At 47.4% G+C, this 61,997-nt stretch overlaps 2 protein-coding genes across 3 annotated transcripts; one reads left to right on the top strand and one right to left on the bottom strand.

Annotated features, from left to right (window-relative positions):
• Positions 1 to 21,399: 21,399 nt before the first annotated feature.
• Rhobtb2 (Rho related BTB domain containing 2) lies at positions 21,400 to 41,093 on the top strand. 2 transcript variants are annotated; one of them, XM_028758701.1, is made up of 10 exons: positions 21,400 to 21,908; positions 25,749 to 25,950; positions 26,809 to 26,912; positions 27,999 to 28,184; positions 29,062 to 30,080; positions 30,354 to 30,472; positions 32,415 to 32,565; positions 37,281 to 37,369; positions 38,100 to 38,205; positions 38,329 to 41,093. In XM_028758701.1, exons 2-10 carry the CDS (start codon positions 25,759 to 25,761, stop codon positions 38,547 to 38,549), a joined length of 2,187 nt encoding a protein of 728 aa, XP_028614534.1. In that variant the 5' UTR covers positions 21,400 to 21,908; positions 25,749 to 25,758; the 3' UTR covers positions 38,550 to 41,093. The 2 variants fall into 2 exon arrangements, with proteins under 2 accessions (XP_028614534.1, XP_028614535.1); XM_028758702.1 differs by lacking the exons at positions 21,400 to 21,908; positions 25,749 to 25,950 and adding an exon at positions 26,041 to 26,178.
• A 2,023-nt stretch (positions 41,094 to 43,116) lies between these two features.
• Positions 43,117 to 61,141, bottom strand: Tnfrsf10b (TNF receptor superfamily member 10b). Its single transcript, XM_028758703.1, has 8 exons — positions 60,819 to 61,141; positions 57,754 to 57,850; positions 54,867 to 54,977; positions 53,135 to 53,243; positions 52,275 to 52,486; positions 50,907 to 51,001; positions 45,078 to 45,153; positions 43,117 to 43,537 (listed from the first exon to the last, which is right to left on the bottom strand). Exons 1-8 carry the CDS (start codon positions 60,942 to 60,944, stop codon positions 43,194 to 43,196), a joined length of 1,170 nt encoding a protein of 389 aa, XP_028614536.1. The 5' UTR covers positions 60,945 to 61,141; the 3' UTR covers positions 43,117 to 43,193.
• Positions 61,142 to 61,997: the final 856 nt, after the last annotated feature.

Raw genomic sequence — 61,997 nt, 5'->3', positions numbered from 1 at the left:
CTCTCTCTCTCTCTCTCTCTCTCTCTGTGTGCGTGTGTGTGTGTGTGTGTGTGTGTGTGTGTGTATTGAGACAAGGTCTCTTTATATAACCCTGTCTGGCTTCCAAATCATTATGTAACTCAGGCTAGCCTTGAACTTGTGCTTCCCCTGCCTTAGCCTTCCCAATGGATTACAAATGTGAGCTTACTGCCTGACTAAACAAAGACTGGTTTGTGTTGGTTGGGTTTTACTATGTAGACTTGTGATCCTCCTCTCCCATCTCTCAAATCCTGGGATGACAGGTGTGAGCAGCACGCCTGCCTGAGTCCCTCGTTCTTGCTATGATAACGCAAGTGTGTTTACTGCACTATACTTTATTTCTATTTCAGAATGCACTCCTTCCACTCACAAAGCTGTCTGTGAAAAAGGGTGCCGTCTTCTGCCAGCAGCAACTTCACACATCTCAGGGTTTACCCCCTCCCCTCTCCAGATTGCTATTTTCTCCTGTGCTTGATTCAGGCTTGCACTGTTTTCCTTAGCTCACGCTGCAGTAATGGGCCCCAAACCATGATACATGCTATGAGCCTGGGCGTGAAATAGGCCAGACCACCTGGGTTTGTTTGGTGCATTCTATGACTGGGACATTTTCCCACCTGCGGTGGTTTGAATGGATATGTCCCCCATACACTCATATGTTTGGATGCTGGTACATAGGGAGTAGCACTATTAGGAGGTGTGTTCTTGTTGGAGTGGGTATGGCCTTGTTGGAGGAAGTGTGCCACCATGGGAGCAGGCTTTGAGGTCTCCTGTGTTCAAGCTATGCCCAGTGTGCCACACACTCCCCACCACTGCCTGTGGATCTAGATGTAGAACCCTCAGATCCTTCTCCAGCACCATGTCTGCCTGCATGCTGCCACACTTCCCACAATGATGATAATGGACTAAACCTTTGAACTGTAAGCCAGCCCCAATTAAATGTTGTCCTTTATAAGAGTTGCCATGGTTATGGTATCTCTTCAGAAATAGAAACCCTAACTGAGACACACTCCAATCTCAAGTTAAATCTGGAAAATATTTTTTAAAATATGTGGAAAAAAAATAAAAATGTTAACATGTATAATTTTGACATGTCAAAACAACTTTATTACACATTTCTGTAGTTTTCTTTACGGGAGAATTTTTCCTTACTGCTTGAGAGTCCACTGACTAAAAGTCAACCCTTATGTAGCTGATGTACATGTACACACACTAGGACATCCACTGCTACCCACACTCCATCTTATGGACAGACATCCACTATTCATGTAAACCTTTCCCTTCGCACTGGTGGCTTTGTTTCCCATGATGTTTGCGCCACCATTACTGACGTCACTAAATAGTTCTGGACTGAGGTTATTTCCTTAGATTTTTATTAGGCTTCCTTGGATCAAAGTAGATGAAAATGTTTTTGTTTTTTGTTTTTGTTTTCGAGACAGGGTTCCTCTGTGTAGCCCTGGCTGTCCTGGAATTCACTCTGTAGACCAGGCTGGCCTCGAATTCAGAAATCCACCTGCCTCTGCCTCCCAAGTGCTGGGATTAAAGGCGTGCACCATCACTGCCCGGCTAGATGAGAATCTTTTAAGCCTCTGAATATATATGAAAAGAAGCAACTGTTCTATCCTGTTCTATTCAGTCCCTAGGCCTGTGAATGAAGTGGTAAAAGAGAGGGTAAAAAGAGCTGGAAGGGTTTATATGTGCATACGTGGGAGTCAGTGGGAGAAGGAGCTGGGGACTGGAGAGGTGGTTCACTCTAAGCTCTCTCAAAGGACCAGGCACCCACATGGCCGCTTACAACTGTCTGTAACTCCAGTAACAGGGGATCTGATGCTGCCTTCTGGGTTTTGAAGGCTCTGCATTCACACAGTGCACAGATAGCCATGCAAGTAAAACAGCCATACACTAATAAAATAAAATAATGAAATTAAAAATAGAAGTAGCTGGTTTATAAAGTAGTTAGAGTCTTAACCTTTTTTAGTAACTCTGGGGTCCTATATATATCAACTAAGTATTTTCCAGATAAAGTTTTCCAACTTGTATTCCCACCAAGAGGAGGGAGTAGAATATTATCATTTAGGAACGTTTTAACTTTCCATGTCTATGCCATAACCAAGTACTTGGGAAACAGAGACAGGAAAATCAGGAGCTCAAGTCCAGCTTAGTTGACATAGCAAAACCATACTTTAGAAACAAACACAAACACATTCTTTTAAAAAGATTTATTTTGGGCTGGATAGATGGCTCAGTGGTTAAGAGTACTGACTGCTCTTCCAAAGGTCCTAAGTTCAATTCCCAGCAACCACATGGTGGCTCACAATCATCTGTAATGGAGTCCAATGCCCTATTCTGGTGTGACTGAAGACATCTACAGTGTACTCATATAAATAAAATAAATATTTTAAAAAATCTATTTAAAAAATTATGTGTATGTGCATATTTATGTATGTATATGCACATGTGAGTGTCCATGCCCTTGATTCCCCACCCCGTGAGGGCTTTGGAAACTAAGCCCAGTCCTCTACAAGAGCAGCTTCTGCTCTTAAGCCCTGAGCTGTCTCTCCAGTTCCCACAAAAGGATTCTCTATTCTTTCTCTCTTTCTTTCTCCTCCTTTCTTTCTTTCTTCCTTCCTTTCTTTCTTTCTTTCTTTCTTTCTTCCTTTCCTTCTTAGTATTCCTTTCCTTTCCTTTCCTTTCCTTTCCTTTCCTTTCCTTTCCTTTTATTTTCTTTCGAGACAGGGTTTTTCTGTGTACTTTGGGCTGTCCTGGAACTGCTCTGTAGACCCGGCTGGCTGTGAACTTCCAGAGATCTGCCTGCCTCTGCCTCCTGAGTGCACCACCACCTCTCTGCTATCACAGCAGGATTGTTATTTAGCATGCTGAGGTCCTAGGTTAAAGCTCTATCACCAAACGGTGGAATGGAGCAAGGTTCTTACTGGCTTGATAGTTTATCTGGGGCTGAACACTTTCTTCCCATGGACAAGGGGCAGGGTAGTGGTCCCACACTAGGGAGAGGAGGGGCTAATCTAATTTTCACTTCTGTTTTCAGTTCTGGAGATGCCAGGATACCAGGGCCTCAGGCATGCAGCACCCTACCCTTGAGCTGTATCGCCCAGCCTTCTTTTTACTTTTCAGTTTGAAACAGGATCTTGTTAAGTTGCCCAAGCTAACCTAAAATTCATCCTGTAGCCTAGGCAACCCTTGGAGTAGAGAGCTTCTCACCTCAACCTCCCAATGAGATAGGCTTGTCCCATAAGGCCCAATGTAAACCATTTTTAAATGTTTCTATATTTAATTCCTTTCTAATGAATCATATTTGCATGTTCTTTGCCTATTTTTAATTTGCCTAAATAATTTACTAGTACATTAAATCCCTGGAGGTTTAAATGTTCAGTTGTCACATTAGAATATTTATAAGGTGAGACAGTTGAAAAACTTGGCTATTTTCTTACCAGTGTGAAGAGAAAAAAAGAATTCATTTAATCACCGAATTCCTTCATAATTTTGAAAAAACAGAAGAGTCAGTTCATTTAACCAGCACAATTTAGATTGTTATCCTAGCTGTCTTCAAAGTACAATGCTCCACCAATGTCCAGTGCCAAGTTTTTTCACCAAACAATCTCTGTAGATATTTAAAATTTTGGCTCTATATTCCAAGGAATCTAATCTCCCCACAGCTTTGTGTGACACCTACAAACACTTGAGTCCCAAGTTACAACCTGGATGTTTCAACTTGATCACTGTTAAATGCACTCAGACCCCATACCCTGTCACCCTGTCACCCTGTCACCCTGTCACCCTGTCACCCCAAACCAATATTTTTAAAGTTTGCTCACATCTCCTGTATTTAACTTCCTCTTTTAGCTACAGCCAATCAAAAGAAAACGCTAAATTGCTCTGGGCCAGCCTTTTTCTGGTATCATCTTTTATCTGTTTGAAAACTTAAAGCCAAAGCTTTTTTTTTTTTTTTTCCTCCTTACAGCGGTCTCATTTCCTTTTTTAAGCAAATCATTAATGCCTGGGCATAAGGAGTTCTGTAATTCTTAGGGACGGGAGTTTCTGCAAACACGATTGCGAGGAATCGGCTCTTTAAGTTGAGTTGTGATGACAATTATTTTAAAAGCTCGGTGTGGGAGTTAGGAGGAGCTGCACTCAGCTGGTCCCAGTGTGGAATGGAACCCTCCGGAGCAGCAGGAAGCTCCTCCCACCCTCCCATCCCCCAACCAATCCTTTCTTTGCTTATCTGGAGCTGACTAGGTAGGGCAGGCCCCTCGAGACTGTTCAAGTAGTCTGATTTTTAGAGTTGATTCTTTCGCCAACTACAGTCATTTGAAAAAGCCACCGGGTCCCTACCGGGAATCTGCAAGTAGTGGTCAGCTCTTTGCCCTTTGCCTCGTTTGGGCAAGGCTAGAATGGATAGGCGGGCAGGTGCGGGTCTGAGAAGCCCACCCCCGAGTTTACCCTGCAGAGCTTACGCTGCACAGCTTCCAGCTCACACCGCCAGTGCCAGCTCCCGGCCTCAGCTTGGCACCGAGCCGGGTTAGCTGAGTGCTAGCTGCAGCGGCCTTGCTGGCTGCTCTCGCCCCAGCCTTAGTGTCTGCACCACTTTCCGTCTAAGTGCGGCAGTCCTCTGCTTCAATCTCAGCACCCCACCTCAGCCCCATGCCTCTTTATTGGGTTTTCAAAGTCCCCAGTCCCTGCCCCCACCATGTATGAACAAGGTGGTGGCTGTCTCCAGAGACAGAGAGCTCTGGGTATTGGGCAGTATTGCACAGAGGGGGAAGGGAGGAAGGGAGGCAGGAGGGAGAGAGAGAGAGAGGTCCATGCTGGGAAGTGTGAGAGATCCCAATGCACCCGCAGATTTTGTCCAAGAGTTTTGTTTTTATCTCACTAGAAACTCAATCCAGCTCCCTTTACACTTAGCTACATCTCTGGCTCTTTTACATTTTTATTTTGAAACCAAATTGCCCTGCCTGGCCCTGAACTTTTGCTTCAACGATCACACACCTGTGCTGCCAGTCCCGGCTTAGATGTCACACTTTGGCTGTGTGCTCAAGTAACTTGACAGTAAGCCCCCTCCTCATTTTTAGGACACGAATCTTGATTGGAAGGATGGAATCTTGTGACCTAACCATGTTTCTCAAGCTCTGTTACAGTTCAGATTACCCCCCCACACCCCCGTGATTCTATTTTTTATATATGGGAGTCTGCACAGCACATTATGGGTCGTGTACCCCCAGAGGCCAGAAGAGAGCTTCAGATTCCCCTGGAACTGGATTTAAGGACTACAGTGAGCTGCCATGTGGGTGCTGGGTATCGAACCCTGGTCCCTGGAGGAGCAGCTAGTGCTCTTAACCGATAAACCATCTCACCAGGCCCATACAGATAGTATTTCTACATAAGTATTTGGAGGACATCTCTAGGCCCTAGCTGTACCAGGCAGAATGTTGTGTCAACTCCAGCTCTGTGGCTGAGACACTGGATTGTCGTGCATCTCTGGCATCACTTTAGAAACCACAGGGACCTGGCAGAGGGTTGCTGCCTGCTTCTCCTGAGCCAGAATGGGGAAGGTTAGAGTTTGTGTTGATGGACAGCCTGCCTGGTACCAATCCAATGAAATCATGCAGGTACCACAGCTTGAAGTGTGTGTGAGTGGCAACGGGGTGGGGCTGGAGAGATGTTCCAGTGATTAACAGCATCAGTTCCCAGAATCCACAGCTTATTCCTATAAACTTACCTGTAACTCCAGCTCCAAAGGATTCCAGGCCCTCTCCTGGCCTCTCCTGACCCCTCCTGACACCCTCTGCTCACACAGTACACGCATCCACACATATACACGTAATTTTAAAGAGATAAATTTTTGAAGTCTGTTGGTTTAACTCTAGTTAAACATGAAGAAAACATTTGATAGTAGCTGTAGGCTATATTTTTGTTTCCTGCCTTAAAAGGGGGGAAGGATGGGGATCCGATTTAACTTCTAACAGGCAGTGCCAAGGATGGAAATGTATCTCAGTGGTAGAAACTTGCCCAGCACGAGCAAGGCCCTGGGTTCTCTCCCTACCACCACCTAAACAAATGACTGAATTCACATACTCTGGATGCTCCAACTAAATACCCAACAGTATAATTCTTTTCCTGAAATTCGAGTCAGCTTCTTTGGAATTATGTTGGGCCAGGGAGGGTACCCTAGAGATACTCCTTGACAGTAGGAAGAAGTAAAAAATCTCTTCTTGACCATGGCTATGGCTAGGAGGTATTTCAACTGGTATGGTATCTGTAATCTGGAATATTCTCCCTTCTTGCCAATGAAGAGCTTTGCTCCTGGGTAAGAAATGAGGATGTTGGAAGAAATATTTAACTTTCAGAGCTGCATGAAGCTTGCTAGCTTTTCTTCTATTTTCTAAATGTTTACTATGACCTTATAGAATAAAAAGGAAATGCAGACAGTTCTATGCAGTGTCCCGCCGATATCCAGATTTCTGGTTTCTATATCTACTGGTGATGATTGGTTCTGCAATATTTCTACTTTCCATGTTTCTTGGGATCTTTTTCTTTCATTTATGTTTCTATAGAACCAGGAAAGTATTATTCATTTAAAGTTATTGTTTCCCTTTTGGTAATGGAGATAGAACCCAGGGTTTTTCACTTATGAAACTCTGTATCACTGATTTATCTCTGAAGCACAGAAAAGATAGTTTCTTTGTTTTTAATCTTATTTTTGATTTATTGAGTTTGAGAGAAAGTGTGTGTGCGCACATGTGCCACAGCATCAGATGAGGTTTTCTTAGCCCATTGTCTTCTGCCTTGTTGAGACCAGGTCCTGTTTCTGTGACTCTGCTGCTGCATGCTGTCCAGCTAGAGCTGCAGGGACAATCTCCTGTCTCCACCAACTCCATAGAAGTGCTGGTATTACAAATGGGCAACATCATGTCTGGTTTTGGGCTTTTGAAGTGAGTTTCAGGGATTAAACTCAGATAGTCAGGCTTGCACTGCAAGTGCTGGGCAAACTTTACAGGCTGGGGCGGAGGGGGGGACATTTTCATATAAAATACTATTTTTCTTAAGGATAAAAACAAGGAAGAAAATCCTCTCAATTTTTAAAAACCAAGCACAGAAAAGCTCTGAGAAGAAAAGTAGGACTTGGCACCCAAGGAGAAAATAGAGAAAACCTAATTAGTCACCTTGGGGTAAGAAACGGCTTCTCAATTAAGACAGAAAACCACTACCTTGAAAGGCTGTTTGATAAACTCAACTGCAATTTAATTAAGGATTTCTGTTCTTCAAAAGACACAATGGGAAAGTAATAAAACTCTCCACAGCACTGGTGAACACATTTGTCATGCTTATAATCGGAAAAGGTCAGAGAGTGTGGTGGCATAGGCCCTAATCCCAGCACCTTGTCAAGGAGGCAAAAGCAGGCAGATTCTAGAGTCAAGACCAGTCTAATACATACCAAATTCCAGAGGTTATACAGTGAGACCCCATCACAAAAAAGGGGTGGGGTGAGGAGGGATGGAGGTGGGAGACTCGATGCTTCAGTGTTTAAGAGTACTAGCTCCTTACCAGGCAGTGGTGGTACTTTAATGCCAGCACTCAGGAAGCAGAGGCAGGAGGGATCTCATGAGTTTGAAGGCAGCCTGGTCTACATAGTGAGTTCCAGGACAACCAGAGCTACACAGAGAAACCCCCATCTCAAAACATGAGAAAGAGAATGAGAAAGAGAGAGAGAGAGAGAAAGAGAGAGAGACGGAAGGAAGGAGGGAGGGAGAGAACTAACGCTTCTTGCAGTGGACCCAGGTTTGGTTTCTATGCAGAGCTACTGTGTGGTTTCTAGGATCCACACAGTAGCTCACAACCACCTGTACCTCCAACTCCAGAGAAACCAACACCCTTTGGTGGCCTCTATGGGTTCTTGTACATACATGATGCACAAATAGATACTCAAAGGCTCACATTCATATAAATTTTTAAAAAACGAGCAAAGAAGACCTGAGAATATACAAAAAACTGTTATAAAAACAGAGGAGAAGAAAATGATAGTGTCAAAAGGAATGTGTGTGTGTGTGTGTGTGTGTGTCCTTGTGCACATGCGCATAAAAGACAAAGATGGGCATCTCACAGACAAACACAATGTAACAAGACATAGGGAAATATTTTCTCAGTCTTGTTAGTAGTCAAAGAACCACATATTGTACAACTGGGACACCATTGTGAATCCCAAAAGAAAGGTCATATCTAAAAACCCATATGGAGATGAGATCAGGAAGCAGCTGAAAATTTTATTTTTCATTTATTTATTTTTATTTTTGAGAGAGAGTTTCGTTGTATAGCCCAGTCTTCCTTAGAATTCAAAATCCTCCTGCCTCAGCATCTCAAGTACTGGAATTACAGGCACTCACCATTGTGCTTGGCTGGGATCTTTTAGAAACTGCCTGGGAAGGTGCTTTCGTCCTCTCTTGTGGAGTTGAACGTGCATATTCTCCATCACACAGAAATTCCAAACTCGGTTGTTTCCTCAGTGAGGAAGGCTTGAATGTGTGCACATAGAGATAAGCATAAGAATGCCCAAAGAAACTGAACAGCCCAGTCCTGCTGTAGCTGAGGAGTAGTATACTGTAGCAAAAAATGACGAGTACTAGCTATGAACATAGGGTTGAAAGAATAAAACAAGTCTCTGGGCAGTGGTGGCGCATGCCTTTAATCCCAGCACTTGGGAAGCAGAGGCAGGCGGATTTCTGAGTTTGAGGCCAGCCTGGTTTACAGAGTTCCAGGACAGCCAGGACTACACAGAGAAACTCTATTTTGAAAAAAAAAAAAGAAGAAAACAAGTGTAACATGATGTGTGAACAATAACCCAAAAATTACCAGCAAGTAGGTAGGCTGAGAGTATAGCTCAGTGGCAGAGCATGTGGTAAGCATGTATGGAGGACCTGGGTTCCATCCCCATCACTCCTGACCCCTCACCCAAAAGATGAAGACAGAAATTAACACAAAGCAAGCACATTACATGTTATTTGGGGGCTAGCATACAATATGGTGCAAGTGATTTAAAAATCATCAATGAAATGACAAATCCATATTACATAACAAGAGTTTCTTTGTGGGAGAAGTTGGAGGTAGAAACGGAGGGAGGAGCGGGAGACAGGAACGGGAAGACGGTGGAGATATAGGAGAATCGAGGATAGTATATAGCTTTTCTCATGAATTATACAGATTACATTATACTTTAATTTTGGTGGGAGGTGGTTATTGAGAAAAGGTCTCTCTATGTAGTTCTGGCTGTCCCGGAACTCACTATGTACACCATGATGGTCTTGAACTCACAGAGATCTGCCTGCCTCTGCCTCTGAGTGCTGGGACTAAAGGTGTACACCGCCACTCTCCACACTAGGATTATATTATACTTTTAAAGTTGAAAAAAGCCTCCATAACTGTTTGGGTCTCTACACACATAATGTTTTATGTATTATATATTATACCTGTTAAAAGTGTTAATGGTCACAGAAGGAAACCAGAAGCATATCCAAACCTGTAAGGAGCATGACTTTGGTTTGAATTCTGACAATTTGACTTAAGACTTAAACCCATAAACTTGCTCATCCATGGCATGTAGTTATCTGTTCAAAGGTTTTTTTAACTTAAAAAATCTTGTGTGAGTAAAGACCGTCTTAGTCTATTTTGGTCTCCATAATAAAATATCCAGGACCGGGAAATTTATAAGGCAAAGAGGTTTATATCGGTTCACAGTTTGGGGGCTGAAGCATAAAAGTGTGGTACTGCTATGTGCTCAGCTTTTAGTCTGGCTTCAGCTTGTGGTGAAACACAGAAGGGCAAGGCCCAGGGATGGTTCTGTGGTAAAGGGCTGTGTAATTACTGCAACATGAGAGATGGAAAGCTGGGCGTGGCTGTGGACGTCTGTAAGCCCAGCACTAGACAGCAGTCCCTGGCCTCTGTATGTCCACCCCTACACATGCATCACACACACACACACACACACGCACACACACACACACAAGCAAAAGAGTGAGTACGTGCAGAAACCAGGGAAACTGGGAATAAATTCAGATCTTCCATTTGCCCTCTCCAACCCTGTGGTGGTAGCAATGTTCCCTCCCCCTTATGTTTTCCAAAATCCCACCCAGGGCCAACCCCTCACATGATATTCAAAATTATATATATATAATGTATTATTTTTATGTTACTGACAGAATGCCTGATAGAACACCTTAAGGGGGGAAGCATATAATTTGGCTTTCAGTTCATCATGGCAGGTCCATGGTGGTAGCTGCGTCTGGGGAAGTTGAGGAGGATATGGTGTCTGCTTGCCCCATCCCTTACATACCTTCCCTTCCATCTTGGCCAGGGTTATAAGGAGAGAGTGGAACCCAGGTTTGTGCTGGCCGTTGGTCACTAGCTTTACCCTGCTGACTACATCCATAATGAGCATACAGCCCTTCACATCACAGTGTACCAGGAATCAGAGACGCATGGAACCAGGGGCTGAACAATGATCTTCAAAGTCCTGCCCCTTGTGACCTACTTCTGCCATCTAGACCCCATCTCCTAAAGCCCCACAGCCTCCCTCAACATCCCTCACCATCTGGAGAATGAGGGCACAGCATGTGAGTCTGTGGGGACAGCTCCATTTGGAAGGGTTTGACCGTGCAGAGGCTTACACACACTCCGCCTTTACATCTGGAACCCTCGAACCTTTAAGATCCACTAACTGATAAATGGAGGCCTGGAGATCCATTCCCAGAAGCCCTCAGACCTGTAACCCCAGCCCTTGGGAGGGTGAGGCAGGAGGATTGCTGGAATTTGAGGACAGCTTGAGCTCTCAGAAGCACATACTAAGAAAGAAGCCTGGTGGCCAGTTTAGGTTTTCTGTCTTCCGTTTCCTGGGCAACCATGCTAATCCTTAGCTTTCCTGCTGTTCTCCACCTGTGTGCAGGTAAAACCAGGCTGAACAAAGCCTCCCTGTCCCGTCTGGTTTCTCTGGCTGACTTCCCGTTCCCCACCTCTGTGGCCTGGAGTTCAGGTAGACAAAGTAATAATCACTGGTGGGGTTGCTGTTACAAGGCCCGTTCACTGGCACCAGGCCAAGCTCTCAGGAAGTGCGTCAGAAAATGGTGAGTGAAATTCCAAAGCAGTGTGAGTCACCAGGGACCCAGGAGGACAGGCCAAATCCTACAAGGAGTCTGAAGGCAGCTGAATAGGGCTCCAAGGGAGGCAGAAGCTAGGCCAGGCATGGGGAACATTCACCTGGACAAAAGCAGGAACAGGTGGTTTATCTTGAGCTTTGTACAGGCCTAGAGGAGAGGATAGGGTGGGGTGGGGTGGGGTGGGGTGGGGTGGGGTGGGGTGGGGTGGGAGTGTAAGAGCAGGAGGCCAGCCTCCAGGCTATGTTCCTGGTTACCAGAACACCTACCTGCTTTCTCATAGGCTAGGGTTTGGATCCCAACCTTAAAATCCAATTGGCCTGCTGTTTCTTAACACATCCCCTCCCTACAGCCTGGCCCAGTCCACCACTGTCTACAGACAAGAAATAGTGACAGGCCAGTTGGGCTCCTAAGGAGACACAGCAGGTAAGTTTATGCCCCTTGGCACTGTACTGGAGAAAGGGAAAGGGTTCTCTCAGCCTGGCTCCTCTGCTCTTAGTGTTGGGTCTTTTATGAAAAGTGACCTATGAAGACAAAGAGTGGGTGGCTGGGGAGCCTGATGCTGGATCTGTCAGCCTGTAGCATCCTTTGGACTGTGGTCCAGCAGCTACCTGTGGCTGCCAGATTAGAATAGGAAACAAAGGACGTTTGCCTGCCGTGGATGCAGTCAGCAGCGCAAACCTGGGTTCCACTCTTTCCTTGTGACTCTGGCCAGGATGGAAGGTGAGGTGTGTAAGAGGTGGGGCAAGCAGACACCATGTCCTCTCCAACTTCCCCAGGCCGTTGAATTCTTATTCATCAAAGGGGCCACAAGTTGGGATGCACCACATTAACAGCTTGTGATGTTGGGGTCACCTTGGTCTTCAAGGGTCACCTGATCTCCTCTTGCTTTTCCATCATTTGGGCCCCTGCCTTGCCTCACATGCACCAAGAAAGCGGTGTTTCCAGCCTTTGGGATAGATTTGCATCTTCTGACTCCTAAGCCCTGGATGGCCTTTTATACTTTGGAAACTCTCAATCCTTTAGCCCATAGAATCTGTGGGCCCCAAAAGAAGTAGATCAATAGTCCAAATTCTAAATCTCCTTTCCTGCCCTGAACCCTTTCAACTTGTTCCTTTTTCCATTCCCAGCTGACCAGGAGCTTGCAGGCTTTCAGCAAACACCTGAACACCTGCATTCCTGCCCCAAGACTTGATCCCTTGAAGTAGTAGCTGAGTGAGAAGCTCTTTTGGTCTCAAGGAGAGATAGCTCAGAGATCAGGCCTGAGCCTGAGGCTTCTTGGGGCTTGCAAGTGTCCCAGCTGGGCAGCCATAATTCAGATGTGGGCTACCCTGAACTTGGGCTAAGACAGGGAGAGCTACAGGCCTAGTTCAAGAATCTAAATGACTAGGAAGGGCTTTCTAAAGTTCCCATTTAAGGATCTCACCGACCATGTTGACATTCACTTTGGTGCCAGGCACTAAATTCAGGAATTTTTCTATCTTGTCCTTCTCGCTCTACCCCCAGGCCACATTTTCTCTTCTGGAATGTTAAGATCAACAGGTCCTCATTGGCCAAGTGTACACTTGAGCTAAGGACTGCAGCCTGGATAATCAAAAACTTCCTTATCCTATGGACTCTGTGAGGGGAGAATGGCTCCAGCCCCACCCAGAGTGGCCTGAAAGAGGTCCCCAGGCTAGCAGAGTCTGCCTCTCTGCTTTCTTTCCCTGACCCAGCCAATGAAACCATACTGATCCTCCCTGATGGCAGACAAAGCTACATGATAAGATGACACTCCAGAATTTCAAACACGGGGAGAGAGGATGAGGGATGGAGGTGTGTGTGGTGCTGGTGGGGACATCAGCCATTTATCTAGTTCCATACAAGAAACTGAAGGCCAGAAGAACCTGAAAGGAGTTAGAGCCGAGACTGGAAGGGGCCAGGATTGTGTTGTCCCATCTGGAGGTTCAGGTCATGAATACTGCATCACATGTGGCAAGCCCCAGACAAGTCAAAACTTGGAAGTGCTTCTCTGGAGCAGACTGGCAGTGGCCCACACTTACATTCTTCTACATGGGCATCTGCCCCAAGAATTTGCATCTCATCTAGCTCCTCTGCCTGGTGGGGATCTTTATGCTGACTACCTGCTCTGTAACCCTAAAAATCCCTATCTCCTTTGGAAGCTTCCATTTCAATTCCCTCCTTGGCCAAGGGGTAGGAGGAGAAGAAAGATGGTGATGATGACAATGACAACGACGACGATGAAGATGGCGGTGGTGGTGGTGGTGGTTGTAACTCTTACTGGATTTTAAAATTTTAAACAAGATAGTTCATAGCACACAAAACTGGGCATGTATACTATAAAACAGAATAAGTCGTCTTTGTTCTTCTAAACCTAAGTCCCTTGATGACCTGGATTGCTGGCATCCTTGCCACTTCATAATCTCTATGACCTCTAGCCCAGCACCGGGCACCCGAGGAGCTTAGCGTGTATTTGGTGAATGAGAGAAAGAGGCTAATGACAGGGATAAGTGGTCAAACAAGCCATATTATTTGTAGAGAATGTGAAGTCTCAGGCAGCGCGCCATGGGTCGCATAGGCTGTTCACCATTTGATCAAGCAGGATTGTTTGCACCCCTATACCACCTTTGCCTGAAACACCACTGCTTTTCTGTGAAGACAGCCTGGGTCCAAACCCCATGACTTCCTATCTCAGCTCGCTTGCTTCTCTGCTCCTCAGGTCTGCATCTGAATGACCCAAGCTAGGACTTTGAGGCTCCCTGTAGGGAAAGTCCGGCAGCGGCAGCGCAACTTACAGTCAAAGCTCCTCTTGGGGCTGCCTCTAGTTCTGAGCTTCTACGTGTAGCTCAGGCTCCCAGAGGACTCCCCGCTGGCACTTCTGGTAGCAGGAGGAAGAGGATAAGTCTGTGACCAACAGCGAAGTTTTCAGAACATGTAGAAATCCCTAGACAACCAAAGTTGGGGCACATGCTCCCAGTGGACAGCCTGGTATCTGCCCGCAGTCCTCTGTCCAGGCACTTGTCTGGCCTTTGTGTCCTGTCTGTCCCACGGAAAATCTTCAACTCTTAGCACCAACTCTTTCTCCTTTCTCATGCGCAAGTTGGGTTCCTGGATTCCTGAGTCAGCCCTCTTGTGACTTGGCTCCGTGCCAATGTCTCCTTTTCCTCACACAATGCTCCCTGGTATGAGGGGGCTTAAGCCAGTCATGACCACACCCTACAGGGTAAACTTGGTCTGTGACAATCAAAGTGGCCAGTCAGCAATCTCCACATAGTTCTTTGCCCAGTTCTTAGCCATTCGGAAACCAGCCCTGGAAAGAGTGGGGTCCTGAGGAGGTCAGAGAGGCTACAGAGAGCTGCCGAGGGTCTCTCATCACTGTAGCCCTCTCAAGAAACTTGGAGTCAGTAGTCCCTATCTCTTGAGCATCACTCAGGGTTGAGCAATGCCCCTTAGGATCTCTGGTATCCTGGCTAGTCACCTGCCTACTCACCTTGTAAACCATGTAAGTTGAACCACGTGCATTTATTACTGAATCTTACAGAAGGCAGGAAAGGGAGCGGGGAGAAAAAGTGAGATAAACAAGGAGAGAAGAGAGAGCCAAGCCTGGAAAGGCAGGTGGATTGGGATGGAATGGATCCCAGGCTTGGAGAGAAAAGCGTCCCTCAGAGCATAAGGGGCTTTTATTCTCCTGTCAAAGATCAGACCTAGAGACCCCACAAGAGTCCCCCACATCAACCATCCCATCTTTTTTCCTGAGGCCTCTGCAGGGACAGAAGCTCAGTCACTAAGTTTCCAGGGTATTTACACCTCTCCCGTTCCTGCATCCTTAGAGGTCCAGGTACCAAGAAGGCTCCCAGTATGGATCAAAGGCACAAAAAGGCTCTGTGGGCTTCAGCCTGGAGCTTTCCAGGAAGACTCAGGTGAGGACTGCATTCCCTCCTGGGTAGCCCCAAGCAATGCTACTGCCAGAATCTAAAGCAGCTACAGCCTCAAACTCAAGATCTTTAATGTCATCCAGCAACACCCAGGAGATTCCATTTCAGGCTAAGTTGACTTTAGCACAAAGGAGGAGCCTCCCAACTATTGACTTCCCAAACTCTGTCCTCCAGCTTCACTGAAACCAGCCCAGCTGCAGTGTGGTCTGCATTAGGCTGCCCTGTGCCTTTAGAAGCAGAAAGCAAAATGTGCTCTCATGGTGACATAGCTGAAGGTCCACACAAATGTCCCTGCCTTTGGCACTGAGGCCTATACCTACCAGCCCTTCCTTCTGCTTTCTGGCAGCTCAGGGGGAGAGGGTAGGTCAGAGCCTGGGAAGAGACCCAGGCTCCGTTTGCACATCTCCCTCCCCTCCCCTCCCCCTTCCCCCACAGACACCCATGGAGAGAACAGTTGGGGCTTTTAATAATCTTTTTGTAATCTTTTATTTGTTAACAGTTGAGGCTATTTTTTCCCATGCTGCAAGAGATGCCAGTGTCTCATTAAAAAAAAGTTGCGAAAAACACATATCTATTTTGGAGTGATCAGCCTCCTTAAAGCCTCACTCCCCTCCCCCCAACCCCCAAGCTCTGTGGAGCTCTGAGGATGGCACCTGCCCTTGCTGGAAAGGTCTAAAGCTTGTGGGAAGCCAAGGGATTTGGGGGCTAGCAGCACTGGCTATGGGGTGCATCTTTGTCCTCTCTCCAACCTTCTTGGACAGAAGCAGAGCCACCCAGCTTCATTCTGGTGTAGCCTTGCCTACCTCACAGTGGCTTCCGAACTCTGTCCTGAGAAAGCCACCTCCCAAGAGGCTTGGGTTGGAGCCATGCGCTGCTGGTATCTTGCTTTGGCATGCTAAAGGGTCTGGCATTAGTGGTGGTTCTTACAGCTCTTGAAAGACATAAACCATCAAGAGCTCAAATTTCTCTGCTGAATGAAGAGTCATTTCAGAGCCATAGGAGGCATTTAATGAGGTCTGGGATCAGCGGTGGGTAGGAGACCTGGAGGAAGTAGGTGAAACCTCTGCATGGCCCCTGCCAGTGGGGCTCACAGCATATTGCTAATGGAATCTGCTTGTCATGGTGTAGTTGCAGGCCTGTTGCAAGGGCCTGGGCCAGCCTTGCACCAAGAACTCACTCTCGCTCATGTTCCCTGTTCCATTTCCCCTGACCGCCCTGTTCTTTTCACCCAGGGCCAAAGTGGACATGAGATTCTATTAATCCAGAGAGTTAGACTCTCAGAATTTTACGCTAGCTTCACCCAGCGGCCCTGTGTGGTCTGCTCTGCACAGGGGGATTAGAGGGTTGGAATACAGACAGAAGCTAGGATCCTGTTACCCAGAGACATGAGTTTTCAGTGCTGGAAGGGACAGAGAAGTCAGGCAGAGACAGTGAGGTCGGGTAACCATCTGCTGTCTTCACACAGCGTGACTTGTACTCTTGTGCCCAGTGGAAGACAGGAGAGATTACTTAAGATAATGACAGAATGGCTGTAGGTAAAATTGCAGAATTAGGTTCTCCCTTTTTTGCCCACTGTGTGCTAATCCCGGTTTCATCCCTTCCAAAGACGTCTATGTCTATTCCCAGCCCTGGTGGTCCTCAACTCATGTTTACTGACTCCTAATTTGCACTGGAGCTGCTTCCATGCGAAGGATGACTGATTACATCTAGCCTTTCGTGCTTAGCACCCGTATTGGATGTCAGTGAACCTTGGGGGGTCATGTGGACTGACCTTTGTCTGTGAGAAAGCAAACCCAGAAAAGATAATGTTGTTCAGTATCACACAGTTCTTACCACTGATAGCTGGTAGCTCTTTGCCAAATCACTCAGCCAACTCAGAGTGGCCTGGCCCTCATAGCTGGGCCCCATGGCTCCCGAACTAGTTTGTCAGCCCTCTGAGCTTGGGTAGCAGCTGCCTTGCCCTGGGTAGAGCCTTCTATTCGAGCCAACTGACCTGCGTGACTCACAGTCTGCCTATCCCCTTTCACCAGTTTGTTTCCTCCCATCTAGCTTCCTTCCATTTTGCCGCTTCCACACGGATCCTGGAGGGAACCCAGCATCATGGGAAGACAAAGAAAAGGCTGGTATAGCCCATGGGAGACCTCTCAGAGCAACATGTGAGTGGCTGCTTTGTGGTATCATCCTCTGCCCCACTCTACTGCCTCTCTCCAAACGTTCATTTGTCCGTCAAATATTTATTGAACATCTACTGTGAGCTTGTCGAAGCACTAGACTAGCATGACAAATAGATAAATGCCCCTTTGGATATGCATGTCCCTTCCAAAGGTGGGGAGAGGGACACAGTACAGTTGTGAGCAGTATGAGTTAGTAGTGGATCACAGGAGAAGGGCGGGGGAAATTGAGGTTGACAGTAGGTGTTGGCGGAAGACTTCCTCGAGGATGCGATACCCAGGCTGATTTAAAGAATGATTAGGTATTTCCCAGTATGGGAGGCGGGGAGCATCTTTGTGTCCAGAGGGCTGCTCCTGCAAAGGCCACACCTCCTCGTGGGGACCTGGTGGAGGTCTTACTCTGGTTAGGAAGAATCTGGTTATCCTCGCTGGGCTCCTGGCTCCCTCTTCTTACTTAGGCTCTGTATCTCAAAACCCCTCAGCCTTTGCTCAAGACGTACTTCTGATGTTTGTTTCAGGCTCTGAGCAGGGGTACCACTTGCTACAGCAGGCACACTGCTCATATCGTAAGGTCTGGTTGGGGGGTGGGGGGTGACTCCAAGAGGAGATGGGCACTGTGAACATGTGCTTAGCAATCTGGAAGCCTGAGCCGCTCTATGGTTAAGCACATAGAACACACAGGCTGGAGGAGGGATGGACAGAGGGGTCTGCACATGCTGGGCTGGCCTTGGAAGAGGTGGAAGGAGTCATGGAAAGAGGGCAGTGCTGAAGCTAGCCTGGACATTGAGGTGTGCACCTTCCTGAGCAACATGGTGGAGGCTTCTCTCTCCAGCTAAACCTCTAGCTTGTGTGTGGGCATCTGCCCACAGGAAGGCAGCAGCCTTGTGATGTAGGGAGGGAAGGAGGAAATGACATCAGAAGACAGGTTTGAGGGGACTTTAGGTCACAGACAGCTGTGGTGAGGGAAGGGATGCCAGGAGTCTGGGGCAGAAAATGCTGGAATGAAACCTATCTTTGTGTTGCAGAAATCCATGAGACTGCAACGAGGCACTACTTCCAGTGCCAAGGGAGGGAGGCCACTGCAGGGCAGCCTGGAAGGGCAATGCCGATGGCCAGCTAAGGAGGAGGTGATGGATCAGGCACCCGGTGACTCCAAGCTGCAGGAAATGGGCTGAACAGGATAGAAGGAAGAAGGGGGAAAGGGAGTAGGGCGAGTAGAAACTCCAGGCCTGGGAGGAAACCTGACAGAAGGAGAAGCAGGCCTCAGAGATGGTCTGGTCAGCTCAGATGATGGGCGGCTGCAGTGAGAGCTGGCTGCCAGTTGTTGGGGAAATCCCAGCCTCAGAGATCTACCACTGAAAAGTTGGGCAGATAAAGTCAGGCAGTGGTGGGTCGCTTCTTTCATTCTCGCACTCTGGAGGCAGGGGCATGAGGTTCTCTGAGTTTGAGGGCAGCCTGGTCTACAGAGTGACTTCCAAGATAGCCACGGCTACACAGAGAACCTCCACTTCAACAAACCACAAAAAAGAAAGAGAAACAAACAACAAAATAAAGAAATATAAATGTTGAGTAGAGAGATAAGGCAAGCGTGGTCCCAGGGATGGATAAGGAGCCTGGGAAGAAGGGGGAGGCACAGCTCGGGGGAAAAGTGCCATGTCAAAACAGGACTGAGTGGACTCTGACTGGGAATGCTGGAGAGGTGAGGTGACGGGAAGACTTCTGACTTAGTCAGGGTTACTATTGCTGTCTGTGATGAAACACCACGAGCAAAATTAAATCAGAGAGGAAAGGGTTTATTTGACTTATACTTCCACGTCACTGCTCATCATTGAAGGAAGTCAAGACAGGAACTCAAACAGGGCAGGAACCTGGAGGCAGGAACTGTTGCAGAGACTGTGGAGGGGTGCTGCTTACTGGCTTGCTTCCCCTGTCTTGCTCAGCTTGCTTTCTTACAGAACAGAAGATAGACTGGGCCCTCCCCAACAATTACTAATTAAGAAAATACAGGCTTGTCTACAGCTCCGTTTCATGGAGCCATTTTCTTAATTGTGAGTCCCACCTCTCAAATGACTTCAGCTTGTGTCAAGTTGACATAAAACTATCGAGCACAACTTCTGTTTGAAGAAAAGATGCAAGAGGCAATTGGGGACTGTATACCCAGGCAGGGGTGGGAATGATTCAGGCTACCTCTCCAGCTAGTCACTGGCTCAGCCCTGGCCAGTCTCCTGACTATGAGCAGGTTTACAGCTTTGACATTGGGGTCCAAGACTGGACCCCAAACCTGCATCTTGGACCCTCCTATGACCCAGCCTGGCTGTCTCTCCCAAGAAGAAGAGGCATTGGCTAGAGAGTTACAGGCTCAGAGGCAAACATCTCGAGCTCCCCTCTAGCAAAGGAGAGGCCGTTTTGCCTGCTCAGCATTGTACAAGTGACGTGCTGCTGGGCATATGAAAGGTGATACCAGAGCACCCAGGTGGCAGAGCTGGGTAGAGAGGCTAGGGTATGGGGGGAGGGGCCATTGCCTGCTGTAGAAACCCAGAGATGTGTCATACTGTGTTTTCCCTTTGTACAATCACTCTTAGGAACATAAGAAACCAAGTGAGACTCTTCTGTGCCAAATACAGAGGAAGAACATAACTGAGCAAAGCCTGCTTTCTTCCTTAAACATGTATTTGAACTAGAACTTGTTTTATGAAGGTTGAGTCTGAACAGGAAGTGTGAGGAAGCACTTCCGGTCACTGTCAACCTTCTCTCCAGCTCTGGGTTGGTGTTGGAGGCGGGGTGGGGGTGGGGGTGGGGGACAGGAAAGTATCTACCTACTGCACAATGAGTAAACGAGCCGGAATACACACTTACTACAGGTGCCCGAGCAAGCAACTCTCAGTCATATGCACTCTCAGATGAGCCATATTTCAGACAATACAAACTGAGTATTTGTTTATGGCAGGGTCTTCCTACATATTGACCTCAAACTTTCCATCCTCCTACCCCAATCCCCTCAATGCTGGGGTTAGAGATGTGCACTTTGGCCACTGAACTTGGCCAAAATTCAGTTTTTCTTTGACTTTGGATAGAGGTAGAAAAATCTCTCTTTCATATCATATTTTGCATAAACCAACATTAAAATGGATCTGCATTCTCAAAAAGCAAGTCGGAAGTGTGATAGGGGAAGTTGACGTGTGAAGTTTGCCAGTCTGCTTTAAAAACTGTCCAGAGATAATTGACAAGAAGTGTAATTCCTAGCAGTGCAGACCATTCTACCACACCCAGCCTTGACCACGGACGCTTCTGATGGACAGGATGGATGGCATTGGACTCAATCCATTTTTATTTTAGTGTTTAAAGACAAGATTTTGCTTTGTAGCCCAGGCTACTCTTGCACTCATGACAGTTCTTTTGTCTCACCCAGCCAAGTGCTGGGGATGACAGCCACTATATTTGGATTGAATTGCTGTACCGAAGAGCACCCAGAGAGGACTTAGGTAGGGTTTCTCTGGCTAATAGTTCCAAGGCATTCTTTGCAAAGTTATGATGATACTAGTGAACTCTCTGTGACAACAGGTTGGGATGGGAACCCCTGAAGAAAGTCTCCGTGGCAGACGGGTAAGAAAGTAGAGGTATCCATACAGAAACTCACTAAGAGCTCCTGAAGTCGGAGCTGCAGGGATAACGCAGGAAGAAAGATCCCCCAGTACTTGAAAAGCTCGCAAGGAGATAGAGCAGTTGTGTGCGGTTAGAGGCTTGGCTGAATTAGGGAGAAACAGGAAAATCTTCCCGTGGCCCTCTGACTTGCATTCCCAGGGCGCACTGCCGGCTGAATTTCTTCCTAGCCTCTTGGGGAAAACCATCCTGAGAGTCCTGCAAGGTTTTGAGGCTGGCGAGGTCAGCTGCTGGCCATTCGTGGTTCCCAGGGGAAAAGGGAGGAGGCGCAAAGACCAGGAGAGGAGCAGAGGGGCGTGTCCGGGATCGGAGGCGTGTCTCGGGCGTGGCCTCCAGGTGTCCAATCCCCATCGCTCCCCTTTCCACCAACCGCGCGCCGTTGTGGGCGGTCCCTGTCACAGCGACCGTTCCTGGGTGCAATTTTTTTTTCCTTTTTTTATCTCTCCCCCCCAACCCCCCCAACTTTGCTTTTTTTGTGAATGAAAAAAGGAGGTCGTGAGCGGTCCCGGGGACTGCGGCGCTCCGCGTCTTAAGGCTGCGCGCGTGCGGCGGCCTCACCCGGCGCCTCGCTCTCTAGCGCGACGCCCGCAACCTCTGCAGCGCAGCCGGGCGGCGGCGCGGCCCAGCGGCCGGAGGTAGGAGCGGCGGCGCGCAGCCGGGCTCCGCGAGCCTCCATGACATTGGGCGCCTGGGGCGCGCGGAGATGCTGATCCGGAAGAGGCAGTGGCTGCAGTGCAGCGCCCCAGGCTGCTCACGCGCCGCGGTCCGACCTGGGCTCCTGTGCCAGAGTTTCTTCTGATCGCACCTGAACCGGGACCCCAAGAGGCTGGATCTCCAGCACAGAGCAGCAGCGTCGGCGGCGCCCCAACTTGCACACGCAGAGTGACCCCAGACATCTTACTAAAATGAGCGTGCTTAGCAGGAAGAGATGTGTTCCCTACACTAGAAATTACCCCGTCACATGTAGTGGTGTAAGTACACGATTGATTTCTATTATGGCCGGGTTGCAAGCAGCTTCTGCAAACGTGCAGCCTCGCCTTGGCTCAGCCTTCAGCGCCCTCCCCTCTCCTGCCTGCGTCCCTCCTGACTTCCCTGAGCTCCACTCTTCCCTTGGGCTCTTGCTGAGGCTGCTCGGTTCAGAAGGAAGAGAAACTAACCTTTGTTGGGTATTTTTAGGGAAAACTACACGTTTTGCATCGGCGTGTCGTGCCCCTCCCCCTTCTCTATTTATTTCATTTTTTTAAAAAATTGGGTGTGCAGAGCGGCATGTCAGGAGGGAATAAGAGGTTCAGAGTGGTAGAGGTGTACCTTTTCCCTTTTTCTTTTCTTTCTTTTTTTAAAACCAGTACAATTGAGGTGTTTGCTGACGGCTGTGGAGCTAGCCATTTCTTTGAAGTCAACTCCACTGTGGTCTGTTCAGCTGAGTTTTGGCAAACTCCTGGTGGAAATGTTGAGCTTTCTTTGTTAATGTTCGGGTATCCTAGGGTTGAAAAGGTTTATTCTGTAGTTAGGCTTCTGTTTCTGTTAACGTGATCATTTAAGGTCCCTTTGGGCCTTGCTTTACGTTTTCTGCGTGGGGAGGATCCACCCCTCCACCTTCGCCCATATTACAATGTCAGCTTCCACAGTGGGAGCTCCTTTAATTCCAAACCCACCTTTCCTTTGCTCCTCTCCTCCTGATTCTTCCTTTCTATCCATCTTCCTTGATTTTTACTTTCATTTTCTCGATTTTCCTCCCTTTCACGTTTTTTTGTAAGATGCAGGATGTGGGATATTGGTTGCTAGGAGACAAGCCAGGCTCCCAGGGAGATTGTCGTTTCCTTGACAACCAGACTAGGGCAGCCACAGATGAACAAGCCTCCTATCAGCTGTGGGTGGGAAAGGGGGGCTTTTGAGCTCTGCAAAGAGTGTGTGTAGGGGTGCGGGGGTGGGAATGGGAACCCTTGAGGTTTGTGGGTAATCTGAGCACACCTTCGGATCTGTCCTGGACAGAGCACGAAGAACTGGGAAAGCTGGTGTGCAGAACGCTGTCTGTGAAGAGGGGGCGGTGATTTGGGGACAAGAGTTGGGGGAGAAAATATCAGTGGCTTTAGGATTGTCAAGGGGGTGGATAGAGTGAATTGGAAGTTGTGATACCAAGGGCAGGGTGGAGGATGGTCAGGAGGCTCTGAAGGAATGGGGCTGGGACAACTGTGAAGAAAAGTCTCCAGTCACCGAAGAAGAATGTGCCATAGGGAAAGGGACAATGGGGAAGTTCACTGCATGGTTTGTATTGTCAGGCATCAGCAGTGATCCAGAAAAGTAGTAATATTCTAGAGCAGAAATTATATTAATATTGCCATGATGTCTCCTGGACAGGATCCTCATTTAAGACAGGCCTGATTAAGCAAAAAGTTCTCCTGGCTTAATTGGGCCAGCCTGTATCTTAAAGAAAGATATAATTACACATATGGATATGCAATCTAGCATTATATAATACTATATTACATAAGAAACAAATGCCTCCTTCCACCCAGGCTCCCTTGGCATGAATTTACAAAATTCAAGAACTTTCTTCCAATACCCTTATACCCATTTTCTGGAGGTGGAGACTGAGTCCACAATAAGTGCAGTGGTTTGCCTCTTTCTAGATAAGACAATGGAGCTTGCAGTTGCTAATGGAGGGATGATGATGAGCAAAAGGAAGCAGCAGTTGGCAGATGTATCGGGGAAGTCAGAAGGGGCAGTCAGAGGACATGGGCTTCAGTGTGCAGATGAGATAGAAATTTAAGCAGTCTGTGTTCTAAACTCATGGACAACATCTGCCATCCCCCTACTTGTTGGCTCGCTGTCCCCTACTGAATATTCTGGAAATGAAATCACAAGGTGTGTGTGTGTGTGTGTGTGTCCCCGTTAGGTCATAAAGCAGCTTTACTTGGACATGCCCCTGGATTTAAGACCCCAGGCCCCTCGTACTGTTGGCCTGTGGGTTTCTGTCTTCATAGGTGAGATTCTGTCTTATCTCTTCTTTTTTATTTGACCCCTTGAGGCAGAAACTACACCCACGTGGCTCTTCCTGGTACCCACACATCCCTCAGATGTTGAGACTAGGAACTGTTCAGGACAGAGAAGAGGAAGCAGGAAGCTGATGGCTCTAACAGTGGTGGACAGGACCAGGCAGCGTAACGATGCAGTAGTTGCCATGTAGTCTGGGCCCGAGCTTAGCGGAGACCCTTGTTAGTGGAAGGCCACAGATCCTGTAAGATTGCCGGGAGGAGGGTGAACCTGCCTGGCTGAGAAGTCCTTGCTGCACCTTTCTGCTTAGGTTGCTGAGCTGCATCCCCTTGTGCAAATCCCAGTTGCCACTGGGAAACTTGAGCATTTCAGTTCTGCATTCCTGCATGTTAGCATCTAGTTACAGCGTGCCAGGGACAGAGCTCCTCTGCTGCTGCTGCTGCTGCTGGTGACTTGGCTCTGGTCTTGATGGCTCAGCAGTAAAGCACCTGGGCAGCCTCCAGGACGACTGTGCTCAGCCTTACTGGACCTGGGAAGGCTTACTTCAGAGATGACTCGCTGCCCATTGGGAGTGAGCGGAGGGCGCACTGATAACCCAGGAGTGCACCTGCCCTGCCCCTGCTCCCTCCTCCCCATCTTGCTTCTGGGAGGGTAGACACCAGGGGAGATTTTTAATCCTCAAAGTCTCCTCAAACCCGAGCCTCAGCTTTTTAACCACTGACATGACATGTTAGCTACAGAAGGGCCTTCTGTCTCTTCATCTGATCAATTACCCTCTAGGATGGACAAGCTACTTCTCTGCCTATCACTGAAGGAAACTGAGGCAGAAATTTAAGCTAAGCTTGACCCTCAACTTCCTCTAGCAGCTAGCTCCCCACGTAGACAATTTGTCTGGTTTCTCCTCAGAGTGACGGAGGAATGATGGTCTTCCAGTCTAAGCTTCTTCTTTCTGTGGGAGGTTCGAAGGAGGTAGATCTTACTCTTGGGAGCCGGATGTGGGATAGCCCAGATTGGGTATGGGAAGGCCCATGTACCACAGAGTGTAGTGTTCTGGGCTATGACTCCCTCCATCTCCATCTCAAAGTAGGCCTTCAGCTGAGCAGACACGTGGGCAACGTGACCGAACCAGAGTAGAAAAGGAGAGGCTTGTAGATTCAGCAGGTACATCGAAGGCATCCTACTCAAAAAGGCTGTCAGAAAAGCCCTCCTAGCCAATAAGAGGGTAGGGTAGGAAGATGGAAGTGAACAGGCTGGGTCTTGGAAATTTACCATCTGAGAGGGCCAGGGGAAAAACAGGGGAAGCTAGGGAGAGCTGCTGCCCAGCCCTGACATGTCCATTAAATTTTAAAGTGACTCTGCCCTGGAGCATGCTGGGAAGGGGTGGGACCTGGCCCTAAGTCTGCTTCTCTCAGCTGTTTTGTTCTGCTGCTGCTACAGCCCCAGGGAAGAGGAGGAGAACAGAGGATGAGTGAGCTACCAAGCCGATTCCCTCTCTCTGGGGGAGTGAGGCCAGGCCCAAAGCAGGTCCTGCCCTGGAATCTCTCACAGACTGCCTCCATTCAAGAGCCCAGCTGCAGGATGGTGGGAGACCAGAGGGAGAGGAGCCATCCATCTGGTGGTATTGTGTCACTCATCCTGAATGAGCGTCTGTTTCCTAGGGCCCCTGTAAAGTTGCCCACTCCTCTCTCTTTATGTCAGTGCCAATGCTTGACAAAGAGACAGAGCCAGCTGAGGAGAGCTGCTTACACTGACTCTGGTCCTCAGGGGTAGAGCATGCCAAACTGTCCTGATAGCTCATTTCTTGCCATTAATTTCAGGTCCCAATTAATGGATTCTGACATGGATTATGAAAGGCCAAACGTAGAGACCATCAAGTGCGTGGTGGTGGGGGACAACGCTGTGGGCAAGACTAGGCTCATCTGTGCCCGGGCCTGCAATGCCACCCTCACCCAGTACCAGCTGCTTGCCACCCATGTGCCCACAGTGTGGGCCATTGACCAGTATCGTGTATGCCAGGAGGTAAGACTTCAAGGCCCCTTGGCTGGGGGCCATGCTATGTATGTTGAACTGTAGTTTGGTGTCTAGGGGTGGGGCAGGGGTGGATGAAGCAGAAGGAGCCTCTGGTGAGAGGTCTGAAGGAAGTTCACTCCCAGGGAGGTATCTTTGACCGTTTGTGTTTGCAGTGATGTTCAGGTTACAGTTTCTATTGCTGTGATGAAACACCATGACCAAAAGCAAGTTGGAGAGGTAAGGGTTTATTTGGCTTACACTTCCACACCATAGTCCATCATTGGAGGAAGTCAGGACCGGAACTCAAGCAGGGCAGGAACTTAGAGGCAGGAGCTGATACAGAGGCCATGGAGGAGTGCTGCTTACTGGCTTGCTCCTCCTGGCTTGCTCAGCCTGCTTTCTTATAGAACCCAGGACCACCAGCCCAGGCATGGCACCACACACCATAGGGTGAGCCCTCCCCAGTCAATCACTAATTAAGAAAATAGCCTACAGCTAGATCTTATAGAGATATTTCCTCAATTTCGCTTCCCTCCTTTCAGGTAACTAACTGTAGCTTGTGTCAAGTTGACATGAAACTAGCCAGCACAGATAGGAAGCCGGAGGCTAGGATTCTAACTTTGGCTGAGAACCATGTCTGTGCAATCATAGTCCAAAGTAATAACATGCTCTTCTGAGGCAAGAAGTGTGCTCTTCTAAGGTCTCCCCTGCTTCTGCTCAACATGGAGATTACCCTTGTTAGGTATTCTCCAGAGATATCATGTGGACAGCAAGTTGTACAAGACACATGTACCAGTCCTGTCCTCCCATCAGGGTCGAGCTGGCATCTGTCCCCAAAAACCATTGTCCTGTCTCCCCGTTGCCCAGGTGCTAGAACGCTCCCGAGATGTGGTAGATGATGTCAGCGTCTCCCTGCGCCTCTGGGACACCTTCGGAGACCACCACAAGGACCGGCGTTTTGCTTATGGAAGGTAGGGAAGACCTTAGGGGCTTGCAGTGAGAGGAGGTACGGTGGTGGACATTCCCTGGGGCTGGAGACATCTTGGACTTGGAGGCATGGTGTGAGTCCCAGCTCTGCCACCTACTGAGCAGCTCCCGGATAGTTTTTCTCGCTGTGAGATGGTGATCAGGTCTTTCTTTCTTCCTTTGTTTCTTTTTTCTTTCAACGCTGGACATTGAACCTGGGGCCTCATGCATCATAGGCAAGTGCCCTACCCCTAAGCTACATCTCTAGTCCTTTGCAAAGCAAAATAAAACAAACAAGAGAAGAACTGTATTTTGAGACAAGGTCTTCCAGTGCCCATGTCACCCAGGCAGCCTTGAACTGGAAGTTCTCTGCCTTTCAAATAGCTTGCCTGTACCACCAGGTCTTGCAAAATAGGAGTGTGTGTGTGTATCTAGATATATATATATATATTGGCATTTACACGTACATGCGTGTGCAAATTTGGCTAGGATTGGCTAGAGGTAAACATCAGGATGTCTTCTTTACTCTCCACCTTAGGGTTTCTTGTTTTTGTTTTGCTTTGTTTTTTGGTTTTTTGGGTTTATTTTGGTTTTTTGGGGGTTTTATTTTTTTGAGACAGGGCTTTGTACTGAACCAGGAACATACAGTTTGGTATAGTCTTGTTAGATAGAGTAGAGAGCCCAGGTATTCCACTCCAACCCCCAGCCCTCCAACATCCTGTCACTGTGCCAGGGACACAAATGCCCACAGCCACGCTTGGGTTTTTATGTGAATGTTTGCATACTGGGGATCTGAACTCAGGCCCTCATGCTTGCGTAGGAATCACTCCCTCCGCTTAGCCGTATCCCCAGTCCCAAGTGATAATTTTTAACTCATGAGATAGCCGTGTGGCCAAACGAATCTTTGTGCTTTAAAATGCCTACATAAGTTATAGTCACGCTTATTATGTATTGTGTGGAAACAGGTTCATAAGGCAGGGGTAGGCTGTAGTGCAGAGGGTAGGAGCAAGCAGACATGGTTTCCTCTTTCCAAGGACAGGTAAACCCCCATTAGTTTTCTATGCTGCTAACTTTTCTCTCCCACTCCACAGATCCGATGTGGTGGTTCTGTGTTTCTCCATTGCCAACCCTAATTCCCTCCACCATGTCAAGACCATGTGGTACCCAGAAATCAAGCATTTCTGTCCCAGAGCTCCTGTCATTCTGGTGGGCTGCCAGCTGGACCTGCGCTATGCTGACCTGGAAGCCGTTAACAGAGCCAGGAGACCTTTGGCTAGGTAGGGGTACTGGTGCCCAGCAAGAGGGAAGGGACATGGGGCCAGGGCATCACTGTGGCTCCCTGCTCAACCCAAAAGGAGACCCACTGACCCTTATGTCTCTCCTTTCACTTGGAGCAAATTCACATGAGAGTCAACAACAAACATGCTCATTCATTCATTCATTCACTCACTCACTCACTCACTCATTCACCCTTCTATGCCATTGTATACCCCCTGTGGGAATAGTCTTGTGCTGTATTCCATAAGGTAAGGCAGAGAGGAGAAGATGTGTGTGAGAATATTTGTATGAAAGGGTCTTATAATTCTGTGGTGCTAATATAGTTGGCTCTTCATATCATGGGGCCCACAGCTATGGGTTCAGCCAGTGTAAACAGGAATGTCCAGACTCCCCCACTCCGGTCATTATTCCCTAACTATGGCATGATAACAATTATAGCATAGCACTTCTAAATAATCTAGAAGTGATTTAAAGAAGAACTGAGACATGTACAGGTTATGTAACTACAGTGACACTTTATACAAGGGACTTGAGCTTCCACAGATTTGGAATCTGAGGTGTAACCTGGAACTGAACCTCTTCAGATACTAAGGGATATCTGTCTGTCTGTGATTAAGTGCCAGTGTGAAGCTTTGCATGCAAGTTACCAGAGTGGCGAGGTACAGGCCCTGCTTTGAACTCCGACAGTCAGACAGTGGGGTCTAGCATAGAAAATGAAGCTCTCCTAGCATAGAAAATGAAGCTAAAGGACCCAAGGGCCAGGCAGAAACGAGAGGGATCAAGGGGAAATGCTGAGCAGACCCTCCAGCCTGGAAGAAAATGGCCACGCTCCTTCCATCACCAACACAAGTTTGTTTTCCCTTCTTTACTCACCAGGCCCATCAAGCCCAATGAAATTCTCCCCCCAGAGAAGGGTCGGGAAGTGGCCAAAGAGCTGGGGATCCCTTATTACGAGACCAGCGTGGTGGCCCAGTTTGGTATCAAGGACGTCTTTGACAATGCCATCCGGGCTGCACTCATCTCCCGCCGCCACCTGCAGTTCTGGAAATCTCATCTGCGCAATGTGCAGCGGCCTCTACTGCAAGCACCCTTCCTTCCCCCCAAGCCACCACCCCCCATCATTGTGGTGCCCGACCCCCCCTCCAGCAGCGAGGAGTGCCCCGCCCACCTCCTGGAAGATCCGCTCTGTGCGGATGTCATCCTGGTGCTGCAGGAGCGCGTGCGCATCTTTGCCCACAAAATCTACCTCTCCACCTCCTCCTCCAAATTCTATGACTTATTCCTCATGGACCTGAGTGAGGGGGAGCTGGGGGGCCCCTCAGGGCCAGAGGGCCCCCGCCCAGAGGACCACCGGAGCCACCCTGAGCAACACCACCATCATCACCATCACCACCATGGGCGGGACTTCCTGCTTCGGGCAGCCAGCTTTGACGTATGTGAGAGTGTGGACGAGGCTGGGGGCTCTGGTCCAGCTGGCCTTAGGGCTTCAACCAGTGACGGGATCTTACGGGGTAATGGAACAGGGTACCTGCCAGGCAGAGGACGTGTGCTGTCTTCCTGGAGCCGAGCTTTTGTGAGTATCCAGGAAGAGATGGCAGAGGATCCTTTGACCTTCAAATCCCGGCTGATGGTGGTGGTGAAGATGGATAACTCCATTCAGCCGGGACCCTTCCGGGCTGTTCTCAAGTACCTGTACACGGGGGAGCTAGGTGAGAATGAGCGGGACCTCATGCATATCGCTCATATTGCCGAGCTGCTAGAGGTCTTTGATCTACGTATGATGGTGGCCAACATTCTCAACAACGAGGCCTTCATGAATCAGGAGATCACCAAGGCCTTCCACGTGCGCCGGACCAACCGGGTTAAGGAGTGTTTGGCAAAGGGCACCTTTTCAGGTATGAGACACACTTAGAAGAAGAAGGTTTTCTCTAGGAAATTTTCTGAGGAGCCTAGGTTATCCCCTTAGTATTCAGAATTGGCTTCAGCTCCTAATGCCATGGAAATATGGCTGTCCTGTTGCTCGAGCCAATAGCTTGATGGTCTACAGCCTATTGCTCATATCACATGGTTCCAGAAGGCAGGTGGGTAGTCAGGACCCAGTGACTGCTTGGGGCTGATTCTCCAGCATATCCACTGTGTCCTTACATGATGCCTCTTCTCCTGGACAGATGTGACCTTCATCCTGGATGATGGGACCATCAGCGCCCATAAGCCTCTGCTGATTTCCAGCTGTGACTGGATGGCTGCCATGTTTGGGGGGCCATTTGTGGAGAGTTCTACCAGGGAGGTGAGGCTGGAGATGGGAAGGGTGAGGATGGGAGAGACATTTACGTCATTGAATTTGAGACAGCATCGATTGATGGTACTTTTAGCCCAGGTCATGTTCTAAGCATAGTGATGGACCCAAAACAAGTTTATGAGATGCTTAGAAGAGCCAAGGATTTTTCAATACTCCGGGAAAGAGAATTACAGCATCTTAGTAGCTTGGAAAGCTCTTTCATATATATTTCATTTAATTTTACCCAGACGTACATATAGTAAGCCGAAGCTGTTATATGCAAGAAAGGGATGCCCTGAGAAGTTATGCAACTTGCACAAAGTTATGCAACTAGAAAAAAAAAAGAGGGTGGGTCTGGAACTCAGGATTGACAGTTCCTTGGTTCTGTAATTATACTCTGTGGCTTCCCTGAGACACATGGAAAAGCCCGTGTTCCGAGCTGTCTGCAAAGATGGGTTTTATTATTATTGAGCTATGGGGAGACCAACAGAACAGGAGAAAATGCCATCGGCAAGGTGGGTTGATAGAGATCCTAAAGAGGGGGAATGCACCCTGAAAGGGGCCACACGGAGAAGAGTGGGAGTCAGCCAGGAAGTAGAGGTGAAGGGTATTCCGGTTGTTTGATACCTGACTCTAGGGTGATTGGAACAGGAAATGGTAGACTGGTGTCTGAGTGTGGTAAAGGAGGACCCCTTGCAGGCAGCCCCTTTGCTAGCTCTAGAATTGGCTAGCTAGGCTGGAAAGGACCTCCCAGTCTCTAGATATCAGGGCATCAAATACAGAATATAAAAGCACATAATGAATACAGTCCCCTTTCTCTCTGATCAGTGCCCATCCTCAGCTGACCCATCTTCCTCCTCATTTGCCACCCTCTCGGGTACCAACTCAGCCTAGAGTTGGAAGGGGTTTTTTGATGAGCTCTTAGAAGTGTTCTCCTGCATCTGGTTCCTCTTCATCCTCCTAGACAAGCAGAGTAGCCAGGTGACAGCCTTTGGTGTTTTCTATCATCTCTGTCTCCTGGACCATCGGTTACTCATCAGTCCATCTTATAGTTAACAAGGTTCTACTTTGCACAGATGTATAAATTTCAATGTATCCCTATGCAGTTTTCCCAGCTTGTCTGTCATTTCTTTGCAGTAGGGGTCATGCTCTTTGACTTCTGCCAGGTACCCCTCCTGTCCCCCAATTCCCACCCCTTAGACCATCCTCACTAGATCCTTGACTGGAAAAAAAACAAAAACCAAACCAAGAGCAATCAGCAGTCGCGCTGGGTGAATTAGAAATATGAGCTCTCTAAAGCTTCTGGGAAGGAAGTGCTTAGGGAAGGCTAAGCTGAATAGTTAAGAACTGAACTGGCCTCTGAAGTGGAAGAAGGAGTTGGACATACAGAATATAGGGCCAGAACTCTTTGAAGCCCCCCTGGAGGGAGCCTGTGTGCCCTGGGCATTTCTCAGTACCATAGACACACATTTTAAAGCTTCACCCTATTCTCAGCAAGCCCGGAGAGACTCCCATCTGATAAAAAAAGCAGGTTTTGTTTCTGTGCTGCTGTGAAGTGATCCATCCCAGAGACCCAGAGCAGCAGCACTGAGCAGCCAGCTGGTCCCCTTTGCTCACTCTGTAGCCCACTTCAGCTGTTCCCTGCAGGCACTGGGGACTCTGGGGAGTGGCTGACCCAAATGGCCCCTCCAAGGATCCTCCCCACCAGAGGAGCTTCAGGGAGATGCCAGGAATCTAGGTCCCTTTAGAAGGCACCAGAGCCCCCACTCAACTGATGCTGTCAAGTCACTGAGCCAAGATTATTGGGGTTCCCTAAGCAGACTCAAGAACAGCTCAGAAGGCTGGTTACTGGGGGAGACCAGCCCACTAAGTCAGGTCTGTATCCATCAGGATGAACTCTGGGCCACCCTAGATTTCATGCCCCTTGCCTGCTTCTTCCTCCCCACCCCAGGTGGTCTTTCCATACACAAGCAAGAGCTGCATGAGGGCTGTGTTGGAGTACCTCTACACAGGCATGTTCACCTCCAGCCCAGACCTGGATGACATGAAGCTCATCGTCCTGGCTAACCGTCTCTGCCTGCCGCACTTAGTTGCCCTCACAGGTAACTGACTGTAGTGTTCAGTGACCTCCCTGGGGCAAGGTCACGGAGACTCCAGGGAGTGATTATGCACCCTTTGTTACCTCTCTCCTCCTGGGGACAGGCTGGGATGGGACACCAAGGGAAAAAGTGCTCTTAGAATTCAGTCTGCTGGATAGATGGCACAATGGTTAAGGGCACTAGGCAGCTCTTTCAGAGGACCTGGGTTCAATTCCCAGCACCCATAGGGCAGCTCACATGTCTGTAACTTCAGTTCCAGGAGATCTGACGCCCTCACACAGATAGATACACATTAAAAAAAAAAAAGAGTTCAGTCTGTAATGTTTTGCCTGAGGACATAGATGTACTGTGTGTGTGTGTGTGTGTGTGTGTGTGTGTGTGTGTTTTGCATGGTGATAGGGTCACCTCAGAGGACTCATGGCATCACCAGCCAAATGGTCTCCAGTGTGTGGGGGAGGGGAGGGGGAGAGGAAGAGATCAATCTCCTGGCATCACCAAGTCAGGTGATAACACTTTGACCTTCACTCAGGTAAGGTCAAGAGGTCACAAGGAATAGAACATCTTTCTGTTTCTACTGGATGGTTCTTCCCCTGGTCAACTTCCTGTTCTTTCTTTTCTTCTTCCTCTCCTTCTTCCTCTTTGACTTTATTCTTTCCTCCTTCTTCCAGAAACATAAGGCAAACATTGACCAGCCACTCACACACAGTTCCTCCTCAGGATTGTGAAAGCTGGGCTGTAATCAGAGCTAACATGGGGCAGAGGCAGAAGGAGCCTAAGTTCAAGTTTTGCCTGAGCTACAGAATCCGTTTAATTATTCTGGAAGACTTAGCAAACCTTGTCTCAAAGAAAGAGCCTAGGGATGGGCTGTAGCTCAGTGGTGGGCGCTTGTCTACTTGTACAAGGCCCTGAGTTTAGTGTCTAGTGTCAAAACACATGTTGGGGTAGGGGAAGAGGGAGAGAGGGAATATTATGAGAGATAAAACTGAGCTTTTAAAATGAGCCAGTCCTGGAAGCCTTCAAGGCAAGGATGACATGAGCAGTTAGGAGATGCAGCAGGAGGCAGCCAGGTGCCCACAGTGGGAAGGGCACCTAAAGATGGACACCCACGCAGACAGCTTCTGTGGCTGTTGGTGTTTGTGTTGCTGTTGATTTAGATACCAGTGTTAGTGTTGAGATCAAGATTGATTTTCCTGGGCAGGTCAGGAGATGGCAGAGAATTGCCTTAGAACTTGAGTTGGGACTTAGGCAAGGGTCAGGGTCAAAGCTTCTGGATCCCTGGGAAGTTAATTAAGATTGAGGACAGACAGCAGGGAATCATCAATCAGAACTGAACATTAAGAACCAGGCCTACAAGGGAGTCCAGTGACCCAAGTGAAGGGCAAGAGGGACTTTAGGGTTGGGAGTAAGACCTGCATCTTGGGATTACAGTTTTAGCACTCTTTGGTGCCTATGGAAAATGGTGTAACCTTTCCAGGGGCCATGACATTTCAAAACCTGACATGGACTAATTCTGTTTTCAGAAGGCTATCTCTAAAGTAATGACCTCGGGGAAAACTAAACCCATAAAGGTATTTCTAGGAGTTCTTTTCATTAGGGCAGGAATTGGAAGCAAGTTGGAGAAGCACCCTTGGTTAAGCCCACACAGGTAATTTTCACACAGTTATCATTTAAAATATCAAACTGCACTGTCCTGCGGAAAGCCTTGCAGACAGTAACGTCTAATTACTTTTCCCCCAGAGACGATCTGTGCAAGTTAGAAAATGTGCACTAAACTGTGACCATCATCCGCCTTGTGAAAGATCTGTGGGAGCCGCAGAGTTTCAGCTGGTCGATGCATTACAATTTCTGAGGTTGTCAGTTCATACTTAATCTTGTTTGTTGTTAAATACAACACAAGTATCAATGAAGTATATATTTCGTTTAATGAATTCTACAGCAAAATCCTTTTCTCAGTTTGATGAGTGCCAGGAACTTGAACCTCCCTGGCCACACCTCTCTCTCCTCTTTACAGATTCCTGTTTTCCCCTCAGAGGTACCCACACTTCGAGGCATTCTTCTCTTGCAGTCTGTAGTTTCATCATCCAAGCATGCTTCCTTTAAACATTAGAGCTCAGTTTCACTTTTTTTTTTTTTTTGGTGTTATCTTTTGAATCTCATTTAATCAATGAGTACCTGTTCGTTAAAAAAAAAAAACTTTATAAAGTTAATTGTTGAAAAACAAACTATCATAGTTTGCTGTCTGCTGTTGTGATTTAAAAAAAAAATGAGCAAAGTCAATTTAGGGGAGGAAAGTGTTAAGCTTACAATCCATCAAGGGAAGCCAAGATAGGAGCTATTTATTTATTTTATATATAGGAGTACACTGTAGCTGTCTTCAGACACATCAGAAGGGGCATCAGATACATCATAGATGAGCCACCATGTGATTGCTGGGAATTGTACTCAGGACCTCCAGAAGAGCAGTCAGTGCTCTTAACCACCGAGCCATCTCTGCAGCCCTGGGAACGCTGCTCACTGGCTTGCTCTCCGTGGCTCACTCAGCTTGTTTGCTTATCTAACCAGGACCTTCTGCCTAGAGTTGGTTATGCCCACAGTGGGCTGGGCGCTCTCACATCGATCAGCAATGGAGAAAATGCCCTCACAGACAAGCCCACAGGCCAATCAGATGAAAGCAGTTCCTAGATACAGAGGTTCCCTCTTCTCAGGTTGACTCTAGTTTGTGTCAAGTTGACAGAAAGTAACCAGCATATGCCTACTCTGGTTTTTAAGTGTACATTTGTTTGTTTGTTTGTTTATTGTGTGATGGTCTAAGGACAACTTTTGGGAGTTGGTTCTCTCCTTTCACCCTATGAGCTTTGGGGATCAAACTCAAGTGTTCATGTTCGGCAGCCAGTGCTTTTACCTCCTGAGCCATCTCACAAGACCTAGACTGGTCTTGCATTTTTCCATGAGATTTTTTTTAACTGATTGCATCCCTCCTCCTCCTCCTCCTCTTCCTCCTCCTCCTCCTCTTCCTCCTCCTCTTCTTCTTCTTTTTTGAGATGGGGTCCTTTTGTAGGCTAGACTTGATTCGTACTCTGATCCTCCTGCCTCCACCTCAAGACATACCTAGCTTATGTGGTGCCGGGATGGAACCCAGGGCTTCAGGCATGGTAGTTCACTACCAACTGAGCTATAACCTCAGTCCCACAATTCTGTGTTCATGGTGTAGTTAATATAATTCTCTCCCAAACATATTTCTTATAAACTAGCTATTCGATTTCGGGTCTAGATCCTGATGCATTAAAAAAAAAACAATACTGCCTTCAGTAATTTTTCTTCATCAAAAGAAAAAGATTGTCTGATTTTATTGTTTCCTTCCTTCCTTCCTTCCTTCCTTCCTTCCTTCCTTTCTTTCTTTCTTTCTTTCTTTTGGTTTTAACATTCATTGAGTATCACTGTCTAGACCTGTCAACTAATTAGATGTTCTAAAAAGATACTATCCCAACTCAATCACTCTCTTCTGCAAAGTGAGAAAGGCCCATCACTTACTGTTTGGTTACCCAGTAATAGAGCTTCTGTAGTTAAAACAGTAATACTTGGTCCTTTCCTTTGAGTTTCTGAGATAGAGATCTTTCCTCCCACCCTTGAGGGTGACCAGTTTTTATTTGTGTGTATTTAAAAAGTGTCATCATGAACAAACATGATTGTTTTCCTTTCATTGTACTATTCTTTTGTTTGGTTGTTGTTTTTAAGACAGGGTCTTATAAAGCCCAGATTGGCCTTGAACTTGCTTTGTAACTTAAGTTGGCTTTGAACTCCTGATTCTTCTGCTGAATCCTCCAGAGTGCTAAGATTGTAAGGCATGCACCACCACAACCAACATTTGTTCTTTTTGAAGTTCAGATACCATACCTTTAGCCAATAGTGTCTCTTCACATTTGCTCTGGAGTCCTTGACATCTTTGCTGTCTAGAAGAAAAATGTCCTAGCTCCACCATGTTTCAGATCTGGAATCAGCCATTTCTCCAAACACCCTGGTTTCTTTGTGGTAATGGACCCAGGTCCCTGTACATGCTGCTAATGCCAGTGGAAGTGCTCACTGGTCTTGGGATACTTCTATTTCCTGGTCTTTCCTGTCGGAGGAGCTGGAAAAACATACTCATCTTTTTAAGGATGAAATACCTCCTGGGTTTATTCTGATACTTTTAATTAAATTCAGGACCAAGGGAGTTTATTCCTCATATAAATATTTGGATGTAAGCTGAAAGATTAATACACCATTTGTTAATAAGTCTAAATTAATTTGAATAAGTAGGTTTAACCCATAGTTCTTTGTCAGAGTTCTCAGGCTGTCTTCATTTTCAACAAACATGAGTTTCAGACTGTCTTCCATCAGTGGCTAATTGTACCAAGGACTGCGATCTTCTGTGTAGCAGATTATATGGTGGGACCTGCGTAGTTTGGAAAAAACAAAAAAACAAAAACCCTCTTAGCTAGCCTAGCAGCTTTTTCCATTTCCCATTCCTGCCCCGCCCCACCGAGGTCTTACCCTCATCCCTGTTTCCCCTCTGATAGGAACAAACTTAAAGTCTCCTTTGGTCTTTCTGGCCTGTTGGGGCTTACCCTGGCCTGATCAGTTTGAACTCCTTCCTATAGCAGTCCCCTGATGTGGTCCTTAAGCACGGTAGGTCCTTGATCGTATTTCTTCAGCTGATTGTTGCTGTATGTGTGTCACAGAGCAGTACACAGTGACCGGACTGATGGAGGCGACCCAGATGATGGTGGACATTGATGGGGATGTCCTTGTATTCCTGGAATTGGCACAGGTATCGTGACAAGGGAAGGAAGTGACAAGTCTTGACTCCGGGCTCTGCCCATAGGCAGAGTGTACGGCTCTGGGAGGTGATGGGTCGGGATAATGTACAGCCCTGGCTTCCCAGCCGGGTAGAGTTTATGTCATCTTATATATCAGGAAGCAGCTAGAGACCATTTGAACATCTGCAAAAGGAGCTGACCATGAGATAGAGGGACTGAGACCATAGGTCGTCAGTGGGACCCCAGGATAGGGCTTGGGTCATATAGGGGGTGCTGAGGTTCACTGCCTCTGTAGTGCCTCTGAAGTTAACTCCTTGCATCCTTATTGCCAAGCAAATGAGTCACAGTGGCAGGAATTGGACCTTTGAGTGTGGCTGGTGCCAGGTTTTCTAAGCTCAGTTGCCCACTTCTTGGTGCAGGCTGTGTTGTTTGCAGATGGGAGAAGGGAACCCTGGTGGGGTAAGAGCTGAGAAGAGCAGATACCAGAGGAAGGGCATGAGGGACATGAACATCAGAAGTACACATGCTGGAGGCAATTGTGGGGTTAGTAATAGGGCCCAGGAGCCCACGTTAAGCATTGCCTTGCCCAGTTTTAGCAAGGGAAGGGATGCTTGTGAGGACCGGGCCCCTTGTGATTGCAGAATATCTATGAGCGGGCGATGCCCAGAGCTGCTGCTCCACAGGCCCCTGTGTGGAGTCCCTGCTCCAATAGGGATGTGTTTCTTTCTGTACCACTCACAGTTCCACTGCGCGTACCAGTTGGCCGACTGGTGTCTTCACCATATCTGCACCAACTACAACAACGTGTGCCGCAAGTTCCCCCGGGACATGAAGGCTATGTCTCCAGGTAAGTCTCTGTGTTAACCCCACAAGCATCTGCGGCAGGAGCTAACCCGAACCATGGGCAGGGTAGGCTTAGCACTGCCCTGAGAGTACCTCCTAATTTCACACCCCTTGCATTGTGCTCTAGAAAACCAGGAGTACTTTGAGAAGCATCGGTGGCCGCCAGTCTGGTACCTAAAAGAAGAGGACCACTATCAGCGTGCGCGGAAGGAGCGAGAGAAAGAGGACTATTTACACCTGCGGAGGCAGCCCAAACGGCGGTGGCTGTTTTGGAACAGTCCCTCATCACCGTCCTCCTCAGCAGCGGGCTCGGCGTCCCCATCCTCCTCTTCCTCGGCTGTGGTCTGAGATGCTGCCACCTTCTTCTGATCCCGCTGCTGTTGTCCTCATTAGCCCTTGTCCTTCTGCTCTTCTGTATCATCCCCTCTACCCGACAGGTGATGAGGGAATTCACCTAACCAAAATCCTAAGGGCAGAGCCGTTCTCACCAGCCAATGTGGCTCAGGCTAAGAGGAGCCAGGCCCTGCAGATCAGAACAGGGTCCACCTACAATTCCAGGCAGGGCAGGAAAACCTCTGCCCCAAGGTGGGGAGCAGGAAAGAGCTCAGAGCTCTGATATTTTCTCTCTGGACTTGACAATAGAGTCAATGGAGGAAAGCTTCCCTGTACATGGGCTTGTCTGTATTGGTGTGTGCTCTGGCCAGAGCGGCAGCATCCTCCCCAGGAGCTGGTCATATTTTTCCATCAACAGACTTTTGAAGGTTGCAAGTATTTTGTGAGCATCATCCTGTGGGCTTACTCAAATCCTTACTTAAGAAGTCAGGCTAGAAAAGATGTCTTCAGAGCCCACATCAACACTTCTCCGCCATGAGGTGTGGCTGCTAGGGGGAGAATGGGATAAACTGCATTCTGCCACCATCCTTTCAGGACTGACTCCAGGCAGTGCAGACTTAGTGGTGGGTAGCAGCATTGATTCAATGTTCAGGTTTGTAGGCAGCACCTCAGTACAATGTGAGTTTTCTACTTCACCCTTCCTGCACTTGTTACGTTTGACATGGAGGGAGGAGGAGGAGGAGGAAGGATGGGTTCTGTGCTCAGCAATTTCATGTTTCTCTACGGTCTCTTTCCCTGCCTCTGGGTACCACTGCCTTTTATGAGGTGGGAGCAAAAACAGCCCAACAGGAGAAATGCAAACTCAAAAGTACCACCAAGATCACTCTATCCTTTGTCTGCCCAAAAGAATGAAGTTCTAAGAAGAGCCTGCAGGGTATACATTTTCATAAAGCCGAATGGAGGCCTCTATTATGTGGCTATAAAGGGTCAGTAGTACCAACCACTTCAATGCCTTTCAGGAGAGGACCTGTACCCTCCATATCTGAGGCTGCTGTTCCCCGAGGCTTGGTGGTTCTAGGTTCCAGGGTTGTGAGGAAGGCTTGGGCTCAAATGGATCTGGACCTTTCCCATCTTGATGCAGGATGCCTTTCTCTTCCCAAGGTGACTCCACAGGATGTTCGTGGAGCGCGTGCTTTCTTGGGGGTGAGGGGCTTTCAGCAGGGATTAAATGTCAGAAAAGGGCACACTGGAGAATAGGCCACACAGTCAACCTGGTACTGGCTGGGGATAAAGGGAAGGAGAAAACGAGGAGAGCAGAGCAGGAAGGAAAAGATGATAGTCTAAAGAGGAATTGGGGTGACTGGAGGATTGACATAATGCCTGGAAGCCCCCATGGGACTAACACTGGGCCTCGGTTGACCCTTCCCATTTCCTAATTATGATCCACACATCACCACCTTTACCCTTTCTCTAGACTTATGAGGTGAAGTCCCATGAGGGAGTAGTAGGTCATGAGAGTTCTGGGGTCCCCTCCCCTGAGAAAATGCTTTAGGTAGGAAATACTGGCTGAGTCCCCAGGACCTGGATAGGTGGACCTGGATAGGTTCCTTAGGCTGGGATGAAAGCAACCCCAGAAACAAATGCAACCCTATAATTGTATGGTACCCAGGATCTACAGTTCTGTTTGCCTTGTCAGAAAGAACAGGCAGTAGCAGGTCTCACAGTGCTGATTATTCTGTAGTCTGAGCCTGGAACCGCCAAGCCTGCAGTTGCCTATTGGTTAAGTCCTCCAGAATTGCTGCTTGGAGAAGTATGTTGTGTGCTGCCCTCTACTGGCTGGGTGTACCCTGCTACTGAATTCTACATGGCTTCTAGTGTAGAGAAGCCTGTACCCATGGAAAAGGCAGGCAGCCTCTCACGCCTTTCTTGGAGGACAGAGGAGTACATATCTCTTGGGAACTGAAAGTGATAGGTAGAGGTCTGTCATAACGAGCAAGGGGAATTGGATCTCCCAAGTGATTTACAGGGCCAAGCAGCCTGGGCATCACTGGTGATGAGGATGGACAGGCCAGTGGGAGAAAGATCTGTGGAGTTGGAGGAAGAACCAAGGAGAGTGGTCAAGGAACAGCATGCCCTGCCCACCATGCCCCGCCCAGGCCAGTTCACCCCTCAGGGACCCACCCCACCCCCACAGCTGCCAGAGCCGGTGTGCATCAGGTGGAGCCCTGCGGCCTTGTATAACCACCCAGGGGCAGTGGGGGGCTATGAGTGAGCCAGGAGAGGGAGGTGCAGCTTGCAGTCCCTTAGTGCATGGGTGCTCTGGATTCCAGGGAGACAGAAGCAGGAGAAACTCCAGTGTGGGACAAGCCTGTGGCAAATGCCCCCAGGGGTGGGGCAGTGTCCCAAGAACATGCTCCCCTGGACTATGTCACATGTCACTCAGTGTTGTCTTTGAGGATGGGGGTACACAAACAAACAGACAACCCCCACACCTTTTTATATAAGGTTTCATATTTAATTTGGTCATGAATTCATAATACATGAGTATTTTGTATCTAATGACAAGTCTTGTACTGTTTTATGTTACCAACACACTTCTAAGAGGGATAAGGAAGGGCATCAAGTGTGAGGGTGAAACACCTGCTCTTGGGGCTGAGTCCTTACAGAGCCCAGCAAACCCTCATGTGCACTCCTGACGTCTGCATGGATGCTTACACTCGGATACCATAACGAACACTGGCAAGGATAATACTCAGAAGTGGGTGGGTGGGGGGTATCCCTCCTGAAGCTACATGAATGCCACAGCAACAAGACTACAGAATGCCTGGGACCAGACACCTAGGCAATTATCCTTCTGTGTGTCGAATCTACTGGAGAAGGCTCTGCTAGAAGGAGGGATGAAAGAATGAGGCCTTACGATCGTTCAGCGGTTTAGAGCACTTGCTCTTGCCGAGTACCTGGGCTCAACGTCAAGTACCCACATGCTGGATCACAACCATCTGCGACTCCAGTTCAAGGGGATCAGACTGACCTCCAAAGGCACCAGGCATGCCATGTATATATATATGCAGGCAAAACATTCATACACAGCAAAACTAAAAAAATAAAAATAACAAAATAGATGATGGCCAGGTATGCTGCCATATCTTTTTTTTAAAGATTGATTTATGTATGTAAGCACATTGTCACACTCTTCAGACGCACCAGAAAAGGGGATCGGATCCCATTAGAGAAGGATGTAAGCCACCATATGGCTTCTGGGAATTGAACTCAGGACCTCTGGAAGAGCAGTCAGTGCTCTTAACCACTGAGCTACCTCTCCAGCAATGCTTTTAATCCCAGAACTTGGAAGTCAAACGCAGGCAAAACTCTTTGAGCTGGAGACCATCCTGAACTATATAGTAAGTTGAAGGTCAGCCAAGGCTACATATTGAGACTCTGTCTCAAAAAACAAGTAAGCGTAAAAAAATGATAGGAATCCATACAGGACAAAAATCTGCATGTGTCAGCTCTCCAGAAATCCCTATCACAGTATCGAAAGGTAGCTATTTCTAGATCTGGATCTGGTGGGCTGTGATTCCGGCCCTAGAAAGGCTGAGATGGGACAGTGGTGAGTTTCTGTGTTTACTCTCACAATGGTCAAATGCTTACGGGGTGCATGGAGGAATCCATACAGGACAAAAATCTGCATGTGTCAGCTCTCCAGAAATCCCTATCACAGTATCAAAAGGTAGCTATTTCTAGATCTGGATCTGGTGGGCTATGATTCCGGCTCTAGAAAGGCTGAGATGGGACAGTGGTGAGTTTCTGTGTTTACTCTCACAATGGTCAAATGCTTACAGGGTGCATGGTCCTCAAGGGTTACCCCAGTTAGCATTTTTTATATCCAAACACTGTGTCCAACCCAGCAAACTCACTTCAAGTGTGAAATACAGACAATTGGGAATTAGATTCAAGAGAGACATACTCTCAGTAGGGTGCCCACTAGCACCTGGAGGAAGGGCGCACTGTGCAGCTGTGTAGTGCTCAGTTTAACAGTGAACAGCAGTGGCCATGTTTGGAAACCTTTTATCTGTTCTCAAGGACACGAGTTCCCACCCTTGGACTGTTTAATTCTTCCTTCTGTTATAGAGTGGTATTTTGTCTCTGGACAAGGGGTCTTGGTAGACCCATGAAATGAGAATGCTAGAATCTGGACAGAAGTACCTTCTTTGTCCCCAGAGTCAGCGCTCAACAAGCTGAGACAGCATGCACATTACACAGGAGCTTATATGAACCAACTGGCCTCGGACTTTTGATCTTCTTGGCTCTGCCTCCCGAGTGTTAGAGTGATAGGCAGGTTCCACCATACCTTACCAATTGTGCCTTGTCTAGGAACAAAGGTAAACCAGGATGCTGGAGGTGTGTTCGAACATTTATCTAGGATCTATGTTCACAGAGGCTCTGTGTTCAACTTGAAATAGGACAATACAGTAATATTATACAATAAATATAGCAAGAAAAAATAAATTACATTCTAATAATACCGAAGAGCATGAAGCAGGTTCTCTTCCTCCTCTTCCTTTTTTTTTTTTTTTTTTTTTTTGTTTTTTAGAAAGGGTCTCTCTACATAGCCTTGGCTGTCCTCAGTTCACTATGTAGACCAGACTGGCTTCAAACTCATAGAGATCCTCCTGGCTCTGTCTCTTGAGTTACCACACCTGCCTGGGCTGTAACGTTCAGATAAATGAAGTTCCCAGATTTCACTGCATAGTCTTCAATTTTCCCCATGGCATGTCTCTCTCCCACGGTTTCCAAGGCATCCAGCAGATGGTTGATAGAGGCACTTAGCCCAGTTTGGTGAAGCCACTTCACCAGCATTTGGTACAAGGCTTCACATTGGGCTGGTGTTTCAGCCCTGACCACTTGGATCTGATTGTCGGTGAGGCCCATCTGCCGCATGAGACGGTCCCAGGAGTTAAAGGGCACTTCGTTCGAACAGTACTCGAAGATTGACTTCAGGGCTGGGTGTCAGAAAACATGGGGAACAGGTGAGCTCCAAGCACTTCACACAGGGTAAAGAATCCTAAATCAGATTATGAAGCCCAGGGTAGGGCTCCATGCACTCCCTTGCTGTTCCGTGATGCTGGCTGTTGGAGCCTCCACACCTGAAGCAACCAAGAATCTGGGTGCTGGAGAAATAGCTCAGCTGAATACTCTTCCAGGGCACTCGGGTTCAGTTCCCAGTACCCATGGTTCACATCCATCTGTAACTGTAGTACCAGGAAATCTGACACTATACTCTGGCTTCCACAAGGCACCAGGCATGTAAGTGGTGCACAGACATACATGCAGGTAAAACATCCATATATACAAAGTAAAATTTTAATAAAAGTTTTAAAGTATATATCTTAAAAAATTCCTGTAATGCAAGAGGGCTTTTGGCTCAGTGGGAGATTTGCATTGTGTGTGTGTGCGTGTGTATGTGTGTGCAAGGGAGGAGCAAGCATGTAGCATGAACAACAGAGGGGCACAGGGGGTGAGTGTACAGTATACCACGAGAGTTAAGCTGTTTAGGCTGTACTCATACTGAGTGTGGTATAAAGCAAGGCTTTCCTTGCTGCAGAAAGAGCAAAGCAGAGAGGCGGAGGACCTTTCTGTGCCAGCTGGCCTCCCTACGGCTGCATCACTGCCGAGAGATGTAGGGAAAGAGATGACAGAAACTCTGAACCTGTAGCTCAGTAAGAAAGCTCATTTATGGGGTTATGATGACACAGATGAGACACGTATGAAATGTGTCACCCTCCATTCTGAGGAACCAAAGGAGCTGGGATATGAGTCCCATGAGCCCTGGGAGTCACACGGACATTTTCTAACAGTCTTATTTAGCCAGTAAAAGGAGGGTTAGAGGTGTGGCTCAGCTGGTACCCAGCATACTCAGAGTCCTGGGTTCAGTCCCCAGCAGTACAGCGCTGAGTATGGTGGTGGAAGGGAGAGCCCAGTGGTTGAAAGCACACTCTGCTCTCGCAGAAGACCTAAGTTCTGTTCCCAGAACCTGTGTGAAACTAACTGACGAACAAACTAAATATGAACGATATGAAAGAAAACAAGTGCCGTTTGATTCAACTCCATACTCATGCAGCCGGTATCTGAACCATCATGAGATGGTTTCCATTCATTTTGCATGGAGTCTCTGAAATCGGGGTTGTGGTTTATAGTACAGCTCATAGAACTAGGTCTGGCCATGTCTGGAGCTTCTAGTCTAAGGTTGGTACCTGGGTATTAACACAGGCCAATGCACCATTCTGGAGGCCCTGGTGGGGGTGGGGGTGGGGGTGGGGACTACAGGGGAGAAAGGAAGGATAATGAAAGAGTGAAAGGACAGAAAGACTCCATCAATAACAATATGAGGTGCTGGGGAGGGTCCCAGGGATAACAGTGTGGGCTCTGCCTCCATCATTAGCTGTCTCGGCAGAGCCCTGACTGCCATGGGGATGATAACTGGATAAATGGCTTCTCCTATTCCCTGGACTTCTGTACTTCAGCCTCAGACAAAGCACTCACCGGCAGCTGGGTCAATTCCATTTGCCGGAACCAGCGACTTCCTTCCTGTTGGCGAACTCTGAGTTTTGTCAGGTTCCTGTAAGCAAAGAGCAGAGACATGCGCTGGTCAGAGTCAGGAGACCTGGACCCAGGCCTGATTCTGATCAGGAGACTGAGTTTACAGCACTGCCCCTCTAAGGTCTCTGTGGAGACCCAGATAAACTTCCTGCCTCAGCTACTTGAAGGCTCTTGAATGCTGGTGGCCTAGTGTGGCATAAATCCTCAACTCAAGTGTTCTGCGACAAGCCTCCATCAAGACTGAAAGTTCCCCCTTTAGTCCAGGGCTTCTCTTCTGCATCCCCTCCAACCCCCAAGGCTTCTTACAAGACTCAGTTGGAGACTACAGAGAACAGATTTTGTTTTGCAAAATCCAAGATCAAGATTTCCTTTAAGGCTTTCACGGTGTTTTGATCGGTAACAACTCACACATCGACAGTCTAAACACCAATAGCATCAGGGCTGGGAAGGTGTTTTTGTACAACTGAATATGAAATTTGACCATTTGAACAGTTTTAAATTTATGTATATGTGTGTCACGTGCATATGAGAGGGAGTTGTGTAGGCCAGACAAGAGTGTCAGGTGCCCCGGAGCTGAAGTCACAGGCGGTTGTGAGCCACCCTATTCCAAGTGCTGAGAACTGAAACTGGGTTCTCTGGAAGAGGAGCAAATATTTTTAACTGCTGAGCCAAACTCTCCAGCCCCTAAATTCGACTTCTTAAAAACAACTTGGAGCCAAGGAATATTGTTAATTCCAAAGATGAAAGGAGAAAGACCACTGACCTAAATCATCATGACCAAATTAATTAAAGCAAACTTTTTTTAAAAAATTCACACACAAGGACTGTCCCTCCCTCCCTCAGGTGAGGTTCAAGAGGTCAGCATTATATGTGAGGAAGACAAAGATTTATAGTGCTTAGGTGTAGGGGCTTCTGCATGGGGACCCGGCCAGCAAAACAGGTGGGGTTACCGGAGCCTAACATAAGCATAGCAAATAAATTTTAACAAACTCCTGAATCAAAGACGTGGTTGCAAGGTGGGTATAACAAGGTGGGCATAGGTGCTCATATAACTTTTTAAAACAAAGGTAGGATTGCAAGATGGTTACTACTTTTTGAAACAAAGACATGATTGCCATTCCTGCAACAAGCAGTACAGAACCATTCGTACTTAAGGTTAGAGATGAGGCATAGCCCAATCCTTGAGAAACAAAGATTTAATCATAAACAGGAAAGAATCTAGTTTGTCTTTACTATAAGATGCCTTTTAAGCATAAGTTAGAGGCAGAGTAGTTCTTCAGATACATCAATAATGAAGGAAATGTCTATGTAAAACAGCCAATGTCATTCACCCCCTGCCCCTTTGCCTCTGAGAGGGTGCTCACTCACCCACCCACACCCACCTACCTACCCCCAACTTACCCCTCCCCACATCCCCCTTCCCTGGGGCATCAAGTCTCTATCAGCAGCTGACTGACACAGACACAGATAGTTACAGCCAACCACTAGTCTGAGGTCGGATACCCCTATGGAAGAGTGACAAGAAAGATTGAAGGAGGTGAAAGGGATGACAACCCCATAGGAAGACTTAAAGTATTAACTAACCCGACCCCTGGAGCTTCCAGAGACTAAGCCACCAACCAAAAAGCATACATGGGCTAGTCTGTGGCCCCCAGCACATATGTAGCAGAGGACTGCCTTGTCTGGTCTCAGTGGGAGAGGATACATTTAATTCTGTAGAGACTTGATGTCCCAGGGAAGGGGGATGCAAGGAGGGGTAAGTTGGGGGTAGGTAGGTGGGTGAGGGGGTAGGTGTGGGTGAGCACCCTCTCAGAGGTGAAGAGGTAGGGAGTAAAGAACTCTTGGAGGGGGGACTGGGAAGGGAGGGCAACATTTGGAATGTAAATAAACACAACAATTTAAAAAATACTCATATTTCAGAAAAAAAACTTGTCTTAAAATGCTGTCTCCTGAGATGAAAAAAAATACTGATTATTGGGCTGAAGAGATGGCTCAGCAGTTAAGAGCTCTTACTACCCTCTCAGAGAATCAGAGTTCAGATCCAGCACCTACATCAGGCACCTCACAAATGCCTCTGACTCCAGCTCCAGGAGCTCCAGTGGCCTGCCCCATTCTAGCTTCTGTGGACACCTGTGTGTGCACAAACACATAAAACAAACCTTTAAAAAATGAGTACTGGCAAGATATCAATACCTCCTAGATTACTTTTTATATTTAATTTAAAATAATATTACTGTGTATTTGCGTTATGTGTTTGTGTGCAGGTGCATGTGTGCCACAGTGTGCACGTGTGCCACAGTGTGCACATGGAGGTCAGAGAACAACTTCTGAAGCCAGTTCTCTCTACCATATCGAGGGAAATGTTCTTTTGCTTCTGCTATATTGAATAGTCCAGAATAGATAGCCCACAGGTTTCAGGGCATCTCCTGTCTCTGCTTCCAATATCACTTCACTGTATGAGTGCTGAGATCTGAACTACCATCTCTGGCTTTTTGTGGGTTCCAGTGGTCAAACCTAGGTCATGAGACTTTTGTGGTAAGCTCTTTTTATCACTGAGTAATCTTGATGGCCCCCTTTTAATATTTAAGGCAAATTTTTTAAAATTCCAATTATTATCTTGAGCAAGGGGGAAAAAACCTTATGAATGAACTCTAAATTATATCAGGGTAAATTGACAAGTTTTAAACAAAAATCTACTTATTTTAATATACTAGAAATTTTCATGTGCATCAGAGTATTGTATATACGTCCTTGAGTCCTTCATGTAAATGATGTTGATACAGTGTAAACACCTTAAAGAAAGAACCAAAGAACCTGACATTACCCATCATCTCTCAGGAGGGAGATGAGCTGCAGGGCTGACTACTTCCTGAGTCCCTTTCTACACTGTCTGCATTCTCACTTAAGAGTTGAGAGGCTACTGTTTTTAAATTTATTTCTCTTTCTCTTTATAAAATAAACACTAAGTATAGTGCAAAAATGAAACAGCACTCGCCCAGGCGGAAGGAAGAAACTGTCAAGATGAACATTCAATTTGTAAGTGAGGAGGGACCAGTGGTATGCAGGGCCCACTATTTAAATGGAACGAAAGGTCCACACAGTGACCAGGAATGACATCACATTGTTCTCCATCTAAAATCCATCTAGATGATACAGAAATATGCAAAAGTATATTCAGTGGGGAAAAATATCTCCCCAAGAAATCAGAAGTGCATCTTACGTTGGGGAAAGGCTTCTGGGACCCTATGAGTGATGGGAAGTAAATGTATATGCTGATTTTAACCATTAAAAATGAACTTCACCAGGGGGCTGGAGAGATGGCTCAGCAGTTACGAGCACCAACTGCTCTTCCAGAGGCCCTGAGTCCAATTCCTAGTACCCACATGGTAGCTCACAACCATCTATAATGGGATCTGATGCCCTCTTCTGGTGTGTTTAAAGACAGCTACAGTGGGCTCATATACATAAAATGAATTTCACCATGTAAAAATACTAGGTCAAATTAAACTATAGAGATGGCTCAGTCAGGAAGCCTGAGGGTCTGAGTCCAGATACCTACCCAGGCAGAGAGGCTGAAGTAACTCCAGTTCTAGAGGATTTGACACCCTCTTATGACCTCCTCTGGCACCAGAAACACTCATGGTATGCATACATACATGTAGGCAAAACACTCATACACATACATAAAATAAAAAACCCTAAGGGGAGGGGGAGATGGGCATGACTGCTGCACCTGTAATTCAAGCATCAAGGAGCTGGGGACAGGGAAAGCCCTGAGACTTGCTGGCCAGTCACTTTAGCCAGTGAGCTCCAGGTAGAGGGAGAGATCCTGCCACAGAAAATAACAAATTGAAGAAAAGAAGTGAGGAAAATATTTGACAAAGACCTCTGGCCTCCACATGCACATGCATACACACACATATACACACATGAACACCTATGTGCATACATGCACAAATACATGTACATACACATGAACATATATGTGCACATACAAAAAATTAGAAATCGATTACCCATGTGAGAGAAAATACTCATATAGCAGCAGAGCATTTTTTTCTTACAAAGCTCTTAATGACAAGACATTAGGATAATGATATGCAAAGATGTTTACAATGAAACCACATACATGTGAGACACTTGATGCTTTCCTATAGCAAAACCAACAGGAAGTGCTACAATGCCTGATCAAAACTTGTGAGCCAATACAAATGAAAACCAGCAGCTGTGTGTGCGTGTGTGTGCATGTGTGTGTGTGTGAGAGAGAGAGAGACAGAGAGAGACCCTATATATGTAATTGTGTGCATCTGATTGTGTGTGTGTACACTCATGACTACATGTGTCTCTGACTTGACTATGTGTGTACTCATGTGTGTACCAAATGGCACTTCCATAACCTTGACCCGGAAACTGTACTTCACGAAATCCTCCTTACAAATGTAATCAGAAAACTAGACAAATGGTGAAAAGGGAAAACTATACAGGCAGATAGCATAGGCCTGTAATACCAACTACTCTGGAGACTGAGGCAGACGGGCAAAGCTGAAGGCCAGCCTGGGTGACATAGTGAGACATTCTCCCAGTAAAACATTTTTTAAAAGTTACTGAGGGGGCTAGAGAGATGGCTCAGTGGCTAAGAGCACTGCTCTTCCAGAGGTTCTGAGTTCAATTCCCAGCAACCACATGGTAGTTTACAACCATCTGTAATGGGATCTGATGCCCTTTTCTGGTGTGTCTGAAGAGGGCAACAGTGTATTATTATACATAAAATGAATAAATAAATCTGTAAAAAAATTTTTTTTAAAGTTACTGAGGATGTAGCTCAGTAGTAGAGTATCTGCCTAGCATGTATGAAACCCCAATATAGTAAACAAAAATTAAGCCCAGAAACTCAGCCCTTGCCATGGTGTCTGCTCCACACCTGTGCTGCCCCAGATTCTGACGACACAGCACGAATGGGAAAGGGCTCAGCATGTTTCACAGAGTGGCTTGGCTACCACATTAGGCCACACCCAGCCTGTCCTTTGTCCCCTAGGAGATCTGATAACAACTGCTACTTTGTCTATAAACCAGCATTTCTCCAGTGACTCCTGTCATCAGCTCTTTTCTGTCCATTTTGTGCTCAAAAAAAAAAGTGGATGGCCATTCTCTGCTGTATGGGGACTCAGTGTGATCACTGCCCTGAACTTCAGATCCTCCCGAGGGACACAGCATGTGGAAATGACTTTGGGAAGGCAAAGAGACCACTAAGGAGATGATACCCCAGGCTCACATAGCCATGATCTGTTTCTGGCACCATGTGCTGCTGACACTGTGCCTAGGGGAGGTCTCTCTTCCCACCTGACCCCAACCACAGGAGCAGGGCAGAAAAGGCAGTTGCAACATGGTCTGAGGCCTTGTGGAAGCTCAAAAATGGTCATTTGCTTGATAGTGGACCCAGATCCAGGTGGAGATGATGTACCCTCCTTCCTGGGCTGTGCAGCCCCTCAAACACCCTTCTTCTCAGGGCTGAAGAGATGGCTCATTGTTTGAGAGTACTGGGTACTCTTCCAGAGGATCTGGGTTTGATTCCCAGAACCCAAGTGGCAGCTCATAACTGTCTGTAACCCCTGTTCCAGGGGATCCAATGGTCTCTTCTAGCCTTCACGGTCACCAGACATGCGTGCACAGACATACATGTATGCAAAGCACTCACATACATAAAATTAAAAGGTAAAAGAAAAAAGCCCTGCCTCTCAGAGCTACAGCTGAGGCCTTCGACGCAGGACTGACCATGCTGTGGTGAGAGTCATTTGTCTTCCTCCATGTCTGTGGGCCCAAGAGAGAGGAACACACAGTGTCTGCATGTTCAGGGTCCTGTTCATGACCTAGAAGAGAAGAAGGTCCCCACAGCAGGTGGGTAGGAGACTCATCATCCCTTCTTTATCCGAGTAGAGGGGGTTAGAGGTTCCAACACTAGCTAGGTAAGGAGGGCCATTCTTGCTTGGGTCTACCCTCAGGCTGAGAAGGCAGCTGGAGAGAAACCAAATAAACATGAACACACATAGAATTTTTGTCTGGTTCTGCTGTCATCAGAGCTGTCCCTGGCCCTCTCTGGTCCTGACCTTTATCCTCAATTGAAGAGTTGATGCTTCTTTGTCCTGACCATGTCCCACTCTCTCAGACTTGGTTAAGTGTTGTAGGATATTTGATCACACTGTGAACCCCAAGATTGTGTATTTACTGAAAACACCCCTTTTTAGTTGTGGTGTGGCTCAGCCCTTAGCACACACCTTTAATTCCTCTGGCTGGAATATAGACATGCCCTTAGTACACATCTTTAATACCAAACAATGAGGGTAAAGCTAGTTTGTAGAAGGAAGCAGACATGTTTGAAAGTGATGTCTGATTGAGGGGCAGACAATGGGATGAATCGGAGAAAGATTTGACAGAACAGGATATGTCCAACTCTCACAAAAAAAAAAGAGAGGAAAGGGAAACTACGTAAGAGAAAGGAATAAAGAGAGGAAGGAGGCAGTTTTACCAGGACAGTTATACAGAGACAGACTGTAGAACAAGCCAGATACAGGTAAAGACAGAATGAGCCAGAGAATGAGAAGCCAGAAGATTAGAACAGATTGCTAGAGTTAGTTTGAGGTCAAGCAGAGCAATTCAGGTAGAAAGAGAAGCTAGATTGAATCAGTCAGTCTGGAGAGGAGTTTGGGCCAGAACAGCTGAGTTGAACCAGCCAGCCAGAGTTCAGAAAGAACTAGAAAGAGTGAGCTTATTCAGCAACAAGTCTCAGAGGCTGAGAACATTCTAGGCCTGGATTAGATTGTACAGAGGCTAGAAGCTTCCAGGAATAGGCCTAGGTTTGCAGACGGAGGCACTAAGCCTCCAAGATGACAATGATCACAGGTGAATAAAAGACGCTTTACAGTTAAGAGAATTAGGGACCGGTCAGTGAGAGGCACTGGTCAGAGTCTGGATCTTTGCTGTTTGGGGGAAGTGAGAGATGGTATATGAATCACAGGAACAAGACAGAGCTAGGCTTCAAGGACTCAGGAGTTTGGGAGACAGAGAGGACAATCCTGAAGGAGAAGGGCAGGCCAGGGAGAGTGAGATTCAGTGTCCGGGGACCCACTCTCAGCCAATGCTCACCTAGACAGGCTCTTTTTATAAAGAGCAACCCTCGTCTCCATGTTCCAGTCTTCCAAACAAGCAGAGCTACAATCAGCAGGACCAGCAATGTGACCCCTGGGAGCCCTATCTTGAGGGCTAGGTTATGCTGAGATGCCCGAGTGTTTTTGGAGACACACTTCCGGTTTGTCTCCGGGGTACAGGGAGTCACTTCATCTTCCCCATCAGTGCAGCTGGGCACACACAAGAAACAAATGGTAAGATTTTGTGAGAAGGCTGCTGGCCAGACTCGATAAAAAGTTAGTCACCCACTCTGCCCAGCATCCCTGAAATGGTATTAAAGGAAAGACAGGCGCCATGCACCTACATTCCATATTTGTCCCTACATCTGGGCACATAGTGCAGACCATGGGGAATCCCCATAGGCATGGTGGTAGCCCTTTGCCTTTTGTACAGAATGTGTGTTGAGCTGCCCTGGCCACAGGAAGACCCTAAGTTAGGAAAGGGAAGGTAAGAAGCCCGTGTGGTCACCACTGAGCCATGTCCCTGTTGGCTTTTCCCCCCTCAAACTCCTGAAGTAGAGATATGTGGCACTGACAAGACAGGCTCCTGGGGCAATGCTGGCTGAGTGGGCTAAGGTACCTCTGAGAACCCCAAGGGACAGACAGATAGACAGACAGACAGACAGACAAACAGACACACACCACATATACACACACACCACATACACACCACACACACGCACACACACGCACACACACACACACACACACTGCTGTGAGAACTCCACAGGGTTGGAGGGAAAGAGAGGGATACAAAGAAGGTAGGGTCTTCTGGGGTTCTTCTGGGCTTCTAAGAGTTCCAGGGCCCCTGTATTATACTTAGAGCATGTCTGGCAGATCTCAGTGGAGTCCTTATCTTCAAAGGTGCCTGGTTTGCACTGACACTCAGTGTTTCTTGTTGTGGTGCATCCGTTTTTTACGATTTTATCTGTAAGGGTTTGAGGGAAGAGTTTTCCTGGTTACCACGGTAACACTTCCTCATGCCACTTCCACTTCAGCTCAACTGAAATTAGGAAGTAATATCGAGGACTAGTTTCTATAACACCACAGCCCGGACATGTGGCTGAAGGCTCCCATGAGCAGCTGTGAGTTCTCAGGGCCATACAAAAGGAACACAATTCATGATCTCATACATCAGGTTTGGAAGGAAAAGTCTTTCAAAGATCCTGAGGACAGGTGCAAGGGATGTACAGAGGATGATCTTCAGGCTCCTGGAAACAGGAGGAGCCTTAAGAAGCAGAGACTGAGTGCTCACACCCACCATGACCCTAGAGACTGCAACAAGAGAGTCTAGCCCAGAACCAGGTGGGGACCCAGCCCTAACCCACTCAACCACTACATTTTTTGTTACCAATTATGGTGATTAATCTCAACTGTTAACTTGATAAGATCTAGAATCACCTGGGAGACAGGCCTCTGGAAATGTCTGGGGGGGTTATCTTGATTAAGCTAACTGGGTGAGAAGACTCACACTGTCTGGGTGGCATCTTTCCTTGGACTAGGTCACTGAACTGTATGAAGAGGGGAAACTGAGCTGGGCTCACATGCCTATCACTCGCTGAAAAGGTAAGTTGACCAGCTGCCTCCAGCCCCTGCCGCCTGACTCCCTGCAACAGTGGATGGTACCCTTGAATTGTGAGCCAGTTCAACCCTATCTTCAGTAAGTGCTTTTGTCAGAGCTTTTCCTGACAAGAAACTAACACAATAACCCACAACCCAAACACTTCAGCAGGCCCACGACAGGAAAGATGAATATGTGTTGAAGTTTATGTTCTAGAGGGAGAGGCATTAGGTCTCACAGGACTTGAAGGCAGCCAGTACTAAGAAAGAAGCTGATGGCTCCTGAGAGGAAGAATAGAACATACCATGTCACCCACAACTGGAGAGTGACCACAGGGACAGAGGGGAGACTCACCCCATGACCCACACGTCTAACTTCCATGCCTGGGGAATGGAAAACAGGCCACTACCCGTGGAGACTCAAGGTTTGCTGACAGGTATCAAATCCTTTGCAGAGTTGAGCAGACTCATGCTAGACCCAGAATGGAATTATTCCCTATTCCAAATGTGCAGGCCTCTTTACTTCTCAATTCTGCAACTCTGGCTGGAGATCTCCCTGTTCCATTTTGAAACCGGCATCTATCCTTCAAGGCCCAGCTCCAATGACATGTGCTCTGTGGAGCCCCACCACTCCTTGACACAAGTCCTTGCACGGCTGACACTAGGGTACTTCCTGTTCACCACGTGTGCCAAGTTTATAAATCAATTTGTGGTGAGGGTAATAGTAACTGTCCCACAATGCATCTGAGGGTACCGGGAGGGGCCCTCCACAGGGCACACTACCTCATTCTTAACAGATGGTCTCAATGATTCCCAAACACAGCACAAATGAATTCTTCACTTTTGTTTTTGTGCCATTGCATTAAAGACAGGCAGAGAACGGGGAAGAATGAAGATCAAGATGGTGGAATTGAGGTTTCTGAGTCCACTGCAGTTATGAATCCCACCGCCCCAGACCCCACCTGTGGGGAAGGGCCCCTTTGTTCTGTACCTTTCTTACAGACACTGCAGAGTTGGCAGGAATCCAGGCTGTTGGGAAAGCTGGTATAGTCTACACCAGGTTTGCAAGGTTTGCACAAGCTTCCTCCTGACAGGTAGTGGCCTGAGGATGGAAAGAAAACTGGTTAAGGAAACTTCAGGATTCCCAGAGCTGTGGTAAAGACTCATGTCCTAGTTAGACAAACTTGGGAAATGGGGATCACAATGAGGGACTGCCTGCATCAGGTTGGCTGTGGGCATGTCTAGGGAGCATTTTCTTTTCTTCCTTTCTGTTTTTGTTTTGTTGTTGTTGTTTTTAAACAGGGTCTCACTATATAGCCCTAGCTAGCCTAGAACTTACCATGTAAGCTAGAAGGCAGAAACAATTCAAAGCAAGACTGGTCTACACAGCACATTGCAGGTCAGCCAGGGCTAAATATGAGACTCCCATCACCCAATAAAAGAAAGGGGATTATGAATGAATATTATGAACTTTGGTACATCAACAAAGTAGGCAACTTGTAAAAGAGACAAGTATCTATACAAGCAGACTATAGAAGCCACTTCATGATGAAGCAGTCTGGTACCCATTCTATTTCCCGAGGCATCACAGCCAAGCGCTCCTGGGACCTCAGGCCTACATCCCTATCAGGCCTGCACTGACTGGAGCTGGAGATGGTGTTCCCTGTGACAGGGTCTGTACAGCAAAGAAATAGATGGAATCCCTCTCTGTCCTCTGTGTATGCCTGCACCACACAGCAGAACTGGACTGTCCTCATGACAGGTGGCTCCCGCCGGGCAATGGTGGTGCACACCTTTAATCCCAGCACTTGGGAGGCAGAGACAGGCTAATCTCTGAGTTCGAGGCCAGCCTAGTCTACAGAGTGAGTTCCAGGACAGCCAGGAATACACAGAGAAACCCCGTCTTGAAAAACCAACAAAACAAAACAAAAAGACAGGTGGCTCCAACAGAGAGTCACACACATGGGAACGGTTGTCTTCTCAGCATCTGCCACCTGTCCCATTCATTCCTGAAAGGAGGTTGAAGCCATGGCCAAAATGAAGGGAGGCAGCTTCTTCAGAAGGCCAAGGAGCCCCATATCCCTGCAGTGGTGCTCATAGACACCACACAGGGAGTGGCCAGAGACTGCAGGACTGTAATGGACCTTCTAGAAGAACTGGGGATATGCCAAAGAGACACTTGTGACCTCTCCCTTTGACTATAAGACTACTGAGACACTGAATGCCAACAAATTGGAAATCTTTTACTAGGGCGAAAAAAAAAAAAAAGATGAAGTCTATGGCTAGGCAGGATACAGAAACATATAAGGAACAAGATTTGCAAGTTGTCAGACCACCCCGTAGGGCAGAATGAGAACAAAATACCGATGGGTCAATAACTCTGGGGGCTGGAGAGATGGCTCAGAGGTTAAGAGCACTGGCCACTCTTCCAGAAGACAAAGGTTCAATTCCCAGAACCCACATGGCATCTCACAACTGTCTTTAACTCCAGTTCCAGGGGACCAGTTCCGACACCCTCACACAGACACATATGCAGGCAAAACACACGTGTATAGAAGATAAAAATAAATTGTTAAAAATCACAAAAACAACAACAAAACAATACATAACTCTGGCCCCTACTTATCCCTACACGTCATGTCAAAGATGGATTTGGGTATCACTAGACCCCTGTCAGTTTCCAATATGGCCATGATGGGCAAATCTCCTTGTGAATTTCAGTGAGTTTTCCCTATAATTTTTATTATTTGTGAATTTCACATCATGCACCCCAATCCCACCCATTCCTAGTCCTTCAATATCCACTGTCCACTCTTGTAACTTCTCCCCAAAAGAAAATAGAAAATTAATTAAAAAAAAAAAGAAAAAGGTCTCGCCATGGAAGCTGTGGTGTGTCACAGTGTGTCACACAGTGAACCCTTCTGTTCACACATCTTTACTTGCAAACATTCATGCAATGAGTCATTGGTCTGGTTCCCCTACACTATCAGTACTAATCCTCACTGAGACTGCTCTCAGATGTCCTCTTGCTGCCCTGAGTCATGAAGACCCTGCAGCTGTGGTTCTGCAGGTCCAGTCCCTTCATGGGCTCCAGCAGCTCACAGGTCGGGGTCGGGGAGATGGTGAGGTGGGCCAGCTCAGAGCCCTGGATCTGGGACTGTGTGGTAGCTGAGTTGGTCGGCTTGTCAGCTCTCCTACATCCTTGCCACCTGGGCCAGCTCTCCAGCACTGTCTGGGTGAGGGGTGGGTCCAGCTCTCTCATCAATGACTTTTCTGATCGGCTTAATTACTGAGGATGATGGTAGAGCCTGGCTTGTTAGGACTGGCCAAGCACCGACACTGACCTTGATAGTTCTCGTAACAGGACCAGGCTGAGAGCTATCAAAGGTTCTGCAGAGAGTTAGGATGACTGAACAGAATTCGAACACAGCTGGTTTCCATGGTTTTATGATTGTAGGGCACCCAGAATTCACACAGTGCAAATTGTGACCAGCCGCTGGCTGGCAGAGCTGGGGCTACAGCTCAGTGGTAATGTGGTGGTCCAGCAGGAGTGAGACCCTAGCTTAAATCCAGAAAAAAAAATAAAAATAAATAAATAAAAGAAAAATAAAAAAAGGAAGGAACTTGATGGCTATGTATAAAATAAGAAGCTGGACCCTTACTTGATACTCTGTACAAAATTAATCCAAAATACCTTAATGGAGACATACCAAAATAGAAAACATTCAGGAAAAACACGGTGAAGATAAATCTTCATGGCCTTGGATTTAGAAAATGGTGAATAAGTATCTATGTCAGAAAAGAAATGAGAACTGCAAGACCATGGAGCCGAGGATGGGCAATCAAAGACCAAGACTGGCCATTACTCTAGAATGTACCTGCTGGACAGGATCCTTCTGATGGGCTCTGCTCCAATCTCTGCAGGTCAGCCCGGCGGTCATGGACTGGCTCAGCTGTCACCGAAACAAAGACAGCCTGTGGAAACAAAGCAGAAACTGCCTTAAGTGGCTTTCAGGTCTCACCATCCAAGGCCATCTCACATTCCCTTCCCTCCAGCTTCTAAAAGGATGTGACCCTTAGACCCTTCCCCACTCTAACTGTGCAGGGCTAGTTCCTGTCCACGCACCTCTTTTTGCATCTTACAGCTGCCCAAGTCATAGAAGCTTGACCTACTCCTGCCTTTTATTCTTTCCTGTTTTAAAAAAGTAAGTTTGTATAGACATACATAGTATACATGGTGTAAAATTAGAGGAAAGTCTTTAAAATAATATTTTCTCAACTAGAAACAGCATGCATCCTTTAATATACTGTCTTCTTTCCTGTGTGAGTAGTTAATCATATGTGTGACTATTTCTCCCCCCCCCACCTCTAGTTTTTTAAAATGCAGTCAAGACTTAAGAAGACAGCTCTGTGGATAATACACTTGCCACACAAATGAAAGGACCTGAGTTCAGATTCCCAAAACTCCATATAAAGTCAGACACAACTGTTCACATCTGAAATCCCAGGATTCCTGTGGCTGAATGGGAGGTGGAGATAAAGAATTCCTAGAAGCTCATGGGACAGCCAGCAGCAGGCTCAAATGAACAAGGGAGATCCTGTTTCAAATGAGGTAGAAGGTGAGAACTGACACCTGAAGTGGGCCTCTGAGCTCCAGACACGTTGTATGGTACTGCACTCACACCAAGTCGTTTAGTGTTGTGATAGCTGTTCTTAGTTGTCAACTAGACCACATCTGGAATGAACTACAATCCAGAAATGGAGGGCACAGCTGTGACCAGGATCTTGAGGCAGGAAGACTTGCCTTTGATCTGGATCTTGAGGAGGGATGACACATGCTTTGGATGTATATCCTGTGCCATGGTATATTGGAAGTATGTGATCTGTCTTTTTTTTAAATTTTATTTTATAGGGGATTACAGTTAAGAGATTGCATGAATCTCAGAAGAGACTTTGAACTTTGGACTTTTAAACATTGTTGAGACTGTCATAGACTATGGAGACTGCTGAAGTTAGACTAAACGCGCATTTTGCATTCTCCTATGGCTACAGGCCTATAGAAGCCAGGGAGTGGGATGCTGTGGTTTGAGTAGGTATGGCCCCCATAGACTCATGTGTTTGAATGCTTGGCCCATGGGGAGTGGCACTATTATGAGATATGGCCTTACTGGAGGAGGTGTGACCTTGTTGGAGAAAGTGTGTCACTGTGGGGACAGAATTTGAAGTCTCCTATGTTCAAGCTACACCCAGTGTGGTACACAGTCTCTTTGCTGCTTGAAGATCAAGATACAGAACTCTGCTCCTCCAACACCATGTCTGCCTGCATGCTGCCCTGCTTCCCACCATAATGATAATGGACTAAACCTGTGAAACTGTAAGCCCGCCCCAATGAAATGTTTTCTTTGTAAGAGTTGCCTGTGGTCATGGTGTTTCTTCACAGCAATGAAACCCTAACTAAGATAAGTGTACATAAAGATTTTTTTTACATACATTCAGGTATACATTAGGTAAAACTAACACCGTAATCATTTTAAACAAAAAGGTCAGCACTGCTGCGTTCACAGTGTCTGTAACCAAAATCCAGAATTCTTAAAACTCTTAAGTCAGTACCCATTAAAGAGACACCCGGCTCACTCCTCCACCAGCGTCTCCATGTTCTCAACTACTATTCTGCTTATTTCTTTTCTTTTTTCCTTCTCTTTCTTTCTCTTTTGTTTGTTTTTTTAATAGCTAAAGAAGCAATACCAAAAGTAGCTAAAAGCCAAGAGAGGATGAAAAGGATGGTCCACAGGCAGGGCTGCTGGCACTAACTGAACACATCCTAACTTTGGTTTCTTTCATTCTACTTAATTTTTCAGACACAGGCCTGCTCCACCTCAACAGTCAAGTATTAAAACGGAAAGTGGAGAACTGGATGCAGCCTGGTGGAAACGAGTCTGTGATATATAATATGCATATAATGTAATATAATATAATGTAAGAATACACACACACACACACACACACACACACACACACATATATATATCTATATATATATATATAAATATATATATATGTATATATATATATATCTTTAGAGACCCTTGTATGCCTCGCTGATATTAGAAACAATTGACTCCAAGAAACTGGAATTCCCCTCAATAATCTCATGCTGGCAGAAGGGGTAAAGGCCAGATTCTAGGCCTCTTCAGGGCCCCTTTACTCTTTTTAAGCCCAGTAAGTTGCAGAGCCCAAGAAAACGGATAAAAGTCAGTGATGTAACACTGGAATTGAACTAGAACTTTCTGTCAGCTAAAGCTAACACCAGGCAAGGCCTCCTTTCCTGCCTGGAAGGGAGTGGCAGGTGTCCAGCAGCTAGACAGAGGCTCCCTCCCCGTACCCAACTCACACACAACCACTCTGCTTCTGATTTCTTTCTGTCGTACAGGGTAACCGGATCCTTCCTCCACCCACTGTCCCTTCTCCCTTCCCCTGCTTCACCTTACTCGAGGTATGGTGCCCTGGTGCGAGCCACCTCCCTGTCCCCAACCCCCAACCCCAAGTCAGAACTTTTCTCTCTCCATCTTTGGGTCCTCTCACCTACCGTGGAGTCCTTTTTATACCAGAGTGGCGCCTCGTCACATCCTCCCGGTCTAGAGTGTTCCGCCCAACTCTCCTTTCCCATCCTGACTCACCCCACCTTCGAGAAGGGGGTTCCCCACCTCCACCTTCCTACCTCACCCCTATCCTCCTACCCCACCCTACCCTCCCACTCCACCACCGAACTTTCTACGCTTCCAAGTCGAGTTCTACCTGGTCCACTGCGGAGTTCCTCCACACCGTCAGACCTCCCCCACCCCACCACGGGCACGAGGGCGCCCGGTTCGCAGGGCACTTCCGCGCCATTTCTCCTCGCGGGCTTCTCACTCCGGGCACCGTGCTCCCGTCGCGCCGTACTCACCAGTAGCAGAATAGCTCGCAACGCGAAGCTAGTCCGAAGTCTGCGCTCCGGGAGTGGCCGGAGGCCTGGGGTGTGATCTGCCCAGGCGGGAGGGGCTGTGCGCATGCTGGGTCCTGGAGGCTTCATGGAGTTAATTCATCCGGACTCCTGCGGCTTCAGCTCTCAAAACCCACGAAGGGTGGCTGTTTCCTCACTCCCAGAAAAGTTCTCTGGATTTCCTCACTTTTAGAAAAGTTCTCTGGATTTCCTCACTCTCAGAAAAGTTCTCTAGATTCGCGTCGCGGCGACTGAGTGCTTAGCGGTACCTCTGCTCGCGCGCTGGGCTGGAGAATATTCCTGTAGGCACTGCCCACTCCCGGGAGGAGCTTAATCACGTCTGCCCAACCACTCTCCTTGAAAACTTGGGAGCAGTCACGCGACCGAATCTGAACAACTTTTTTTTTTTTTTTTAAAGTTTTATTATAGTTTTCAAGTCGTGGATGGATATGCCCATGCTTATTTAAAAAAAAACTCATAATACTCAAAAGTCTGCCTGCCCCTTCATACTTTGACTAATATGATATCCACCATAGTAACAGAAAATAAATCTGTGCAACCTTTGAGTTTCAGCTTGTGTCCCCGAGGAGCTGACTTGAAGGTGGCTGCGGTGGTGAGTACACCTCCTCCTCCTCCTCCTCCTCCTCCTCCTCCTCCTCCTCCTCCTCCTCCTCCTCCTCCTCCTCCTCCTTCCGCCTTCTTCCTTTTCTTCTGTCTCCATCATCTCTCCTCTTCTCTTCCTCTCCTTGAATTTATTTTTGCTACAGTTTTATGCTACCAGGCAGTATCTGAGAACCCAGAAAAGGAAACGGTAGAATAGATGGCCTTACCCTAGTAGCAGAAGATAAATCTGCGTATCTATAACGTTTAGAACACTGAACACATTTAGCTGTGGTGGTGAATCTGAGCACAAGCAGAGGCAGGCCTATCTCTGAGTTGGAGGCCAGCCTGGTCTTCAGAGTGAGTTGCAGGACAGCTAGGGCTACACAGAGAAACCATGTCTTAAAACACACACACACACACACACTCAACCAAACCAACAAAAAACAAAAAGAATAGACGGCCTCATCTGCCCACATCAGTATATTAAGACTTGATCGTGCACTAAAACTTAATTTGTGAATCTTGGTAATTTCAGAATCA

The sequence above is a fragment of the Grammomys surdaster genome, unplaced genomic scaffold, assembly GCF_004785775.1.
Source record: "Grammomys surdaster isolate TR1022 unplaced genomic scaffold, NIH_TR_1.0 126219, whole genome shotgun sequence".
NCBI classification, from domain to species: Eukaryota; Metazoa; Chordata; class Mammalia; order Rodentia; family Muridae; genus Grammomys; species Grammomys surdaster.
The sequence above is the reverse complement of the archived record's forward strand: the minus strand, read 5'-3'. Positions and strand labels throughout refer to the sequence as shown.

Excerpts from the sequence above, each read along its gene's own strand:
- Rhobtb2 (XM_028758701.1), top strand. The coding sequence starts at position 25,759 with ATGGATTCTGACATGGATTATGAAAGGCCAAACGTAGAGACCATCAAG. Across the intron at positions 26,913-27,998 it reads CGGCGTTTTGCTTATGGAAG|ATCCGATGTGGTGGTTCTGT; the intron begins GTAGGGAAGACC and ends CCCACTCCACAG. Across the intron at positions 38,206-38,328 it reads CATGAAGGCTATGTCTCCAG|AAAACCAGGAGTACTTTGAG; the intron begins GTAAGTCTCTGT and ends ATTGTGCTCTAG.
- Tnfrsf10b (XM_028758703.1), bottom strand. The coding sequence starts at position 60,944 with ATGAAGCCTCCAGGACCCAGCATGCGCACAGCCCCTCCCGCCTGGGCA. Across the intron at positions 53,244-54,866 it reads CTGCAGTGTCTGTAAGAAAG|ATAAAATCGTAAAAAACGGA; the intron begins GTACAGAACAAA and ends AAACCCTTACAG. Across the intron at positions 51,002-52,274 it reads TATAAAAAGAGCCTGTCTAG|GTCATGAACAGGACCCTGAA; the intron begins GTGAGCATTGGC and ends CTTCTCTTCTAG.